This window comes from Rana temporaria (genome assembly GCF_905171775.1).
Source record: "Rana temporaria chromosome 9 unlocalized genomic scaffold, aRanTem1.1 chr9f, whole genome shotgun sequence".
Lineage (NCBI taxonomy): Eukaryota > Metazoa > Chordata > Amphibia > Anura > Ranidae > Rana > Rana temporaria.
In genome coordinates, this window is record NW_024404482.1 from 656,502 (window position 1) to 717,636 (window position 61,135).

At 50.3% G+C, this 61,135-nt stretch overlaps 1 protein-coding gene across 2 annotated transcripts; it reads left to right on the forward strand.

Moving 5' to 3' along the window:
- Positions 1-2,259: 2,259 nt before the first annotated feature.
- Positions 2,260-59,688, forward strand: ARR3 (arrestin 3; the record flags this gene model as incomplete). 2 transcript variants are annotated; one of them, XM_040334449.1, is given in 13 exon segments in its annotated part: positions 2,260-2,317; positions 26,165-26,193; positions 27,887-27,917; positions 36,485-36,545; positions 36,635-36,679; positions 41,138-41,334; positions 41,418-41,477; positions 46,276-46,343; positions 47,909-48,044; positions 50,498-50,582; positions 52,274-52,346; positions 57,209-57,346; positions 59,605-59,688. In XM_040334449.1, coding segments are annotated over 12 exon segments (995 nt in total), but the record flags the coding sequence as incomplete, so codon positions are not given.
- Positions 59,689-61,135: the final 1,447 nt, after the last annotated feature.

Here is a 61,135-nt window from a genome sequence, read left to right on the forward strand (position 1 = left end):
CATCCTCCCCCTGCCTAAACCCCAGGGTGCTACATCCTCCCCCTGCCTAAACCCCAGGGTGCTACATCCTCCCCCTGCCTAAACCCCAGGGTGCTACATCCTCCCCCTGCCTAAACCCCAGGGTGCTACATCCTCCCCCTGCCTAAACCCCAGGGTGCTACATCCTCCCCCTGCCTAAACCACAGGGTGCTACATCCTCCCCCTGCCTAAACCCCAGAGTGCTACATCCTCCCCCTGCCTAAACCCCAGAGTGCTACATCCTCCCCCTGCCTAAACCCCAGGGTGCTACATCCTCCCCCTGCCTAAACCCCAGGGTGCTACATCCTCCCCCTGCCTAAACCCCAGGGTGCTACATCCTCCCCCTGCCTAAACCCCAGGGTGCTACATCCTCCCCCTGCCTAAACCCCAGGGTGCTACATCCTCCCCCTGCCTAAACCCCAGGGTGCTACATCCTCCCCCTGCCTAAACACCAGGGTGCTACATCCTCCCCCTGCCTAAACCCCGGGGTGCTACATCCTCCCCCTGCCTAAACCCCAGGGTGCTACATCCTCCCCCTGCCTAAACACCAGGGTGCTACATCCTCCCCCTGCCTAAACCCCAGGGTGCTACATCCTCCCCCTGCCTAAACCCCAGGGTGCTACATCCTCCCCCTGCCTAAACACCAGGGTGCTACATCCTCCCCCTGCCTAAACCCCGGGGTGCTACATCCTCCCCCTGCCTAAACCCCAGGGTGCTACATCATCCCCCTGCCTAAACACCAGGGTGCTACATCCTCCCCCTGCCTAAACCCCAGGGTGCTACATCCTCCCCCTGCCTAAACCCCAGGGTGCTACATCCTCCCCCTGCCTAAACACCAGGGTGCTACATCCTCCCCCTGCCTAAACCCCGGGGTGCTACATCCTCCCCCTGCCTAAACCCCAGGGTGCTACATCCTCCCCCTGCCTAAACACCAGGGTGCTACATCCTCCCCCTGCCTAAACACCAGGGTGCTACATCCTCCCCCTGCCTAAACCCCAGGGTGCTACATCCTCCCCCTGCCTAAACACCAGGGTGCTACATCCTCCCCCTGCCTAAACCCCGGGGTGCTACATCCTCCCCCTGCCTAAACCCCAGGGTGCTACATCCTCCCCCTGCCTAAACACCAGGGTGCTACATCCTCCCCCTGCCTAAACCCCAGGGTGCTACATCCTCCCCCTGCCTAAACCCCAGGGTGCTACATCCTCCCCCTGCCTAAACCCCAGGGTGCTACATCCTCCCCCTGCCTAAACCCCAGGGTGCTACATCCTCCCCCTGCCTAAACCCCAGGGTGCTACATCCTCCCCCTGCCTAAACCACAGGGTGCTACATCCTCCCCCTGCCTAAACCCCAGAGTGCTACATCCTCCCCCTGCCTAAACCCCAGAGTGCTACATCCTCCCCCTGCCTAAACCCCAGGGTGCTACATCCTCCCCCTGCCTAAACCCCAGGGTGCTACATCCTCCCCCTGCCTAAACACCAGGGTGCTACATCCTCCCCCTGCCTAAACCCCAGGGTGCTACATCCTCCCCCTGCCTAAACCCCAGGGTGCTACATCCTCCCCCTGCCTAAACACCAGGGTGCTACATCCTCCCCCTGCCTAAACCCCAGGGTGCTACATCCTCCCCCTGCCTAAACCCCAGGGTGCTACATCCTCCCCCTGCCTAAACCCCAGGGTGCTACATCCTCCCCCTGCCTAAACACCAGGGTGCTACATCCTCCCCCTGCCTAAACACCAGGGTGCTACATCCTCCCCCTGCCTAAACCCCAGGGTGCTACATCCTCCCCCTGCCTAAACCCCAGGGTGCTACATCCTCCCCCTGCCTAAACCCCAGGGTGCTACATCCTCCCCCTGCCTAAACCCCAGGGTGCTACATCAAATATAGATTTGTGGGTATATGATGTGGCAATATGGGTTGGCAGGCTGGTATCTGTCAATGTTGTTGTTCTTTTACACAACACCCAGATCTGCTAATCTCGGGCAGGCTTCCTGTGATCTAGCCTGATCTTTGATAGATGAATGCTGAGACATTCACCTCTAGATCCAAAGGTTAAGTCGCGTTCTTCCCATCCCCACCCCGTAATCCCCTGAAGCCTCCTAACTAAGCTCCTTCAGAAATACATCCATAAGTCAATGTTGCCACTTGCTTCTGCCTCACAGGATTGGTCGGGCTAATTGGATTCCACGTCCCCCTCCCCCCCTGCCAGGCTGAGGGTCAAAACTATATAAAGAGCTACTAATTACTATATGATTATTATCAATTCACCCCACGGGCACCATCACCGTACAGAGCCGAGTTCAGGTAATCAACTCATTCCTCATACTTAGATGTTCTTCAAGGAATTCTGGGGGGGTTTGTTATATGGAAGATGATTTAGAATTGCTGGAAGATTCAATGTATCTCAATGCAACATAATAATCCTGATTCCTCTATATAGATCTTCATATCACTAGAGGGGTCTTCATCAGGAGGAAGGAGGTCCTGATTCCTCTATATAGATCTTCATATCACTAGAGGGGTCTTCATCAGGAGGAAGGAGGTCCTGATTCTTCTATATAGATCTTTATATCACTAGAGGGGTCTTCATCAGGAGGTCCTGATTCCTCTATATAGATCTTTATATCACTAGAGGGGTCTTCATCAGGAGGAAGGAGGTCCTGATTCCTCTATATAGATCTTCATATCACTAGAGGGGTCTTCATCAGGGGGAAGGAGGTCCCGATTCCTCTATATAGATCTTCATATCACTAGAGGGGTCTTCATCAGGAGGAAGGAGGTCCTGATTCCTCCATATAGATCTTTATATCACTAGAGGGGTCTTCATCAGGAGGTCCTGATTCCTCTATATAGATCTTTATATCACTAGAGGGGTCTTCATCAGGAGGAAGGAGGTCCTGATTCCTCTATATAGATCTTTATATCACTAGAGGGGTCTTCATCAGGAGGAAGGAGGTCCTGATTCTTCTATATAGATCATTATATCACTAGAGGGGTCTTCATCAGGAGGTCCTGATTCCTCTATATAGATCTTCATATCACTAGAGGGATCTTCATCAGGAGGTCCTGATTCCTCTATATAGATCTTCATATCACTAGAGGGGTCTTCATCAGGAGGAAGGAGGTCCTGATTCCTCTATATAGATCTTCATATCACTAGAGGGGTCTTCATCAGGAGGAAGGAGGTCCTGATTCCTCTATATAGATCTTTATATCACTAGAGGGGTCTTCATCAGGAGGAAGGACGTCCTGATTCCTCTATATAGATCTTTATATCACTAGAGGGGTCTTCATCAGGAGGAAGGAGGTCCTGATTCCTCTATATAGATCTTTATATCACTAGAGCGGTCTTCATCAGGAGGAAGGGGGTCCCGATTCCTCTATATAGATCTTTATATCACTAGAGGGGTCTTCATCAGGAGGAAGGAGGTCCTGATTCCTCTATATAGATCTTTATATCACTAGAGGGGTCTTCATCAGGAGGAAGGAGGTCATGATTCCTCTATATAGATCTTTATATCACTAGAGGGGTCTTCATCAGGAGGTCCTGATTCCTCTATATAGATCTTTATATCACTAGAGGGGTCTTCATCAGGGGGAAGGAGGTCCCGATTCCTCTATATAGATCTTTATATCACTAGAGGGGTCTTCATCAGGAGGAAGGAGGTCCTGATTCCTCTATATAGATCTTCATATCACTAGAGGGATCTTCATCAGGAGGTCCTGATTCCTCTATATAGATCTTCATATCACTAGAGGGGTCTTCATCAGGAGGAAGGAGGTCCTGATTCCTCTATATAGATCTTCATATCACTAGAGGGGTCTTCATCAGGAGGAAGGAGGTCCTGATTCCTCTATATAGATCTTCATATCACTAGAGGGGTCTTCATCAGGAGGAAGGAGGTCCTGATTCTTCTATATAGATCATTATATCACTAGAGGGGTCTTCATCAGGAGGTCCTGATTCCTCTATATAGATCTTTATATCACTAGAGGGGTCTTCATCAGGAGGAAGGAGGTCCTGATTCCTCTATATAGATCTTTATATCACTAGAGGGGTCTTCATCAGGAGGAAGGAGGTCCTGATTCTTCTATATAGATCATTATATCACTAGAGGGGTCTTCATCAGGAGGTCCTGATTCCTCTATATAGATCTTCATATCACTAGAGGGATCTTCATCAGGAGGTCCTGATTCCTCTATATAGATCTTCATATCACTAGAGGGGTCTTCATCAGGAGGAAGGAGGTCCTGATTCCTCTATATAGATCTTCATATCACTAGAGGGGTCTTCATCAGGAGGAAGGAGGTCCTGATTCCTCTATATAGATCTTTATATCACTAGAGGGGTCTTCATCAGGAGGAAGGACGTCCTGATTCCTCTATATAGATCTTTATATCACTAGAGGGGTCTTCATCAGGAGGAAGGAGGTCCTGATTCCTCTATATAGATCTTTATATCACTAGAGCGGTCTTCATCAGGAGGAAGGGGGTCCCGATTCCTCTATATAGATCTTTATATCACTAGAGGGGTCTTCATCAGGAGGAAGGAGGTCCTGATTCCTCTATATAGATCTTTATATCACTAGAGGGGTCTTCATCAGGAGGAAGGAGGTCATGATTCCTCTATATAGATCTTTATATCACTAGAGGGGTCTTCATCAGGAGGTCCTGATTCCTCTATATAGATCTTTATATCACTAGAGGGGTCTTCATCAGGGGGAAGGAGGTCCCGATTCCTCTATATAGATCTTTATATCACTAGAGGGGTCTTCATCAGGAGGAAGGAGGTCCTGATTCCTCTATATAGATCTTCATATCACTAGAGGGATCTTCATCAGGAGGTCCTGATTCCTCTATATAGATCTTCATATCACTAGAGGGGTCTTCATCAGGAGGAAGGAGGTCCTGATTCCTCTATATAGATCTTCATATCACTAGAGGGGTCTTCATCAGGAGGAAGGAGGTCCTGATTCCTCTATATAGATCTTTATATCACTAGAGGGGTCTTCATCAGGAGGAAGGACGTCCTGATTCCTCTATATAGATCTTTATATCACTAGAGGGGTCTTCATCAGGAGGAAGGAGGTCCTGATTCCTCTATATAGATATTTATATCACTAGAGCGGTCTTCATCAGGAGGAAGGGGGTCCCGATTCCTCTATATAGATCTTCATATCACTAGAGGGGTCTTCATCAGGTGGAAGGAGGTCCCGATTCCTCTATATAGATCTTTATATCACTAGAGGGGTCTTCATCAGGGGGAAGGAGGTCCTGATTCCTCTATATAGATCTTTATATCACTAGAGGGGTCTTCATCAGGAGGAAGGAGGTCCTGATTCCTCTATATAGATCTTTATATCACTAGAGGGGTCTTCATCAGGAGGTCCTGATTCCTCTATATAGATCTTTATATCACTAGAGGGGTCTTCATCAGGGGGAAGGAGGTCCTGATTCCTCTATATAGATCTTTATATCACTAGAGGGGTCTTCATCAGGAGGAAGGAGGTCCCGATTCCTCTATATAGATCTTTATATCACTAGAGGGGTCTTCATCAGGAGGAAGGAGGTCCTGATTCCTCTATATAGATCTTTATATCACTAGAGGGGTCTTCATCAGGAGGAAGGAGGTCATGATTCCTCTATATAGATCTTTATATCACTAGAGGGGTCTTCATCAGGAGGTCCTGATTCCTCTATATAGATCTTTATATCACTAGAGGGGTCTTCATCAGGGGGAAGGAGGTCCCGATTCCTCTATATAGATCTTTATATCACTAGAGGGGTCTTCATCAGGAGGAAGGAGGTCCTGATTCCTCTATATAGATCTTTATATCACTAGAAGGGTCTTCATCAGGAGGAAGGAGGTCCCGATTCCTCTATATAGATCTTTATATCACTAGAGGGGTCTGCATCAGGAGGAAGGAGATCCTGATTCCTCTATATAGATCTTTATATCACTAGAGGGGTCTTCATCAGGAGGAAGGAGGTCATGATTCCTCTATATAGATCTTTATATCACTAGAGGGGTCTTCATCAGGAGGTCCTGATTCCTCTATATAGATCTGTATATCACTAGAGGGGTCTTCATCAGGAGGAAGGAGGTCCTGATTCCTCTATATAGATCTTTATATCACTAGAGGGGTCTTCATCAGGAGGAAGGAGGTCCTGATTCCTTTATATGGATCTTTAGTTAGACCTCATGTAGAATAGTATGTCCAGTTCTGGTATTGATCTATTTCTGTTTTAGGTGGTGTAGGGAAGGTTTAGAAGCTCTGTCAGGTCTTTTCTGTGGTCTAGGTTCCTGCTGAGAAGATTCTCCCTCACGGTCTGTCCCAGGGGCGCACTGTGTAGCTGCACAAAGGCCACTGAAGCCCATGTATACAAATTGTGGGTTGGGCCGGTGCTGGACGCCCCTCCTGCGGTCATACGGACCTGAGTTCTGCTTACTTCTAGGACAGGTAAGAAGTGAACGCATCGTTCATCCCTTCTCCGACCAGCCCTGACACATACACAAGGCTCCTCGTACTCTTAGTGGACTGGGGGGTGAAGGGTTTGCTGGCTCTTTCCCAAAGAAAAAGCCAGCACCACGCTGAATGCTCGGCAGTCATAGGCTTTATTCAATGGATAACACGCATAGGGTGTCAACGCGTTTCAGCCAAAGACAGCTTTCTTCTCTGATGTAAGGGGGACTTTGATGGGGACTCTCATATAAGGGTAAGGAGGACTCCAATGTAAGGGGGCTCTTATGGGGACTCTGATGTAAGGGGGACTTCAATGGGGACTCTCATGTAAGGGTCTCTGATGTGGACTCTCATGTAAAGGGGCTTTGATGGGGACTCTCATTTAAGGGTAAGGTGGACGCCAATGTAAGGGGGCTTCTATGAGGACTCTTATGTAAGGGGGAGTTTGATAGGGACACTCATGTAAGGGTCTCTGATGGGGACTCTCATATAAGGGTAAGAAGGACTCCAAAGTAAGGAGGCTTCTATGAGGACTCTGATGTAAGGGGGACTTCAATGGGGACTCTCATGTAAGGGTCTCTGATGGGGACTCTCATGTAAATTGGCTTTGATGGGGGACTATTATGTAAGGGTAAGGAGGACGCCAATGTAAGGGGGCTTCTATGAGGACTCTTATGTAAGGGGGCGTTTGATGGGGACTCTCATGTAAGGGTCTCTGATGGGGACTCTCATGTAAGGGTCTCTGATGGGGACTCTCATGTAAGGGTCTTGGATGGGGACTCTCATGTAAGGGTCTTGGATGGGGACTCTCATGTAAGGGTCTCTGATGGGGACTCTCATGTAAGGGTCTCTGATGGGGACTCTCATGTAAGTGTCTCTGATGGGGACTCCTATGTAAGAGGAATTTGATGGGGAATCTCATGTAAGGGTAGGGCGGACTCCAATGTAAGGGTCTCTGATGGGGACTCTCATATAAGGTTCTCTGATGGGGACTCTCATGTAAGGGTCTCTGATGGGGACTCTCATGTAAGGGTCTCTGATGGGGGAATCTCATGTAAGAGTCTCTGATGGGGACTATCATGTAAGTGTCTCTGATGGGGACTCCTATGTAAGAGGAATTTGATGGGGACTCTCATGTAAGTGTCTCTGATGGGGACTCTCATGTAAAGGGTCTCTGATAGGGACTCTCATGTATGGGTCTCTGATGGGGACTCTCATGTAAGTGTCTCTGATGGGGACTCTCATGTAAGTGTCTCTGATGGGGACTCTCATGTAAGGGTCTCTGATGGGGACTCTCATGTAAGGGTCTCTGATGGGGACTCTCATGTAAGGGTCTCTGATGGGGACTCTCATGTAAGGTTCTCTGATGGGGAATCTCATGTAAGGGTCTCTGATGGGGACTCTCATGTAAGGGTCTCTGATGGGGACTCTCATGTAAGGGTCTCTGATGGGGACTCTCATGTAAGGGTCTCTGATGGGGACTCTCATGTAAGTGTCTCTGATGGGGACTCTCATGTAAGTGTCTCTGATGGGGACTCTCATGTAAGGGGACTTTAATGGGGGACTCTCATGTAAGGGGACTTTAATGGGGGACTCTCATGTAAGGGGACTTTAATGGGGGACTCTCATATAAGGTTCTCTGATGGGGACTCTCATGTAAGGGTCTTGGATGGGGACTCTCATGTAAGGGTCTCTAATGGGGACTCTCATGTAAGGGTCTCTGATGGGGACTCTCATGTAAGTGTCTTGGATGGGGACTCTCATGTAAGGGTCTTGGATGGGGACTCTCATGTAAGGGTCTTGGATGGGGACTCTCATGTAAGGGTCTTGGATGGGGACTCTCATGTAAGGGTCTTGGATGGGGACTCTCATGTAAGGGTCTCTGATGGGGACTCTCGTGTACAGGGACTTTAATGGGGACTCTCATGTAAAGAGACTTTGATGGGGACTCTCATGTAAGGGTCTCTGATGGGGACTATCATGTAAGGATCTCTGATGGGGACTCCTATGTAAGGGGACTTTAATGGGGGACTCTCATATAAGGTTCTCTGATGGGGACTCTCATGTAAGGGTCTCTGATGGGGACTCTCATGTAAGGGTCTCTAATGGGGACTCTCATGTAAGGGTCTCTGATGGGGACTCTCATGTAAGGGTCTTGGATGGGGAATCTCATGTAAGGGTCTCTGATGGGGACTCTCATGTAAGGGTCTTGGATGGGGACTCTCATGTAAGGGTCTTGGATGGGGAATCTCATGTAAGGGTCTCTGATGGGGACTCTCATGTAAGAGTCTCTGATGGGGAATCTCATGTAAGGGTCTCTGATGGGGAATCTCATGTAAGGGTCTCTGATGGGGAATCTCATGTAAGGGTCTCTGATGGGGAATCTCATGTAAGGGTCTCTGATGGGGACTCTCATGTAAGGGTCTCTGATGGGGACTCGCATGTAAGGGTCTCTGATGGGGACTCTCATGTAAGGGTCTCTGATGGGGACTCTCATATAAGTGTCTCTGATGGGGACTCTCATATAAGTGTCTTGGATGGGGACTCCCATGTGAGGGGAATTTGATGGGGAATCTCATGTAAGGGTAGGGTGGACTCCAATGTAAGGGGGCTCCTATGATGACTTTGATGTAAGGGGGGACTCTGATGGGCTCAGGTTTATTTGGAAAGCAGGCCTGGCATCCACGTTGGAAGGTGTCAGAGCTTACAAAGGATTCCTCACCCCCCCTCTATCGTGTTCAGGCCTGGTGATTGGCTGTTGGTACTGCCCCATGGAAGCCGATGAGCTCAGAGTCTCTCTGTTATATGAATGTTCTCTCTCAGAGTCTTTGATGTGATCAGAGAGGCACACAGGAAGCTCAGAGCAAACAAAGCTGTTGAAGGGGATTTCCCCGGTACAGGCGCCGCAGCTGAGGGTGATCTTTACACCGCGCAGATCTTCCAGGGGGGGGGGGGGGTTGTCAGAGAGATCCTCATAGAATTCCTGCAGTTGATTGATGGAGATCTATTGATTCCTCTCCACGTTTGGCTTTGTTGCACTTTTCTCTTCTACCATCAGGTAGCCGGGTACTTGGTGGTACTAGACATGAGAAGGGCAACCCAAGGTCAAATTATGAGTATATGGGGCAACGGAGGATCCGGGGGGGGACAACAGGGCAATTTTTATTTTTTTTATAGATTTTTTTTAAAACTGCTTTGCAGTGCCTGCAGCTGCAGAGTCTCTCACTCTCTCTCTCTCTCTCTCATCACCAGGGCTGGTAGGCTGCCTGTCCTGAGGCTGCTTTGAGCTGTAGCTGACTGCAGCGCTCCCCCTCTCTCCTGCGTGTATGACACCGGGCATCTCTCGCTGTGTGTGAGAGCTGGATCTGTGTTTGGCTGTGCTGCCTGTGCTAGACCTGCTCATGTAATAGTAGATGGAGATGGAACACTGATTGAATCAGTGTTTTGTCTATCACACAAGCCCGTCTAGGGGGGGACCTTGCTAGAGCACACTGCCCTGCCGAACACAGACCTACAGCTCCTGTTTGTTTCATGACACACGTCGGGAGAGGAGATACCTGCTGTGTGTGATCGAGGCAATGCCATGGTGAGTGCCATGCACAGTGGGGCTTCATTCATAGACAAAAGTGGGACTGCATTCATATACAAAAGTGGGGCTTCATTCATAGACAAAGTGGGGCTGCATTCATATACAAAGTGGGGCTGCATTAATATACAAATGTGGGACTGCATTCATATACAAAATGGGGCTGCATTCATATACAAAGTGGGGCTGCATTAATATACAAATGTGGGACTGCATTCATAGACAAAGTGGGGCTGCATTCATATACAATGTGGGGCTGCATTAATATACAAAGTGGGGCTGCATTAATATACAAAGTGGGGCTGCATTAATATACAAGTGGGGCTGCATTAATATACAAAAGTGGGGCTGCATTCATATACAAAGTGGGGCTGCATTAATATACAAAAGTGGGACTGCATTCATAGACAAAAGTGGGACTGCGTTCATAGACAAAAGTGGGACTGAATTCATATACAAAAGTGGAACTGCATTCATAGACAAAAGTGGGACTGCATTCATAGACAAAGTGGGACTGCATTCATAGACAAAGTGGGACTGCATTCATAGACAAAGTGGGACTGCATTAATATACAAAAGTGGGGCTGCATTAATATACAAAGTGGGTCTGTATTCATATACAAAGTGGGGCTGCATTAATATACAAAGTGGGGGCTGCATTAATATACAAAAGTGGGACTGCATTCATAGACAAAAGTGGGACTGCATTCATAGACAAAAGTGGGGCTGCATTCATAGACAAAAGTGGGGCTGCATTAATTAACAAAAGTGGGGCTGCATTAATAAACAAAAGTGGGGCTGCATTAATATACAAGTGGGGCTGCATTCATATACAAACGTGGGACTGCATTCATAGACAAAAGTGGGGCTGCATTCATAGACAAAAGTGGGACTGCATTCATAGACAAAAGTGGGGCTGCATTAATTAACAAAAGTGGGGCTGCATTAATAAACAAAAGTGGGGCTGCATTAATAAACAAAAGTGGGGCTGCATTAATATACAAGTGGGGCTGCATTAATATACAAAGTGGGGGCTGCATTAATATACAAACGTGGGACTGCATTCATAGACAAAAGTGGGACTGAATTCATATACAAAAGTGGGACTGCATTCATTGACAAAAGTGGGACTGTATTAATAGACAAAGTGGGACTGCATTCATAGACAAAAGTGGGGCTGCATTCATAGACAAAAGTGGGGCTGCATTATTAAACAAAAGGGGGGCTGCATTAATATACAAAGTGGGGCTGCATTAATATACAAAAGTGGGACTGCATTTATAGACAAAAGTGGGACTGCATTCATAGACAAAAGTGGGACTGCATTCATAGACAAAAGTGGGACTGCATTCATAGACAAAAGTGGGGCTGCATTTATATACAAAAGTGGGACTGCATTCATATACAAAAGTGGGGCTGCATTCATATACAAAAGTGGGACTGCATTCATATACAAAAGTGGGGCTGTATTTATATATACAGTGGGGCTGCATTTATATACAAAAGTGGGGCTGCATTTATATACAAAACTGGGGCTGCATTCATATACAAAAGTGGGGCTGCATTCACATACAAAAGTGGGGCTGCATTGATATACAAAAGTGGGGCTGCATTCATATACAAAAGTGGGGCTGCATTCATAGACAAAGTGGGGCTGCATTCATAGACAAAAGTGGGGCTGCATTATTAAACAAAAGGGGGGCTGCATTAATATACAAAGTGGGGCTGCATTAATATACAAAGTGGGGCTGCATTTATATACAAAAGTGGGACTGCATTCATAGACAAAAGTGGGACTGCATTCATAGACAAAAGTGGGACTGCATTCATAGACAAAAGTGGGGCTGCATTCATAGACAAAAGTGGGACTGCATTCATAGACAAAAGTGGGACTGCATTCATAGACAAAAGAGGGGCTGCATTTATATACAAAAGTGGGACTGCATTAATATACAAAAGTGGGACTGCATTTATATACAAAAGTGGGGCTGCATTTATATACAAAAGTGGGACTGCATTCATATACAAAAGTGGGACTTCATTCATATACAAAAGTGGGGCTGCATTTATATACAAAAGTGGGGCTGCATTTATATACAAAAGTGGGACTGCATTCATATACAAAAGTGGGACTTCATTCATATACAAAAGTGGGGCTGCATTTATATATACAGAGGGGCTGCATTCATATACAAAAGTGGGGCTGCATTTATATACAAAAGTGGGGCTGCATTCATATACAAAAGTGGCGCTGCATTCATATAAAAAAGTGGGACTGAATTTATATACAAAAGTGGGACTGCATTAATATACAAAAGTGGGGCTGCATTGATATACAAAAGTGGGGCTGCATTGATATACAAAAGTGGGGCTGCATTCACATACAAAAGTGGGGCTGCATTGATATACAAAAGTGGGGCTGCATTCATATACAAAAGTGGGGCTGCATTCATAGACAAAGTGGGACTGCATTCATAGACAAAAGTGGGGCTGCATTATTAAACAAAAGGGGGGCTGCATTAATATACAAAGTGGGGCTGCATTAATATACAAAGTGGGGCTGCATTTATATACAAAAGTGGGACTGCATTCATAGACAAAAGTGGGACACCATTCATAGACAAAAGTGGGACTGCATTCATAGACAAAAGTGGGGCTGCATTCATAGACAAAAGTGGGACTGCATTCATAGACAAAAGTGGGACTGCATTCATAGACAAAAGTGGGGCTGCATTTATATACAAAAGTGGGACTGCATTAATATACAAAAGTGGGACTGCATTTATATACAAAAGTGGGGCTGCATTTATATACAAAAGTGGGACTGCATTCATATACAAAAGTGGGACTTCATTCATATACAAAAGTGGGGCTGCATTTATATATACAGCGGGGCTGCATTCATATACAAAAGTGGGGCTGCATTTATATACAAAAGTGGGGCTGCATTCATATACAAAAGTGGCGCTGCATTCATATAAAAAAGTGGGACTGAATTTATATACAAAAGTGGGACTGCATTAATATACAAAAGTGGGGCTGCATTGATATACAAAAGTGGGGCTGCATTCATAGACAAAAGTGGGGCTGCATTCATAGACAAAAGTGGGACTGCATTCATAGACAAAAGTGGGGCTGCATTTATATACAAAAGTGGGACTGCATTAATATACAAAAGTGGGACTGCATTTATATACAAAAGTGGGGCTGCATTCATATACAAAAGTGGCGCTGCATTCATATAAAAAAGTGGGACTGAATTTATATACAAAAGTGGGACTGCATTAATATACAAAAGTGGGGCTGCATTTATATACAAAAGTGGGACTGAATTTATATACAAAAGTGGGACTGAATTTATTTACAAAAGTGGGACTGAATTTATTTACAAAAGTGGGGCTGCATTCATATGTACAGTGAGGCTGCAATGATGGGCACTGATCTCTTGTACCATGTCTGCAGTCTCTGACCATCTCTTGTACCATGTCTGCAGTCTCTGACCATCTCCTATACTATGTCTGCAGTCTCTGACCATCCCTTGTACCATGTCTGCAGTCTCTGACCATCTCTTGTACCATGTCTGCAGTCTCTGACCATCTCTTGTACCATGTCTGCAGTCTCTGACCATCTCCTGTACTATGTCTGCAGTCTCTGACCATCCCTTGTACTATGTCTGCAGTCTCTGACCATCTCTTGTACCATGTCTGCAGTCTCTGACCATCTCTTGTACCATGTCTGCAGTCTCTGACCATCTCTTGTACCATGTCTGCAGTCTCTGACCATCTCTTGTACCATGTCTGCCGTCTCTGACCATCTCTTGTACCATGTCTGCAGTCTCTGACCATCCCTTGTACCATGTCTGCAGTCCCTGACAATCCCTTGTACCATGTCTCCAGTCTCTGACCATCTCTTGTACCATGTCTGCAGTCTCTGACCATCCCTTGTACCATGTCTGCAGTCTCTGACCATCTCTTGTACTATGTCTGCAGTCTCTGACCATCTCTTGTACCATGTCTGCAGTCTCTGACCATCCCTTGTACCATGTCTGCAGTCTCTGACCATCTCCTGTACTATGTCTGCAGTCTCTGACCATCCCTTGTACCATGTCTGCAGTCCCTGACAATCGTCTACAAACTATGAGATAGATTTATGGCATTTATATTTAAATATTTTTTACTAGTAATGGCGGCGATCATTGATTTTTTAGCGGTACTGCAACATTGCAGCGGACACCTAATTAAGTTCTGTAAGCAACACCTTATTTTCTGGCAGTGCCCCTCCCGAGACTAGACTCTGGATCCGCCCTTGATATGGGGGTATCTCAGCCAATGGGCAGGGGTTTTCTTGAGTCCCTTGGCCTCCTGGGAGAACCTATATAGATCAGGTGATCGGGGTTCTGTGCCACCTGGACGGCTGTCTGGGTGGACGTGTGTCGTACGCCCCGTGGGTGCTAGGCCGGAGATTGGACCTATCCCAGGGGTATCAGGATGTAAGGGCCGATCCAGAAGCAAGAGAGAGCAGCGCAGGGTTGGGATTGCGGCTTGCAGTCCAACCAGAAGTGACGGTCCTACCGGCGGGAGAACGTGTCGTGGTCGGAGGTAGAGGGGAAGATGTTGCTAACAAAGGAACCAACCACCTTATTACCGGGGACCACAGGGAGTAACTGAAGCAAGTACTGGAGCAGCATTCTCACCAAACGGGCACAGTGGAGAATCGGGAAACTTCAGGTGGTGATCAAGTCAGGGACCCGACCAGCGGAGGTGACACTTGTGTGTCAAGCCAGGGACCGAGCAGGGAAGTTGTCGGTGAAGCTTGAAGGTATCTGAAGTGCCAAGCCAGGGACCCAGCAGGGAAGTTGTCGGTGAAGCTTGAAGGTATCTGAAGTGCCACTGCCAAGCCAGGGACCCAGCAGGGAAGTTGTCGGTGAAGCTTGAAGGTATCTGAAGTGCCACTGCCAAGCCAGGGACCCAGCAGGGAAGTTGTCGATGAAGCTTGAGGGTATCTGAAGTGCCACTGCCAAGCCAGGGACCCAGCAGGGAAGTTGTCGGTGAAGCTTGAAGGTATCTGAAGTGCCAAGCCAGGGAACCAGCAGGGAAGTTGTCGGTGAAGCTTGAAGGTATCTGAAGTGCCAAGCCAGGGACCCAGCAGGGAAGTTGTCGGTGAAGCTTGAAGGTATCTGAAGTGCCAAGCCAGGGACCCAGCAGGGAAGTTGTCGGTTAAGCTTGAAGGTATCTGAAGTGCCAAGCCAGGGACCCAGCAGGGAAGTTGTCAGTGAAGCTTGAGGGTATCTGAAGTGCCAAGCCAGGGACCCAGCAGGGAAGTTGTCGGTGAAGCTTGAAGGTATCTGAAGTGCCAAGCCAGGGACCCAGCAGGGAAGTTGTCGGTGAAGCTTGAAGGTATCTGAAGTGCCAAGCCAGGGACCCAGCAGGGAAGTTGTCGGTGAAGCTTGAAGGTATCTGAAGTGCCAAGCCAGGGACCCAGCAGGGAAGTTGTCGGTGAAGCTTGAAGGTATCTGAAGTGCCAAGCCAGGGACCCAGCAGGGAAGTTGTCGGTGAAGCTTGAAGGTATCTGAAGTGCCAAGCCAGGGACCCAGCAGGGAAGTTGTCGGTGAAGCTTGAAGGTATCTGAAGTGCCAAGCCAGGGACCCAGCAGGGAAGTTGTCGGTGAAGCTTGAAGGTATCTGAAGTGCCAAGCCAGGGACCCAGCAGGGAAGTTGTCGGTGAAGCTTGAAGGTATCTGAAGTGCCAAGCCAGGGACCAAGCAGGGAAGTTGTCGGCGAAGCTTGAAGGTATCTGAAGTGCCAAGCCAGGGACCCAGCAGGGAAGTTGTCAGTGAAGCTTGAGGGTATCTGAAGTGCCAAGCCAGGGACCCAGCAAGGAAGTTGTCAGTGAAGCTTGAAGGTATCTGAAGTGCCAAGCCAGGGACCCAGCAGGGAAGTTGTCAGTGAAGCTTGAAGGTATCTGAAGTGCCAAGCCAGGGACCCAGCAGGGAAGTTGTCGGTAAAGCTTGAAGGTATCTGAAGTGCCAAGCCAGGGACCCAGCAGGGAAGTTGTCGGCGAAGCTTGAAGGTATCTGAAGTGCCAAGCCAGGGACTCAGCAGGGAAGTTGTCGGTGAAGGTATCTGAAGTGCCAAGCCAGGGACCCAGCAGGGAAGTTGTCAATGAAGCTTGAAGGTATCTGAAGTGCCAAGCCAGGGACCCAGCAGGGAAGTTGTCGGTGAAGCTTAAAGGTATCTGAAGTGCCAAGCCAGGGACCCAGCAGGGAAGTTGTCGGTGAAGCTTAAAGGTATCTGAAGTGCCAAGCCAGGGACCCAGCAGGGAATTTGTCGGTGAAGCTTGAGGGTATCTGAAGTGCCAAGCCAGGGACCCAGCAGGGAAGTTGTCGGTGAAGCTTGAAGGTATCTGAAGTGCCAAGCCAGGGACCCAGCAGGGAAGCGGGGGTGATGCTTGAGGACACCACTAGTTAGGGCCTTGGGGGGATTCCCTTAACCGCTTGCCGACTGCCGCACGACTTTATATGTTGGCAGAATGGCATGGCTGCGCAAATGGACGTATATATACGTCCCCTTTAAATTGCCGTGTGTGGTTGCGCGCGCCGCCGGCAGCGTGCTCGCGACCCTGCCGCGAGCTCCTTGACCGTGCCTCGTGTCCCGCGATCGTGTCACGGAGCTGAAGAACTAGGTTCTTCCTAGTGACATGTCACTGATCGAATGTTCCCTGTCATCGGGAATAGTGATCAGTGACGTGTCACGGCAAGCCACGCCCCCTAACAGTTGGAAGCACTCCCTAGAACACACTTAACTCCTTCAGTGCCCCCTACAGGTTAACCCCTTCCCTGCCAGTTTCATTTTTTACAGTAATCAGTGCATTTCGATAGCACTGTTCGCTGTATAAATGACAATGGTCCCAAAATGTCAAAAGTGTCCGATGTGTCCGCCATAATGTCGCAGTCACGATAAAAATCGCTGATCGCCGCCATTACTAGTAAAAAAAAAATATTAATAAAAATGCCATAAAACGATCCCTTATTTTGTAGACGCTATAACTTTTGCGCAAACCAATCAATAAACGCTTATTGCGATTTATTTTACCAAAAATATGTAGAAGAATACGTATCGTCCTAAACCGAGGACATTTTTATTTTTCATATATTTTTTGGGGGATATTTATTATAGAAAAAAGTAATAAATATTGTTATTTTCTCAATATCAGGAGCGTGCACAGGTGTATGGTCTCAGTATCAGGGGCGTGCACAGGTGTACAGTCTCAGTATTAGGGGCGTGCACAGGTGTACAGTCTCAGTATCAGGAGCATGCACAGGTGTACAGTCTCAGTATCAGGGGTGTGCACAGGTGTACAGTCTCAGTATCAGGGGCGTGCACAGGTGTACAGTCTCAGTATCAGGGGTGTGCACAGGTGTACAGTCTCAGTATCAGGGGCACGCACAGGTGTACGGTCTCAGTATCAGGAGCGTGCACAGGTGTACAGTCTTAGTATCAGGGGTGTGCACAGGTGTACAGTCTCAGTATCAGGGGCGTGCACAGGTGTACAGTCTCAGTATCAGGGGTGTGCACAGGTGTACAGTCTCAGTATCAGGGGCGTGCACAGGTGTACAGTCTCAGTATCAGGGGCACGCACAGGTGTACGGTCTCAGTATCAGGAGCGTGCACAGGTGTACAGTCTTAGTATCAGGAGCGTGCACAGGTGTACAGTCTCAGTATCAGGGGCGTGCACAGGTGTACAGTCTCAGTATCAGGGGCGTGCACAGGTGCACTGTCTCAGTATCAGGGGTGTGCACAGGTGTACGGTCTCAGTATCAGGGGCGTGCACAGGTGTACAGTCTCGGTATCAGGGGCGTGCACAGGTGTACAGTCTCAATATCAGGGGCGTGCACAGGTGTACAGTCTCAGTATCAGGAGCATGCACAGGTGTACGGTCTCAGTATCAGGGGCGTGCACAGGTGTACAGTCTCAGTATCAGGGGCGTGCACAGGTGTACAGTCTCAGTATCAGGAGCGTGCACAGGTGTACAGTCTCAGTATCAGGGGCGTGCACAGGTGTACAGTCTCAGTATCAGGAGCGTGCACAGGTGTACAGTCTCAGTATCAGGGGCGTGCACAGGTGTACGGTCTCAGTATCAGGGGCGTGCACAGGTGTACAGTCTCAGTATCAGGGGCGTGCACAGGTGTACAGTCTCAGTATCAGGAGCGTGCACAGGTGTACAGTCTCAGTATCAGGGGTGTGCACAGGTGTACAGTCTCAGTATCAGGGGCGTGCACAGGTGTACAGTCTCAGTATCAGGGGCGTGCACAGGTGTACAGTCTCGGTATCAGGGGCGAACACAGGTGTACAGTGTCAGTATTAGGGCGTGCACAGGTGTACAGTCTCAGTATCAGGGGCGTGCACAGGTGTACAGTCTCAGTATCAGGGGCGTGCACAGGTGTACAGTCTCAGTATCAGGGGCGTGCACAGGTGTACAGTCTCAGTATCAGGGGCGTGCACAGGTGTACAGTCTCAGTATCAGGGGTGTGCACAGGTGTACAGTCTCAGTATCAGGAGCGTGCACAGGTGTACAGTCTCAGTATCAGGGGCACGCACAGGTGTACAGTCTCAGTATCAGGGGTGTGCACAGGTGTACAGTCTCAGTATCAGGGGCGTGCACAGGTGTACAGTCTCAGTATCAGGGGCACGCACAGGTGTACGGTCTCAGTATCAGGAGCGTGCACAGGTGTACAGTCTTAGTATCAGGAGCGTGCACAGGTGTACAGTCTCAGTATCAGGGGCGTGCACAGGTGTACAGTCTCAGTATCAGGGGCGTGCACAGGTGCACTGTCTCAGTATCAGGGGTGTGCACAGGTGTACGGTCTTAGTATCAGGGGTGTGCACAGGTGTACAGTCTCAGTATCAGGGGCGTGCACAGGTGTACAGTCTCGGTATCAGGGGCGTGCACAGGTGTACAGTCTCAATATCAGGGGCGTGCACAGGTGTACAGTCTCAGTATCAGGAGCATGCACAGGTGTACAGTCTCAGTATCAGGGGTGTGCACAGGTGTACGGTCTCAGTATCAGGGGCGTGCACAGGTGTACAGTCTCAGTATCAGGGGCGTGCACAGGTGTACAGTCTCAGTATCAGGAGCGTGCACAGGTGTACAGTCTCAGTATCAGGGGTGTGCACAGGTGTACAGTCTCAGTATCAGGAGCGTGCACAGGTGTACAGTCTCAGTATCAGGGGCGTGCACAGGTGTACAGTCTCAGTATCAGGAGCGTGCACAGGTGTACAGTCTCAGTATCAGGGGTGTGCACAGGTGTACAGTCTCAGTATCAGGGGCGTGCACAGGTGTACAGTCTCAGTATCAGGGGCGTGCACAGGTGTACAGTCTCGGTATCAGGGGCGTGCACAGGTGTACAGTGTCAGTATTAGGGCGTGCACAGGTGTACAGTCTCAGTATCAGGGGCGTGCACAGGTGTACAGTCTCAGTATCAGGGGCGTGCACAGGTGTACAGTCTCAGTATCAGGGGCGTGCACAGGTGTACAGTCTCAGTATCAGGGGCATGCACAGGTGTACAGTCTCAGTATCAGGGGCGTGCACAGGTGTACAGTCTCAGTATCAGGGGCGTGCACAGGTGTACGGTCTCAGTATCAGGGGCATGCACGGGTGTACAGTCTCAGTATCAGGGGCGTGCACAGGTGTACAGTCTCAGTATCAGGAGCGTGCACAGGTGTACAGTCTCAGTATCAGGGGCGTGCACAGGTGTACAGTTTCGGTATCAGGGGCGTGCACAGGTGTACAGTCTCGGTATCAGGGGCGTGCACAGGTGTACAGTGTCGGTATCATGAGCGTGCACAGGTGTACAGTTTCGGTATCAGGGGCGTGCACAGGTGTACAGTCTCGGTATCAGGGGCGTGCACAGGTGTACAGTCTCGGTATCAGGGGCGTGCACAGGTGTACAGTCTCGGTATCAGGGGCGTGCACAGGTGTACAGTCTCGATATCAGGGGTGTGCACAGGTGTACAGTCTCAGTATCAGGGGCGCGCACAGGTGTACAGTCTCAGTATCAGGGGCGTGCACAGGTGTACAGTCTCAGTATCAGGGGCGTGCACAGGTGTACAGTCTCAGTATCAGGGGCGTGCACAGGTGTACAGTCTCAGTATCAGGGGCGTGCACAGGTGTACAGTCTCAGTATCAGGGGCGTGCACAGGTGTACAGTCTCGGTATCAGGGGCGTGCACAGGTGTACAGTCTCGGTATCAGGGGCGTGCACAGGTGTACAGTCTCAGTATCAGGGGCGTGCACAGATGTACAGTCTCAGTAACGGGGCGTGCACAGGTGTACAGTTTTAGTATCAGGGGCGTGCACAGGTGTACAGTCTCGGTATCAGGGGCGTGCACAGGTGTACAGTCTCAGTAACGGGGCGTGCACAGGTGTACAGTCTCGGTATCAGGGGCGTGCACAGGTGTACAGTCTCAGTATCAGGGGCATGCACAGGTGTACAGTCTCAGTATCAGGGGCATGCACAGGTGTACAGTCTCAGTATCAGGGGCATGCACAGGTGTACAGTCTCAGTAACGGGGCGTGCACAGGTGTACAGTCTCAGTATCAGGGGCGTGCACAGGTGTACAGTCTCAGTATCAGGAGCGTGCACAGGTGTAGTGTCGGTATCAGGGGCGTGCACAGGTGTACAGTCTCAGTATCAGGGGCGTGCACAGGTGTACAGTCTCGGTATCAGGGGCATGCACGGGTGTACAGTCTCAGTATCAGGGGCGTGCACAGGTGTACAGTCTCAGTATCAGGAGCGTGCACAGGTGTACAGTCTCAGTATCAGGGGCGTGCACAGGTGTACAGTGTCGGTATCATGAGCGTGCACAGGTGTACAGTTTCGGTATCAGGGGCGTGCACAGGTGTACAGTGTCGGTATCATGAGCATGCACAGGTGTACAGTTTCGGTATCAGGGGCGTGCACAGGTGTACAATCTCGGTATCAGGGGCGTGCACAGGTGTACAGTGTCGGTATCATGAGCGTGCACAGGTGTACAGTTTCGGTATCAGGGGCGTGCACAGGTGTACAGTCTCGGTATCAGGGGCATGCACAGGTGTACAGTCTCGGTATCAGGGGCGTGCACAGGTGTACAGTCTCGGTATCAGGGGCGTGCACAGGTGTACAGTCTCGATATCAGGGGTGTGCACAGGTTTACAGTCTCAGTATCAGAGGCGTGCACAGTCTCAGTATCAGGGGCGTGCACAGGTGTACAGTCTCAGTATCAGGGGCGTGCACAGGTGTACAGTCTCAGTATCAGGGGCGTGCACAGGTGTACAGTCTCAGTATCAGGGGCGTGCACAGGTGTACAGTCTCAGTATCAGGGGCGTGCACAGGTGTACAGTCTCGGTATCAGGGGCGTGCACAGGTGTACAGTCTCAGTATCAGGGGCGTGCACAGGTGTACAGTCTCAGTATCAGGGGCGTGCACAGGTGCACGATCTTAGTATCAGGGGCGTGCACAGGTGTACAGTCTCAGTATCAGGAGCGTGCACAGGTGTATGGTATCAGTATCAGGGGCGTGCACAGGTGTACAGTCTCAGTATCAGGAGCGTGCACAGGTGTATGGTCTCAGTATCAGGGGCGTGCACAGGTGTACAGTCTCAGTATCAGGGGCGTGCACAGGTGTACAGTCTCAGTATCAGGGGCGTGCACAGGTGTACAGTCTCAGTATCAGGGGTGTGCACAGGTGTACAGGTCTCAGTATCAGGGGTGTGCACAGGTGTACAGTCTCGGTATCAGGGGCGTGCACAGGTGTATGGTCTCAGTATCAGGGGCGTGCACAGGTGTACAGTCTCAGTATCAGGGGTGTGCACAGGTGTACAGGTCTCAGTATCAGGGGTGTGCACAGGTGTACAGTCTCGGTATCAGGGGCGTGCACAGGTGTATGGTCTCAGTAATGGGGCGTGCACAGGTGTACAGTCTCAGTATCAGGGGCGTGCACAGGTGTACAGTCTCAGTATCAGGGGCGTGCACAGGTGTACAGTCTCAGTATCAGGGGCGTGCACAGGTGTACAGTCTCAGTATCAGGGGTGTGCACAGGTGTACAGTCTCAGTATCAGGGGCGTGCACAGGTGTACCATCTCGGTATCAGGAGCGTGCACAGGTGTACAGTCTCGGTATCAGGATCGTGCACAGGTGTACAGTCTCAGTATCAGGGGCGTGCACAGGTGTACAGTCTCAGTATCAGGGGCGTGCACAGGTGTAGTGTCGGTATCAGGGGCGTGCACAGGTGTATAGTCTCAGTATCAGGGGCGTGCACAGGTGTACAGTCTCGGTATCAGGGGCGTGCACAGGTGTACAGTCTCAATATCAGGGGCGTGCACAGGTGTACAGTCTCAGTATCAGGAGCATGCACAGGTGTACGGTCTCAGTATCAGGGGCGTGCACAGGTGTACAGTCTCAGTATCAGGAGCGTGCACAGGTGTACAGTCTCAATATCAGGGGCGTGCACAGGTGTACAGTCTCAGTATCAGGGGCGTGCACAGGTGTACGGTCTTAGTATCAGGGGCGTGCACAGGTGTACAGTCTCAATATCAGGGGCGTGCACAGGTGTACAGTCTCGGTATCAGGGGCGTGCACAAGTGTACAGTCTCAGTATCAGGGGCGTGCACAGGTGTACAGTCTCAGTATCAGGGGCGTGCACAGGTGTACAGTCTCAGTATCAGGGGTGTGCACAGGTGTACAGGTCTCAGTATCAGGGGTGTGCACAGGTGTACAGTCTCGGTATCAGGAGCGTGCACAAGTGTACGGTCTCAGTATCAGGAGCGTGCACAGGTGTACAGTCTCGGTATCAGGGGCGTGCACAGGTGTACAGTCTCAGTATCAGGGGCGTGCACAGGTGTACAGTCTCAGTATCAGGGGCGTGCACAGGTGTACAGTCTCAGTATCAGGGGTGTGCACAGGTGTACAGGTCTCAGTATCAGGGGTGTGCACAGGTGTACAGTCTCGGTATCAGGGGCGTGCACAGGTGTATGGTCTCAGTATCAGGGGCGTGCACAGGTGTACAGTCTCAGTATCAGGGGTGTGCACAGGTGTACAGGTCTCAGTATCAGGGGTGTGCACAGGTGTACAGTCTCGGTATCAGGGGCGTGCACAGGTGTATGGTCTCAGTAATGGGGCGTGCACAGGTGTACAGTCTCAGTATCAGGGGCGTGCACAGGTGTACAGTCTCAGTATCAGGGGCGTGCACAGGTGTACAGTCTCAGTATCAGGGGCGTGCACAGGTGTACAGTCTCAGTATCAGGGGTGTGCACAGGTGTACAGTCTCAGTATCAGGGGCGTGCACAGGTGTACCATCTCGGTATCAGGAGCGTGCACAGGTGTACAGTCTCGGTATCAGGATCGTGCACAGGTGTACAGTCTCAGTATCAGGGGCGTGCACAGGTGTACAGTCTCAGTATCAGGGGCGTGCACAGGTGTAGTGTCGGTATCAGGGGCGTGCACAGGTGTATAGTCTCAGTATCAGGGGCGTGCACAGGTGTACAGTCTCGGTATCAGGGGCGTGCACAGGTGTACAGTCTCAATATCAGGGGCGTGCACAGGTGTACAGTCTCAGTATCAGGAGCATGCACAGGTGTACGGTCTCAGTATCAGGGGCGTGCACAGGTGTACAGTCTCAGTATCAGGAGCGTGCACAGGTGTACAGTCTCAATATCAGGGGCGTGCACAGGTGTACAGTCTCAATATCAGGGGCGTGCACAGGTGTACAGTCTCGGTATCAGGGGCGTGCACAAGTGTACAGTCTCAGTATCAGGAGCGTGCACAGGTGTACGGTCTCAGTATCAGGAGCGTGCACAGGTGTACAGTCTCGGTATCAGGGGCGTGCACAGGTGTACAGTCTCAGTATCAGGAGCGTGCACAGGTGTACAGTCTCAGTATCAGGAGCATGCACAGGTGTACGGTCTCAGTATCAGGGGCGTGCACAGGTGTACAGTCTCAGTATCAGGGGCGTGCACAGGTGTACAGTCTCAGTATCAGGGGCGTGCACAGGTGTACAGTCTCAGTATCAGGGGCGTGCACAGGTGTACAGTCTCAGTATCAGGAGCGTGCACAGGTGTAGTGTCGGTATCAGGGGCGTGCACAGGTGTACAGTCTCAGTATCAGGGGCATGCACAGGTGTACAGTCTCAATATCAGGGGCGTGCACAGGTGTACAGTCTCAGTGTCAGGGGCGTGCTCAGGTGTACAGTCTCGGTATCAGGGGCGTGCACAGGTGTACAGTCTCAGTATCAGGAGCGTGCACAGGTGTACAGTCTCAGTATCAGGGGCATGCACAGGTGTACAGTCTCAATATCAGGGGCGTGCACAGGTGTACAGTCTCGGTATCAGGGGCGTGCACAAGTGTACGGTCTCAGTATCAGGAGCGTGCACAGGTGTACAGTCTCAGTATCAGGAGCGTGCACAGGTGTAGTGTCGGTATCAGGGGCGTGCACAGGTGTACAGTCTCAATATCAGGGGCGTGCACAGGTGTACAGTCTCTGTATCAGGGGCGTGCACAAGTGTACGGTCTCAGTATCAGGAGCGTGCACAGGTGTACAGTCTCAGTATCAGGAGCATGCACAGGTGTACGGTCTCAGTATCAGGGGCGTGCTCAGGTGTACAGTCTCGGTATCAGGGGCGTGCACAGGTGTACAGTCTCAGTATCAGGGGCGTGCACAGGTGTACAGTCTCAGTATCAGGGGCGTGCACAGGTGTACAGTCTCAGTATCAGGGGCGTGCACAGGTGTACAGTCTCAGTATCAGGGGCGTGCACAGGTGTACAGTCTCAGTATCAGGAGCGTGCACAGGTGTATGGTCTCAGTATCAGGGGCGTGCACAGGTGTACAGTCTCAGTATCAGGAGCGTGCACAGGTGTATGGTCTCAGTATCAGGGGCGTGCACAGGTGTACAGTCTCAGTATCAGGATCGTGCACAGGTGTACAGTCTCAGTATCAGGGGCGTGCACAGGTGTACAGTCTCAGTATCAGGAGCGTGCACAGGTGTACAGTCTCAGTATCAGGAGCGTGCACAGGTGTACAGTCTCAGTATCAGGGGCGTGCACAGGTGTACAGTCTCAGTATCAGGGGCGTGCACAGGTGTACAGTCTCAGTATCAGGGGCGTACACAGGTGTACAGTCTCAGTATCAGGAGCGTGCACAGGTGTACAGTCTCAGTATCAGGGGCGTGCACAGGTGTACAGTCTCGGTATCAGGGGCGTGCACAGGTGTACAGTCTCAGTATCAGGAGCGTGCACAGGTGTACAGTCTCAGTATCAGGGGTGTGCACAGGTGTACAGTCTCAGTATCAGGAGCGTGCACAGGTGTACAGTCTCAGTATCAGGGGCGTGCACAGGTGTACAGTCTCGGTATCAGGGGCGTGCACAGGTGTACAGTCTCGGTATCAGGGGCGTGCACAGGTGTACAGTCTCAGTATCAGGGGCGTGCACAGGTGTACAGTCTCAGTATCAGGGGCGTGCACAGGTGTACAGTCTCAGTATCAGGGGCGTGCACAGGTGTACAGTCTCGGTATCAGGAGCGTGCACAGGTGTACAGTCTCAGTAATGGGGCATGCACAGGTGTACAGTCTCAGTATGAGGGGCGTGCACAGGTGTACAGTCTCAGTATGAGGGGCGTGCACAGGTGTACAGTCTCAGTATCAGGGGCGTGCATTAGTGTACGGTCTCGGTATCAGGGGCGTGCACAGGTGTACGGTCTCGGTATCAGGGGCGTGCACAGGTGTACAGTCTCGGTATCAGGGGCGTGCACAGGTGTACAGTCTCAGTATCAGGAGAGCAGAGTCACATGACTGTCACTGTGCTGCTTCTCCTTTCACTGTCCAGTCACTGGCTGGGCTCAGAGGAAGTGGGTTTAACGTCAGGCGTCAGACTGCGAGGGACTCTCTGGATTGAAGGTAAGTTTTGCAGCACAGGCGGGTTCTATTTCTCGGTATTCTTGGTTGGAGTTCTGCTTTGAACATTGCTTTGCCCCCCGTCAGCCGGAGACGTCCAGTCTTCATTATAAGTCAATGTCGTGAAGAAGACGGGACGCCTGGACCCGGAAGTGATCGATTTTCTCTCTTCTCCCCCTGCAGGTCGGAGTCAATATGGCGGACGGATCCAAGTAAGATTCTAATGTTATACAAATATAATGCTGTGTTCTGATTGGTCCGTCTCTGCACCAGTACATGACACAGGAAGCTTTGTTCTGACATAACAATCAGAGAGATCAATCGCACCAATCACACGTCAGATAACAGTCTCCTCCCATGTACATAAGTATCACAGGCTCCTCCCACGTACATAAGTATCAAAGGCTCCTCCCATGTACATAGGTATCACAGGCTCCTCCCATGTACATAAGTATCACAGGCTCCTCCCACATACATAAGTATCACGTGCTCCTCCCATGTACTGTACATAAGTATCACAGGCTCCTCCCACGTACATAAGTATCACAGGCTCCTCCCATGTACATAAGTATCACAGGCTCCTCCCATGTACATAAGTATCACAGGCTCCTCCCACATACATAAGTATTGCAGGCTCCTCCCACGTACATAAGTATCACAGGCTCCTCCCATGTACATAAGTATCACAGCCTCCTCCCATGTACATAAGTATCACAGGCTCCTCCCACGTACATAAGTATCGCAGGCTCCTCCCACGTACATAAGTATCACAGGCTCCTCCCATGTACATAAGTATCACAGGCTCCTCCCATGTACATAAGTATCACAGGCTCCTCCCATGTACACAAGTATCACAGACTCCTCCCACGTACACAAGTATCACAGGCTCCTCCCATGTACATAAGTATCACAGGCTCCTCCCATGTACATAAGTATCACAGGCTCCTCCCATGTACACAAGTATCACAGACTCCTCCCACGTACACAAGTATCACAGGCTCCTCCCATGTACAGAAAAATCATAGACTCCTCCCATGTACAGAAAAATCATAGACTCCTCCCATGTACATAAGTATCGCAGGCTCCTCCCATGTACATAAGTATCACAGGCTCCTCCCATGTACATAAGTATCACAGGCTCCTCCCATGTACATAAGAATCACAGGCTCCTCCCATGTACAGAAAAATCATAGACTCCTCCCATGTACAGAAAAATCATAGACTCCTCCCATGTACATAAGTATCGCAGGCTCCTCCCATGTACATAAGTATCACAGGCTCCTCCCATGTACATAAGAATCACAGGCTCCTCCCATGTACAGAAAAATCATAGACTCCTCCCATATACAGAAAAATCATAGACTCCTCCCATGTACATAAGTATCACAGGCTCCTCCCATGTACATAAGAATCACAGGCTCCTCCCACGTACAGAAAAACATAGACTCCTCCCATGGACATAAGTATCACAGGCTCCTCCCACGTACATAAGTATCACAGGCTCCTCCCACGTACACAAGTATCACAGGCTCCTCCCACGTACATAAGTATCACAGGCTCCTCCCATGTACATAAGTATCACAGACTCCTCCCACGTACATAAGTATCACAGACTCCTCCCACGTACATAAGTATCACAGGCTCCTCCCATGTACATAAGTATCACAGGCTCCTCCCACGTACATAAGTATCACAGGCTCCTCCCACGTACATAAGTATCACAGGCTCCTCCCATGTACATAAGTATCACAGGCTCCTCCCACGTACATAAGTATCACAGGCTCCTCCCATGTACATAAGTATCACAGGCTCCTCCCATGTACATAAGTATCACAGGCTCCTCCCATGTACCTAAGTATCACAGGCTCCTCCCACTTGTTATTTTGTTTCTTTTTCTCTTTTCAGAGTGTTTAAGAAAACCAGTCCTGAGGGGAAGGTGAGGAGAAAGTTTCTATTTTACTTTTATCAAATAAATAGCAGAACAGGTAGAAAAAAAAACTGCATCCTGAAGTTGTGCCCCCCCTGTGTACAAAGCATGAATGTGCCCCCCCCCCTGTGTACAAAGCATGACTGTGCCCCCCCCCCCCGTGTACAAAGCATGACTGTGCCCCCCCCCCCGTGTACAAAGCATGACTGTCCCCCCCCCCCCGTGTACAAAGCATGACTGTCCCCCCCCCGTGTACAAAGCATGACTGTGCCCCCCCCCCCCCCGTGTACAAAGCATGACTGTCCCCCCCCCCCCCGTGTACAAAGCATGACTGCCCCCCCCGTGTACAAAGCATGACTGTCCCCCCCGTGTACAAAGCATGACTGTCCCCCCCCCCCGTGTACAAAGCATGACTGTCCCCCCCCCCCCTGTATACAAAGCATGACTGCCCCCCCTGTACAAAGCATGACTGTGCCCCCCCCCCCCTGTGTACAAAGCATGATTGTGTCCCCCCCGTGTACAAAGCATGAATGTGCCCCCCCCCCTGTGTACAAAGCATGATTGTGTCCCCCCCCCCTGTGTACAAAGCATGAATGTGCCCCCCCCCCCTGTGTACAAAGCATGATTGTGTCCCCCCCGTGTACAAAGCATGAATGTGCCCCCCCCCCCCTGTGTACAAAGCATGATTGTGTCCCCCCCGTGTACAAAGCATGAATGTGCCCCCCCCCCCTGTGTACAAAGCATGATTGTGTCCCCCCCGTGTACAAAGCATGAATGTGCCCCCCCCCCCCTGTGTACAAAGCATGACTGTGCCCCCCCCCCCCCCGTGTACAAAGCATGACTGTGCCCCCCCTGCGTACAAAGCATGACTGTGCCCCCCATGTACAAAGCATGACTGTGCCCCCCCCCCCTGTGTACAAAGCATGATTGTGTCCCCCCCGTGTACAAAGCATGAATGTGCCCCCCCCCCCCTGTGTACAAAGCATGATTGTGTCCCCCCCGTGTACAAAGCATGAATGTGCCCCCCCCCCCTGTGTACAAAGCATGATTGTGTCCCCCCCGTGTACAAAGCATGAATGTGCCCCCCCCCCTGTGTACAAAGCATGATTGTGTCCCCCCCGTGTACAAAGCATGACTGTGCCCCCCCCCCGTGTACAAAGCATGACTGTCCCCCCCGTGTACAAAGCATGACTGTCCCCCCCCCCCGTGTACAAAGCATGACTGTGCCCCCCATGTACAAAGCATGACTGTGCCCCCCCCCCTGTGTACAAAGCATGATTGTGCCCCCCCCCTGTGTACAAAGCATGATTGTGCCCCCCCCGTGTACAAAGCATGACTGTGCCCCCCCGTGTACAAAGCATTACTGTGCCCCCCTGTGTACAAAGCATTACTGTGCCCCCCTGTGTACAAAGCATTACTGTGCCCCCCCAGTGTACAAAGCATGACTGTGCCCCCCCGTGTATAAAGCATGACTGTGCCCCCCCTGTGTTCAAAGCATGACTGTGCCCCCCCGTGTATAAAGCACGACTGTGCCCCCCCTGTGTACAAAGCATGACTGTGCCCCCCGCGTACAAAGCATGACTGTGCCCCCCCTGTGTACAAAGCATGACTGTGCCCCCCCTGCGTACAAAGCATGACTGTGCCCCCCCTGTGTATAAAGCATGACTGTGCCCCCCCTGTGTACAAAGCATGACTGTGCCCCCCCCGTGTATAAAGCATGACTGTGCCCCCCCTGTGTATAAAGCATGACTGTGCCCCCCCTGTGTACAAACCATGACTGTGCCCCCCCCCGTGTACAAAGCATGACTGTGCCCCCCGTGTACAAAGCATGACTGTGCCCCCCCCCCCCGTGTACAAAGCATGACTGTGCCCCCCCTGCGTACAAAGCATGACTGTGCCCCCCATGTACAAAGCATGACTGTGCCCCCCCCTGTGTACAAAGCATGATTGTGCCCCCCCGTGTACAAAGCATGACTGTGCCCCCCCGTGTACAAAGCATTACTGTGCCCCCCTGTGTACAAAGCATTACTGTGCCCCCCCTGTGTTCAAAGCATGACTGTGCCCCCCCTGTGTTCAAAGCATGACTGTGCCCCCCCGTGTATAAAGCACGACTGTGCCCCCCCTGTGTACAAAGCATGACTGTGCCCCCCCCCGTGTACAAAGCATGACTGTGCCCCCCGTGTACAAAGCATGACTGTGCCCCCCCCCCCCGTGTACAAAGCATGACTGTGCCCCCCCCTGTATACAAAGCATGTCAGTGTCCCCCCCCCCCCTGTGTACAAAGCATGACTTTTCCCCCCCTGCGTACAAACCATGACTTCGCCCCCCCGTGTACAAAGCATGACTGTGCCCCCCCCCTGTGTATAAAGCATGACTGTGCCCCCCCTGTGTATAAAGCATGACTGTGCCCCCCCCTTCTCACAAACCATGACTGTTCCCCCCCCCCCCCCGTGTACAAAGCATGACTGTGCCCCCCCTGTGTACAAAGCATGACTGTGTCTCCCCCCCTGTGTACAAAGCATGACTGTGCCCCCCCTTGTGTACAAAGCATGACTGTGCCCCCCCATATACAAAGCATGACTGTGCCCCCCGTGTATAAAGCATGACTGTGCCCCCCCCCAGTGTACAAAGCATGACTGTGCCCCCCCTGTGTACAAACCATGACTGTGCCCCCCCGTGTACAAAGCATGACTGTGTCCCCCCTCTGTGTATAACGCATGTCCGTGCCCCCCCCCCCCCCGTGTACAAAGCATGACTGTGCCCCCCCTGTGTACAAAGCATGACTGTGCCCCCCCTTTGTACAAAGCATGACCGTGCCCCCCTGTGTACAAAGCATGACTGTGCCCCCCTGTGTACAAAGCATGACTGTGCCCCCCCCCCCCAGTGTACAAAGCATGACTGTGCCCCCCGGTGTACAAAGCATGACTGTGCCCCCCTGTGTACAAAGCATGACTGTGCCCCCCCCCCCATGTACAAAGCATGACTGTGCCCCCCGGTGTACAAAGCATGACTGTGCCCCCCTGTGTACAAAGCATGACTGTGCCCCCCGGTGTACAAAGCATGACTGTGCCCCCTGTGTACAAAGCATGGCTGTGCCCCCCTGTGTACAAAGCATGACTGTGCCCCCCTGTGTACAAAGCATGACTGTCCCCCCCCCTGTGTACAAAGCATGACTGTGCCCCCCATGTAAAAATCATGACTGTGCCCCCCCCCCCATGTACAAAGCATGACTGTGCCCCCCCTGTGTACAAAGAATGACTGTGCTCTCCTGTGTACAAAGCATGACTGTGCCCCCCCCCGTGTACAAAGCATGACTGTGCCCCCCCATGTACAAAGCATGACTTGCCCCCTGTGTACAAAGCATGACTGTGCCCCCCCCTGTGTACAAAGCATGACTGTGCCCCCCCCCCATGTACAAAGCATGACTGTGCCCCCCGTGTACAAAGCATGACTGTGCCCCCCGTGTACAAAGCATGACTGTGCCCCCCTTTGTACAAAGCATGACTGTGCCCCCCCATGTACAAAGCATGACTGTGCCCCCCTGTGTACAAAGCATGACTGTGCCCCTCTGTGTGCAAAGTATAACTGTGCCCCCCCCCCCCAGTGTACAAAGCATGACTCCCCCCCCTGTGTACAAAGCATGACTATATTAATGGCCATGGGAAGAGGGCGTAACCCTGTAATAATGGCCATGTGAAGAGGGCGTAACCCTATATTAATGGCCATGGGAAGAGGGTGGAACCCTATATTAATGGCCATGGGAAGAGGGCATAACCCTACATTAATGACCATGGGAAGAGGGCGTGACCCTATATTAATGGCCATGGGAAGAGGGTGGAACCCTATATTAATGGCCATGGGAAGAGGGTGGAACCCTATATTAATGGCCATGGGAAGAGGGTGTGGCCCTATATTAATGGCCATGGGAAGAGGGCATAACCCTACATTAATGACCATGGGAAGAGGGCGTGACCCTATATTAATGGCCATGGGAAGAGGGTGGAACCCTATATTAATGGCCATGGGAAGAGGGTGGAACCCTATATTAATGGCCATGGGAAGATGTTGGGACCCAATATTAATGGCCACGGGAAGAGGGTGTAACCCTATATTAATGGCCATGGGAAGAGGGTGGAACCCTATATTAATGGCCATGGGATAGGGCGTAACCCTATATTAATGGCCATGGGAAGAGGGTGTAACCCTATATTAATGGCCATGGGAAGAGGGTGGAACCCTATATTAATGGCCATGGGAAGATGGCGGGACCCAATATTAATGGCCACGGGAAGAGGGTGTAACCCTATATTAATGGCCATGGGAAGAGGGTGGAACCCTATATTAATGGCCATGGGATAGGGCGTAACCATATATTAATGGCCATGGGAAGAGGGTGGAACCCTATATTAATGGCCATGGGAAGAGGGCATAACCCTACATTAATGACCATGGGAAGAGGGTGGAACCCTATATTAATGGCCATGGGAAGAGGGTGGAACCCTATATTAATGGCCATGGGAAGAGGGCATAACCTTACATTAATGACCATGGGAAGAGGGCGTGACCCTATATTAATGGCCATGGGAAGAGGGTGGAACCCTATATTAATGGCCATGGGAAGAGGGTGGAACCCTATATTAATTGGCCATGGGAAGAGGGTGTGGCCCTATATTAATGGCCATGGGAAGAGGGCATAACCCTACATTAATGACCATGGGAAGAGGGCGTGACCCTATATTAATGGCCATGGGAAGAGGGTGGAACCCTATATTAATGGCCATGGGAAGAGGGTGGAACCCTATATTAATGGCCATGGGAAGATGGCGGGACCCAATATTAATGGCCACGGGAAGAGGGTGTAACCCTATATTAATGGCCATGGGAAGATGGCGGGACCCAATATTAATGGCCACGGGAAGAGGGTGTAACCCTATATTAATGGCCATGGGAAGAGGGTGTAACCCTATATTAATGGCCATGGGAAGAGGGTGTAACCCTATATTAATGGCCATGGGAAGAGGGTGTAACCCTATATTAATGGCCATGGGAAGATGGCGGGACCCAATATTAATGGCCATGGGAAGAGGGTGTGACCCTATATTAATGGCCATGGGAAGAGGGTGTGACCCTATATTAATGGCCATGGGAAGAGGACGGGACCCTATATTAATGGCCATGGGAAGAGGGCGGGACCCTATATTAATGGCCATGGGAAGAGGGCGGGACCCTATATTAATGGCCATGGGAAGAGGACGGGACCCTATATTAATGGCCATGGGAAGAGGGCGGGACCCTATATTAATGGCCATGGGAAGAGGGCGTAACCCTATATTAATGGCCATGGGAAGAGGGCGTAACCCTATATTAATGGCCATGGGAAGAGGGTGTGACCCTATATTAATGGCCATGGGAAGAGGGTGTAACCCTATATTAATGGCCATGGGAAGAGGGTGTGACCCTATATTAATGGCCATGGGAAGATGGCGGGACCCAATATTAATGGCCATGGGAAGAGGGTGTGACCCTATATTAATGGCCATGGGAAGATGGCGGGACCCAATATTAATGGCCATGGGAAGAGGGCGTAACCCTATATTAATGGCCATGGGAAGAGGGCGTAACCCTATATTAATGGCCATGGGAAGAGGGCGTGACCCTATATTAATGGCCATGGGAAGAGGGCGTAACCCTATATTAATGGCCATGGGAAGAGGGCGTAACCCTATATTAATGGCCATGGGAAGAGGGTGTGACCCTATATTAATGGCCATGGGAAGAGGGTGTAACCCTATATTAATGGCCATGGGAAGAGGGTGTGACCCTATATTAATGGCCATGGGAAGATGGCGGGACCCAATATTAATGGCCATGGGAAGAGGGTGTGACCCTATATTAATGGCCATGGGAAGATGGCGGGACCCAATATTAATGGCCATGGGAAGAGGGCGTAACCATATATTAATGGCCATGGGAAGAGGGCGTAACCCTATATTAATGGCCATGGGAAGAGGGCGTGACCCTATATTAATGGCCATGGGAAGAGGGCGTAACCCTATATTAATGGCCATGGGAAGAGGGCGTAACCCTATATTAATGGCCATGGGAAGAGGGCGTAACCCTATACTAATGGCCATGGGAAGGGGGTGTAACCCTATATTAATGGCCATGGGAAGAGGGCGTAACCCTATACTAATGGCCATGGGAAGGGGGTGTAACCCTATATTTGTGGCCATGGGGGGGGGCGGGGGGGTTGTTGGGGAACTCTATATTAATGGCCATGGGGGGGGGGTGTTGGGGAACTCTATATTAATGGCCATGGAGGGGGGGGGGATTGGGGAACTCTATATTAATGGCCATGGGGGGGGGGGGGTGGAGAACTCTATATTAATGGCCATGGGGGGGGGGGGGTGGGGAACTCTATATTAATGGCCATGGGGGGGGGGGGGGAATTGGAGAACTCTATATTAATGGCCATGGGGGGGGGTTGTTGGGGAACTCTATATTAATGGCCATGGGGCGGTTGTTGGGGAACTCTATATTAATGGCCATGGGGGGGGGTTGTTGGGGAACTCTATATTAATGGCCATGGGGCGGTTGTTGGGGAACTCTATATTAATGGCCATGGGGGGGGGGGGTTGGGGAACTCTATATTAATGGCCATGGGGCGGTTGTTGGGGAACTCTATATTAATGGCCATGGGGGGGGGGGGGGTTGGGGAACTCTATATTAATGGCCATGGGGGGGGTTGTTGGGGAACTCTATATTAATGGCCATGGGGGGGGAGTTGGGAAACTCTATATTTATGGCCATGGGGGGGGTGGGGGGGTTGTTGGGGAACTCTATATTATTGGCCATGGGGAGGGGGGATAGGGAACTCTATATTAATGGCCGCTGGTTTTGGAACGGTTCTGTCCAACAAGCTCATATAGGTGTTCAGGTGTCAGAAACCATGAATCTGACCGAACCACCTCCATACCGGGGGGGCCAATTCCGGCACTTCTCTCCTACATGCAAAAAATGTTTTGCTAGAAAATTACTCAGAACCCCCAAACACTATATATATGGTTTTGTTTTTTTTAGCAGACACCCTAGGGAATAAAATGGCGGTCATTGCAACTTTTTTTTTCTCGCACAGTATTTGCGCAATAATTTTTCAAATGCCTATTTTTTGGTTTTCATGAATTAAAAAATAACAAAACAGTAAAGTTAGCCCAATTTTGTTGTATAATGTGAAAGATGATGTTACGCCGAGTAAATAGATACCTAACACGTCACGCTTTAAAATTGGAATGGCGCCAAACTTCGGTACTTAAAAATCTCCATAGGCGTGGCTTAATTTTTTTTTTTTTTTCAGGTTACCAGTTTAGAGTTACAGAGGAGGTCTAGCGCTAGAATTGCTGCTGGCGCTCCAACGCACGCGTCGATACCTCCCATGTGTGGTTTGAACGGCGTTTACATATGTGGGCGGGACTTACGTGTGTGTTCGCTTCTGAGCGCGAGCTACCGGGGACAGGGGCGGTTAAAAAAATTTGTTTTTATTATTTTAGTTTTTATTTTACCTAATTTCTTTTATTTTTACATTTTTTTTATCACTTTTATTCCTATTACAAGGAATGTAAACATCCCTTGTAATATGAATAGTGTGTGACAGGTCCTCTTTATGGAGAGAGGCGGAGTCAATAAGACCTTCCCCGCCCCCCACATCTCTCCTCCAGGCTGGAAAGCATGAGATCGGGAAAAAAAATTCACGGATCTCATGTCTAAAGCCGCGATTGCGGCTTTGTTTACATTCCGGTACCCGGGCGTGACGTCGTAACGTCGCGCCCGGGCCTCCGAGGATCATAGAGATGACTCTGGTCACCAGTCATCTCTATGCCTCCCATCCGGCGCCGGCAGATCGTTTCTCCGGGTCTCCGATGGCACAGGAGAGCCCGGAGAAGCACCGGATGGCAGCGGGAGGGGGGGATGTCCCATCGCGCCCGGGCCTCCGAGGATCATAGAGATGACTGGTGACCATCTGGTCACCAGTCATCTCTATGCCTCCCATCCGGCACCGGAAGATCATTTCTCCGGGTCTCCGATGGCACGGGAGAGCCCGGAGAAGCACCAGATGGCGGCGGGAGGGGGGGGGACGTCCCATCCCGTCGCCTATAAGAACAATCAAGCAACGGAACTGCCTCTATGATCGTTCTTATGGTGCACAGGATCGCCGGCTGAAGAGATGGATATCTGAACGATGCCTGTAGCTGCCCCATCATTCAGATATCCCCACTGAAAGTCCAGGACGTCAGCCAAGCAAATCTTCAACAGGAATGCAGGAGATGGTCTCTGTGATGTTGACCAAGGCGAAGGCAGAGAGCAACTGAGCTGGACGGCTTAAGTAGGCAGGACTGATGAGCTGAAATCATCAACAGGTGAGTCACTGTGGAGAGATAGGAGGTGGCAATTAGCCGACAGTTGAGCGGCCAGCTCAGAGAAGGAAGGGCTGAGCCCTGCCCTGGCATTAGGGATTTTTGGCCACATGGTGTACTCTAGAAGTTCTATGTCATAAAGAAGACTTGTTTTTCCTCCTCTAGATAACCGTTTATCTGGCGAAGCGGGACTATGTGGACCACGTAGACTTTGTAGAGCCAGTAGGTCAGTGGCTCTATTTTCTTCATAATAACGTCCCTCCAACCCCTTCCCAGAGCTCCTCAGACTGACCTTGTATCTTCTATTGTCTGCAGATGGAATGATTGTCATCGACCCGGAATATCAAAAGGAGAAGAAAGGTAAAGTACAAGTTTTCTATCCTTCTATAGAAGGGCTCCTCAACCTCAACCAGGTTCTATGGAACTTGAGGGTTCCTCCAGAGGTTGCTAGAGGTTCCCTGATCACCATTCATCTTATTAGCTATCTGTAAGAGAGACATTCTTCTCACTGATCACCAATGTAAGGGACATTCTTCCCACTGATCACCAATGTAAGGGACATTCTTCCCACTGATCACCAACGTAAGGAACATTCTTCCCACTGATCACCAATGTAAGGGACATTCTTCTCACTGATCACCAATGTAAGGGACATTCTTCCCACTGATCACCAATGTAAGGGACATTCTTCTCACTGATCATCAATGTAAGGGACATTCTTCTCACTGATCACCAATGTAAGGGACATTCTTCTCACTGATCACCAATGTAAGGAACATTCTTCTCACTGATCACCAATGTAAGGGACATTCTTCTCACTGATCACCAATGTAAGGGACATTCTTCTCACTGATCACCAATGTAAGGGACATTCTTCTCACTGATCACCAATGTAAGGGACATTCTTCTCACTGATCACCAATGTAAGGAACATTCTTCTCACTGATCACCAATGTAAGGAACATTCTTCTCACTGATCACCAATGTAAGGGACATTCTTCTCACTGATCAACAATGTAAGGAGCATTCTTCTCACTGATCACCAATGTAAGGAACATTCTTCCCACTGATCACCAATGTAAGGGACATTCTTCTCACTGATCACCAATGTAAGGGACATTCTTCTCACTGATCACCAATGTAAGGGACATTCTTCCCACTGATCACCAATGTAAGGAACATTCTTCTCACTGATCACCAATGTAAGGAACATTCTTCTCACTGATCACCAATGTAAGGAACATTCTTCTCACTGATCACCAATGTAAGGAGCATTCTTCTCACTGATCACCAATGTAAGGGACATTCTTCTCACTGATCACCAATGTAAGGGACATTCTTCCCACTGATCACCAATGTAAGGGACATTCTTCTCACTGATCACCAATGTAAGGGACATTCTTCTCACTGATCACCAATGTAAGGGACATTCTTCCCACTGATCACCAATGTAAGGAACATTCTTCTCACTGATCACCAATGTAAGGGACATTCTTCCCACTGATCACCAATGTAAGGGACATTCTTCCCACTGATCACCAATGTAAGGGACATTCTTCTCACTGATCACCAATGTAAGGGACATTCTTCCCACTGATCACCAATGTAAGGAACATTCTTTCCAGTGATCACCAATGTAAGGGACATTCTTCTCACTGATCACCAATGTAAGGGACATTCTTCTCACTGATCACCAATGTAAGGGACATTCTTCTCACTGATCACCAATGTAAGGGACATTCTTCTCACTGATCACCAATGTAAGGAACATTCTTCCCACTGATCACCAATGTAAGGGACATTCTTCTCACTGATCACCAATGTAAGGGACATTCTTCCCACTGATCACCAATGTAAGGGACATTCTTCTCACTGATCACCAATGTAAGGGACATTCTTCCCACTGATCACCAATGTAAGGGACATTCTTCCCACTGATCACCAATGTAAGGAACATTCTTCTCACTGATCACCAATGTAAGGGACATTCTTCTCACTGATCACCAATGTAAGGGACATTCTTCCCACTGATCACCAATGTAAGGGACATTCTTCCTACTGATCACCAATGTAAGGGACATTCTTCTCACTGATCACCAATGTAAGGGACATTCTTCCCACTGATCACCAATGTAAGGGACATTCTTCTCACTGATCACCAATGTAAGGGACATTCTTCTCACTGATCACCAATGTAAGGGACATTCTTCTCACTGATCACCAATGTAAGGAACATTCTTCTCACTGATCACCAATGTAAGGGACATTCTTCCCACTGATCACTAATGTAAGGGACATTCTTCTCACTGATCACCAATGTAAGGAACATTCTTTCCAGTGATCACCAATGTAAGGGACATTCTTCTCACTGATCACCAATGTAAGGGACATTCTTCTCACTGATCACCAATGTAAGGGACATTCTTCTCACTGATCACCAATGTAAGGGACATTCTTCTCACTGATCACCAATGTAAGGGACATTCTTCCCACTGATCACCAATGTAAGGGACATTCTTCCTACTGATCACCAATGTAAGGGACATTCTTCTCACTGATCACCAATGTAAGGGACATTCTTCCCACTGATCACCAATGTAAGGGACATTCTTCTCACTGATCACCAATGTAAGGGACATTCTTCTCACTGATCACCAATGTAAGGGACATTCTTCTCACTGATCACCAATGTAAGGAACATTCTTCTCACTGATCACCAATGTAAGGGACATTCTTCCCACTGATCACCAATGTAAGGGACATTCTTCTCACTGATCACCAATGTAAGGAACATTCTTTCCAGTGATCACCAATGTAAGGGACATTCTTCTCACTGATCACCAATGTAAGGGACATTCTTCTCACTGATCACCAATGTAAGGGACATTCTTCTCACTGATCACCAATGTAAGGGACATTCTTCTCACTGATCACCAATGTAAGGGACATTCTTCTCACTGATCACCAATGTAAGGGACATTCTTCCCACTGATCACCAATGTAAGGGACATTCTTCTCACTGATCACCAATGTAAGGAACATTCTTCCCACTGATCACCAATGTAAGGAACATTCTTCCCACTGATCACCAATGTAAGAGACATTCTTCCCACTGATCACCAATGTAAGGAACATTCTTCTCACTGATCACCAATCTAAGGAACATTCTTCTCACTGATCACCAATGTAAGGGACATTCTTCTCACTGATCACCAATGTAAGGGACATTCTTCTCACTGATCACCAATGTAAGGAACACTCTTCTCACTGATCACCAATGTAAGGGACATTCTTCCCACTGATCACCAATGTAAGGGACATTCTTTAGGCGGCAGCCCCCCCCCCCCCAGGTTCTCTTCTCCAGGGGGCCCATGCCTGAAGCTGTGTAAGGGGCCCCATAATTCCTGATGGTGGCCCTGGGTACCGTACCCTAACTAGACATGTGCACAGAATTTTTTTTAGTTTTTTTTTGTTCTGTTTCGTATCATTCCGTAGGTTTGTTTCCGTTCGTTTTTCGTAAGACGCCCGTTTTCCTGTTCGTTCCCGTTCGTTTTTCGTACGACGAGATTTTTTCGTATTCCGATCGTTTCGTATTTCCGTTACCGTTTTATTTTCGTACATGCGGGATGGTTCGTTATTCTGTTTAATTCATGTTCGTTACTTGTTAGACAATAATTTTCGTGAATTTTCGTCAATGATTTGCATTCTGTGTTTTGGATTCCTTTTTCTGTTCGTGTTTTCGGTCGCGTGTTCGTGTTTTCGGTCGTGTGTTCGTGTGACATCTATGACAATTTGTTGTGGATGTCATGTGGGCATGCGACTGAAGATACGAACAGAAAAAGGATTTTCGTCATTTTGTACTTTCGTAAATATATCGCGGGGATTCGCGGCACTTTCAACACGCGGCTCATTCATATTAACGATTGTTAAGCCCCATACACTTGGTCAGACTTTTTTAACAACAAACATAAAAACGATCGTTTTCCGTTCGTTCTAAGGAAAATTTGTTCGTTTTTAAACTCCATCAGAAAACCATTTTTGGGTTCAAAAGTCTGGCCAACTGATCTCCCTTCAGATGAAAATCCACAGAAAAGTTTATTTGGCTTTACTGTACTACTCAGCACAAAAGAGAAGCTGCTTCACTAACTAACTACACTCACTGTCCATTCAAAAATACGAAAATGACATCTATAATAAAAGATTTCTATTCTGTATTTTGGGTCCTTTTTCTTTTGGTGTTTTCGGTCGTGTGTTTGTATGACATCTGTGGCAAAAGATTTGCATTCTGTTGAATCCAAAATACAAACAGAAAAAAGGAATTCAAAATACAGGGTGCGGGTCTTTTGTTGTGGATGTCGTGTGAGCATAGGACTGAGGGTGCGAACAGAGAAGGGATTCAAACAAGATACAGAGTGCAAATCTTTTGTTGTAGGTGTCATGTGGACATGCGGCTGAGGATACGAGCAGAGAGGGGATTCAAACAGGATACAGAGTGCAAATCTTTTGTTATAGATGTAATTTTTGTTCTTTTGCCGTTTTCGTTTTGTCGTATTTTCGTCAGATCGTTCGTTCGTATTTGCGGTTGTTCGTTATGCGGCTCATTCGTAATCCTGTCGTTTTCGTATTTTGGTGCTTTATTTTTTTCGTATGTACACATTATTCTGCGGGTACGAAAATGAACATTTTCGTACGAAAATAACATTCGTACGAACGGGAATGCACATATCTAACCCTAACCTTGCCCACGTCTCCTCAAAGGGCCCCCCTGACCCCCTTATACTCCTCCTCCTGACTCTACTTTTCTTCTGTCTCATTCAGTGTTTGTGACGATGACCTGCGCGTTTCGCTATGGGCGGGATGACATGGAGCTCATCGGGCTGAGCTTCAGGAAGGACATCTATGTGCAGTCCTGCCAGGTGTACCCACCGTTGCCGGGGGAGAAGAAGACGCTGACTCCGCTCCAGGAGAAGCTGAAGGCCAAGCTTGGAGCCAACTCCTTCCCCTTCAGCTTCAATGTGAGGAGACTTTGTACGCCGGGGGGGGGGGGGGGACATTACTTACGGAGTCGGAATCTTATTTTTTTTTCTTTATTTTCCAGATGGCGACAAACCTGCCCTGTTCTGTGACCCTACAACCCGGACCCGAGGATTCCGGAAAGGTACGTCATATCATTGTAATGTGATTATCTCCAGTGACTGTCAGCTCCATCTAGTGGCCGAAATGTAATATTTTATATTCTGATTGAGGTATCTCTCCTTGTGCAGGGGGACTGGTCTTGTCTCCACCCCCCTTGTGTAGTGGGAGGAGCCTGATTGTCCCCTCCCACAGCTCTGCTCTCTCTCTACCTGTGCAGGGTGACTGATCTTGTCTCCGCCCCTGCTGTAACCTTCGCAGGCAGACTGTAGTGGGTGGAGCCTGATAGGCCCCTCCCACAGCTCTGCTCTCTCTGTGCAGGGTGACTGCTCTTGACTCCGCCCCTCCTGTAATCTTTGCAGGCAGGCTGTAATGGGTGGAGCCTTATAGGCCCCTCCCACTGATCGCGCTCTCTACCTGTGCAGGGTGACTGATCTTGTCTCCGCCCCTGCTGTAATCTTCGCAGGCAGACTGTAATGGGTGGAGCCTGATTGTCCCCTCCCACAGCTCTGCTCTCTCTCTACCTGTGCAGGGTGACTGATCTTGTCTCCGCCCCTGCTGTAATCTTCGCAGGCAGACTGTAGTGGGTGGAGTCTGATAGGCCCCCTCCCACAGCTCTGCTCTCTCTCCCTGTGCAGGGTGACTGGTCTTGTCTCCACCCCCTCCTGTAGTTTTCTATAGGCAACCTACAGTGGGTGGGGTCTGCTTGGCCCCTCCCACTGCTTTGCTCTCTCTCTCTCTTTCTCCCTGCGCAGGGTGACAGGTCTTGTCTCCACCCCCTCCTGTCGTTTTATACAGCAGGCCTACAGTGGGTGGGGTCTGCTTGGCCCCTCCCATAGCTCTTCTCTCTCTACCTGTGCAGGATGACTGGTCTTGTCTCCGCCCCCTCCTGTTGTTTTATACAGCAGGCCTACAGTGGGTGGGGTCTGCTTGGCCCCTCCCATAGCTCTTCTCTCTCTACCTGTGCAGGATGACTGGTCTTGTCTCCGCCCCCTCCTGTTGTTTTATACAGCAGGCCTACAGTGGGTGGGGTCTGCTTGGACCCTCCCATAGCTCTTCTCTCTCTACCTGTGCAGGATGACTGGTCTTGTCTCCGCCCCCTCCTGTCGTTTTATACAGCAGGCCTACAGTGGGTGGGGTCTGCTTGGCCCCTCCCACTGCTCTGCTCTCTCCTTGTGCTTGTCTCTGCCTCCCTTCGATAGTTTTCTGTAGTGGGTGGAGCCTGCTGGGCCCCTCCCACTTCTTTGCTCTCTCACCCTGTGCAAGGTGACTGGTCTTGTTTACGCCCCTTCTGTAGTTTTCTACAGGCCGACTCCCATGGGTGGGGTCTGCTGGGCCCCTTCCCACAGCTCTGCTCTCTCTCCCTGTGCAGGGTGACTGGTCCTGTCTCCGCCCCCTCCTGTAGCTTTCTACAGTCAGCCTACAGTGGGTGGGGTCTGCTGGGTCCCTCCCACAACTTTGCTCTCTCCCTGTGCAGGGTGACAGGTCTTGTCTCCGCCCCCACTAGTAGTTTTCTACAGCCAGCCTACAGTGGGTGGGGTCTGCTGGGCCCCTCCCACTGCTCTGCTCTCTCTCCCTGTGCAGGGTGACTGGTCTTGTCTCCGCCCCCTACTGTAGTTTTCTATGGTGGGTGGGGCCTGCTGGGCCCCTCCCACAGCTCCGCATAGGCTATGTACAGCCCAGTGATGATTTCACTGTTACTTTTACAAGGCGATATCTGGATTTAAATATATATTTTTTATTTAGTGGATTTTGTATTCTTTGGGCTAGATTCAGCAATGAATTACGCCGGCGTATCTATAGATACGCCGCGTAAATTCAAATCTGCGCCGGCGTATCTTCTTTCTGTATTCAGAAAGCAAGATACGCCGACATTAGCCTAAGATCCGACTGGCGTAAGTCTCTTACACCGTCGTATCTTAGGGTACATATTTACGCTGGCCGCTAGGTGGCGCTTCTGTAGTTTTCGGCGTAGAATATGCAAATGACCTAGATACGCCGATTCACAAATTTATGTATGGCCAGGCTCTATTTTTTTACGTAGTTTACGTTGGTCTTTTTCGGCATAAGGTTACTCCTGCTATTATGGGCGCACGCAATGTTAAGTATGGCCGTCGTTCCCGCGTCGAAATTTGAATTTTTTACATCGTTTGCGTAAGTCGTTCGCGAATAGGGCTGGACGTAATTTACGTTCACGTCGGAACCAATTACGTCCTTGCGACGTACTTTGGAGCAATGTGGAAACACTGGGAAATTCCACGTCGGGTCACCAAGAATTAGCATAAAACACGCCCCCTCATCCACATTTGAATTACGCGCGCTTACGCCGGCCCCATTTACGCTAGGCCGCCGTAACTTAGAAGGCAAGTGCTTTGTGAATACAGCACTTGCCTCTCTAAGGCTGCATTCACACCTAAGCGTAGGCGATTTGCAGCATTTTTTACCGTGATTTGCCGCGACAAAACGCAGCGTTTTTTAACGCGGTTTTGTACAGGTCATTGGCACCAATGGAAAACACCCAAGCCGCCCGATTCGCGCGTCAAAAAAGGGTCCGGGACTTGTTTGAAATTCAGGCGTTCGGCGTTCTTTCGGCGTTCGGTGTTTTGCGTTGGAGATGTGAACCATCTCCATAGAGAATAATGTTATTTTTCCCCTCTAGCGTCTTTGAGCGTTGCGCTTCAGGCGACAAAACGCTCAGGTGTGAATGCAGCCTAACTTACGGCGGCGTAGCGTAAATACGATACGCTGCGCCGCCGTAACAATGCGCGCCCCTACCTGAATCTAGCCCTTTGTGTCTACTGAGAAGAAAAAAATTGTGACCGGAGTTCAGATTTAAGTGTACCGCCCCCTTTTCCTGATCACTAATCAATACTAGTTCAATGTGGGCAGATATCAGAACTCTGTATCCGGGAAGTTTCACCGTTTTCCGGGTTCACCAGTTACTGTGACTTGTGTGCACAGAGCGCAATAACAGGTCACACAGCACGGCCAATAAACCGCCGTGACCAATAAGCCGCCGTGACCAATAAACCGCCGTGACCAATAAACCGCCGTGACCAATAAACTGCCGTGACCAATAAACCGCCGTGGCCAATAAACCGCCGTGACCAATAAACCGCTGTGACCAATAAACCGCCGTGACCAATAAACCGCCATAACCAATAAACCGCTGTGACCAATAAACCGTCGTGACCAATAAACCGCCATGACCAATAAACCGCTGTAACCAATAAACCGCCGTGACCAATAAACCGTCGTGACCAATAAACCGCCGTGACCAATAAACCGCCATGACCAATAAACCACCGTGACCAATAAACCGTTGTGACCAATAAACCACCGTGACCAATAAACCACCGTGGCCAATAAACCGCCATGACCAATAAACCGCCGTGACCAATAAACCGCCATGGCCAATAAACCGCTGTGACCAATAAACCGCCGTGACCAATAAACCGTCGTGACCAATAAACCGTCGTGACCAATAAACCGCCGTGACCAATAAACCGCCGTGGCCAATAAACCGTCGTGACCAATAAACCGCCGTGACCAATAAACCGCCGTGACCAATAAACCGCAATGGGCAATAAACCGTCGTGACCAATAAACCGCAATGGGCAATAAACCGTCGTGACCAATAAACCGCCATAGCCAATAAACCGCTGTGACCAATAAACCGCCGTGGCCAATAAACCGCCGTGGCCAATAAACCGCCGTGGCCAATAATCCGCCGTGACCAATAAACCGCCGTGGCCAATAAACCGCCGTGGCCAATAAACCGCCGTGACCAATAAACCGCCGTGACCAATAAACCGCCGTGGCCAATAAACCGCCGTGGCCAATAAGCCGCCGTGGCCAATAAACCGCCGTGGCCAATAAACCGCCGTGGCCAATAAACCGCCGTGACCAATAAACCGCCATGGCCAATAAACCGCCGTGACCAATAAACCGCCGTGGCCAATAAACCGCCGTGGCCAATAAACGTGTCTGCTGTCCTGGTCTGCGAGGTTATAAAAGCCACGTGATAGATTTTATATTAGGAATCAATAAGGGAGACAAAGTCCGGCTCTGTATACGGAACATCCTCCGTCCTCACAGGAACTTCACTCTCATTGGCAGCCCGGAGATGATAATCCGCCCGGCAACAACCCGGGCACAGAACACACAATCATCTTACTGTGATCCTGTGAAGGCCAACTCTTCGCTTTTCAGAAATGTTTAAAAAATTCAGTGGCCAAAAAAAAAAAAAAAAAAATGGAGCTTTTACTGCAATATACACCTCAATTCCGGGGCTGTCCCCCTGCAGACGTCGTTCAATCCACTTCCTCTGAGCCCAGACCTGCCTGATGACTGAGTACTCCCGGACAGCAGAGGAAAGGACCACCTGCCCCCCCCCCCACCCTACGATAAAGGAGAAGCAGCAGACTCATGAGCTCATCTCTCATCTCTCTCCTCCTATTATTCATGCTTCTTATGAAAAAGACCGCCTCCCCCCCCCTTCTCCAGCCTGTGATTGGACATTAAAGGGGAAGCAGCAGACTGATGAGCTCATCTCTCTACTCTCTCCTCCTATTATTCATCCTTCTTAGGAAAGGACCGCCTCCTCCCCCTTCTCCAGCCTGTGATTGGACAGTAAAGGAGAAGCAGCAGACTGATGAGCTCATCTCTCTGCTCCCTCCTCCGATTATCCATCCTTCTTATGAAAGGACGGCCTCCTCCCCCAATCCCCAGCCTGTGATTGGACAGTAAATGAGAAGCAGAAGACTGATGAGCTCACACGCTCTCTCACTCTCTAGAATGAACTCTGACCTTCTCTATTGCAGGCCTGCGGAGTGGATTTCGAGGTGAAAGGTTTCTGGGGAGATGATGTCGAGGAAAAAGTTTCAAAAAAGTAAGAAAATAATAAAAAAAATATGAAAACCGGACATAATTCTGCAAAGATAAAGGGAGCACAGAGAGTCTTTCCATATATCTTCCTTATTTCCAGGATCCATTTGTTACACATTCGTTGTACGAATGTCAGAAGCGAGCAAAGTCCTCTTTATTTGTTCTGATAGATTCATTCATGTACAATCAGCGCCCTCCAGTGGCCAAAATGTGCCATATTTTCTGTTTGAGTGGGAGGAATAGTGTCCCATCATTGGTGTCAGTAGAAAGAATAGTGACCCATCATTGGTGTCAGAAGAAAGAATAGTGACCCATCATTGGTGTCAGAAGAAAGAATAGTGTCCCATCATTGGTGTCAGTGGGAGGAATAGTGTCCCATCATTGGTGTCAGTGGGAGGAATAGTGACCCATCATTGGTGTCAGAAGAAAGAATAGTGTCCCATCATTGGTGTCAGTGGGAGGAATAGTGTCCCATCATTGGTGTCAGTGGGAGGAATAGTGTCCCATCATTGGTATCAGTGGGAGGAATAGTGTCCCATCATTGGTATCAGTGGGAGGAATAGTGTCCCATCATTGGTGTCAGTGGGAGGAATAGTGTCCCATCATTGGTATCAGTGGGAGGAATAGTGTCCCATCATTGGTGTCAGTGGAGGGAATAGTGTCCCATCATTGGTGTCAGTGGGAGGAATAGTGTCCCATCATTGGTGTCACTGGGAGGAATAGTGTCCCATCATTGGTGTCAGTAGAAAGAATAGTGTCTCATCATTGGTATCAGTGGGAGGAATAGTGTCCCATCATTGGTGTCAGTGGGAGGAATAGTGTCCCATCATTGGTGTCAGTGGGAGGAATAGTGTCCCCTCTTTGGTGTCAGTGGGAGGAATAGTGTCCCATCATTGGTGTCAGTGGGAGGAATAGTGTCCCATCATTGGTGTCAGTGGGAGGAATAGTGTCCCATCATTGGTGTCAGTGGGAGGAATAGTGTCCCATCATTGGTGTCAGTGGGAGGAATAGTGTCCCATCATTGGTGTCAGTGGGAGGAATAGTGTCCCATCATTGGTGTCAGTGGGGGGAATAGTGTCCCATCATTGGTGTCAGTGGGAGGAATAGTGTCCCATCATTGATATCAGTGGGGGGAATAGTGTCCCATCATTGGTGTCAGTTGGGGGAATAGTGTCCCATCATTGGTGTCAGTGGGAGGAATAGTACCCCATCGTTGGTGTCAGTGGGAGGAATAGTGTCCCATCATTGGTGTCAGTGGGAGGAATAGTGCCCCATCATTGGTGTCAGTGGGAGGAATAGTGTCCCATCATTGGTGTCAGTTGGGGGAATAGTGTCCCATCATTGGTGTCAGTGGGGGGAATAGTGTCCCATCATTGGTGTCAGTGGGAGGAATAGTGTCCCATCATTGGTGTCAGTGGGAAGAAAAGTGCTCTGTCTAATTATTGCATAGTTACCCTTTTCAGTCAGCAGGTGGCGTGTGTGAGTCGGTGTAATAATATTATGGACTGACAATGATGGGAATACGTTTTTCTTTGTAGCGATTGGATAATTCTGTTCTGTTCTTCCCAGGAACGCGGCGCGCCTCATTATAAGAAAAGTCCAGTACGCCCCGGCGACTACCGGAGCCGCCCCACATGCCGAGATCACCAAGCAGTTCATGATGTCAGACAAGCCGCTGCAGCTGGAGGCGTCCCTAAACAAGGAGGTGACGCCCCCCTTTTCTTAGGATTGGTTGTATTGTTGTGATGTCATCGTCTTTCCTTGTTTTTGTTTTGTTTTTCTGCAGCCATAAAATACCAAAACAACGCACATGGTTGTGACGCCGCGTGGCATTTTTTTTAGGTTAAAACAGGTGGTGGGAGGTGTCATATCAGACACGCCCCCTCTATGGTCAGACACACCCCTCTGGTCAGACATGCCCCCTTTGGTCAGACACGCCCCTCTCTGGCAGACATGCCCCCATCTCTGGTCAGACACCCCCTATCTGGTCAGACACGCCCCCTATCTGGTCAGACACGTCCCCTCTCTCCTCAGTTACACCCCCTCTCTGCTCAGTTACGCCCCCTCTCTGGTCAGATACGCCCCCTCTCTGGTCCGACATGCCCCCTCTCTGGTCAGATACGCCCCCTCTCTGGTCCGACACGCCCCTTCTCTGGACAGACATGCCCACTCTCTCTTCAGACGTGCACCCTCTCTGGTCAAACAAACCCCTTCTGGTCAGACACTCCCCCTCTCTGTTCAGAAACGCCCCCCTCTCTGGTCAGACACGCCCCCTCTCTGGTCAGGCATGCCCCCTCTCTGGTCAGGCATGCCCCCTCTCTGGTCAGGCATGCCCCCTCTCTGGTCAGGCATGCCCCCTCTCTGGTCAGACACACCCCCTCTCTGGTCAGACACGCCCCCTCTCTGGTCAGGCATGCCCCCTCTCTGGTCAGACACGTCCCCCTCTCTGGTCAGACATGCCCCTCTCTGCTTAGACATGCCTCCTATCTGGTCAGACACTCCCCCCTCTATGGTCAGACACGCCCCCTCTCTGCTGAGACATGCCTCCTTTCTGCTCAGACATGCCCCCTCTCTGCTCAGACATGCCCCCTCTCTGCTCAGACATGCCCCCTCTCTTCTCAGACATGCCCCCTCTCTGCTCAGACATTCCCCTCTCTCTGCTCAGACACGCCCCTCTCTCTGATCAGACACGCCCCCTCTCTGCTCAGACATGCCCCCTTTCTGCTCAGACATGCCCCCTTTCTGCTCAGACATGCCCCCTCTCTGCTCAGACATGCCCCTCTCTGCTCAGACACGCCCCCTCTCTGCTCAGACATGCCCCTCTCTGCTCAGACACGCCCCCTCTCTGCTCAGACATGCCCCCTCTCCGCTCGGCTCTCAGACATGCCCCTCTCTGCTTAGACATGCCTCCTATCTGGTCAGACACTCCCCCCTCTATGGTCAGACACGCCCCCTCTCTGCTGAGACATGCCTCCTTTCTGCTTAGACATGCCCCCTCTCTGCACAGACATGCCCCTCTCTGCTCAGACACACCCCTCTCTCTGCTCAGACATGCCCCTCTCTGCTCAGACACGCCTCTCTCTGCTCAGACATGCCCCCTCTCTGCTCAGACATGCCCCTCTCTCTGCTCAGACATGCCCCTCTCTGCTCAGACACGCCTCTCTCTGCTCAGACATGCCCCCTCTCTGCTCAGACATGCCCCTCTCTGCTCAGACATGCCCCTCTCTCTGCTCAGACATGCCCCCTCTCTGCTCAGACATGCCCCCTCTCTGCTCAGACAAGCCCCCTCTCTGCTCAGACACACCCCCTCTATGGTCAGACACGCCCCCTCTCTGCTCAGACATTCCCCCTCTCTGGTCAGACACGCCCCTCTATCTGCTCAGACATGCCCCTATCTCTGCTCAGACATGCCCCCTCTCAGCAGGGGAAAGTGTATGATGCACAGGGAGGGTAAATGGTGCAGTAGGGGGGCAATCACTGTAACCTACCCCCTGTATGCCTCTCTGTGCAGCAGCTGAAAGCCGGTGGGTCGGAAAAGGAGAAGAAACCAGCTATCAGCTGCTGTAGAGAGAACCATAAAGGGGATCGGTTCCAGTGCCTCCGATCACCCTCCCTACGATCATCTGATTCATCCTGCTTCCTGGGCCCCATACAGGAGAACCCGTGGCCGTGGGCGTGGCCACTACTCAGCTCTGCCAGCACAGGGCACTGCCATGTGAGGACGGGAAGCAGCATTTTCTCTGGGAGAAGAAGGGATTTTAAGGCAAAAAAAAAATGTCTAAATCATAAAAGGAGGACTATAAAAAAAAAAATGAAGACTTCAATTTGATTTGGATACTTTCCACCAACTCTGAGTGCCCCAGACTGGGTCCTAGGAGCGCCTTCAGGTATTCAGGACCACAACCCAAAAAATTGGAACTTTCAATACATTTCTAAATCGTTGAATTGCTCCAATCTGGGTAAATACAGATCATCGAAAAAATCTCAGAAATGCCAAATACTAGACCCAGAGACTGAACCTTTATGGCCTCTTACGGCACTCCAAAGTGGCCTTGGGGTCAATATTACCCAACATTACTATGTATCTTGCCCTAAGGGGTCATTACCACATATTCCGTCATTCTTATATATTCATCTTCTACTTTCCTTCTTTTACAGATACATTATCATGGGGAACCCATCATTGTCAATGTGAAAATCAACAACTCAACCAATAAGATTGTGAAGAGGATCAAGATCACAGGTAGGTGACCAATTGTGCAAAGAGCCGAACAGCAACAAGAACTTCCGGAGCGGGTGTAAATTTTGTAGCTACAAATCTGGTATGGTTATGATGGGTGTGAAGACTTTATACCAAAGGTCTTCCAAAAGTAGGGTTGAGGTCGGGGCTCTGTGAGGGACACTTGAGTTCCTCTATGTTCCCAAATCTACTGAACAACTCTGGGATGAGTGGTCCTCACCTCGGTGGTCCTCATCCCAAAGTGTTCTGTAGGGTTAATGGCGTGTCCTGTTGGATGTTTGATGAGAAGACTTTATACCAAAGGTCGTCCAAAGGCGGCAAGGGTGGGCACTGATAGGCGGCACTGAGAGGTGACACTGATGGGTGGCACTGATAGGTAGCACTGGTGGGCACTGATAGGTGGCACTTGTGGGCATTGATAGGTGGCACTGATGGGCACTGGCAGGCGGTATTTGTGGGCACAGAGGAGGCAGATTTTGCCTCCTTCCTCCTCGGGACCGATGTCCCTTGCACATAAGCCGGTAATCGGCTTTTTTTTCTCCTTGCGCTGTCAGCGTGAGGAGAAAAGAAAAACGATTACCGAGATTTGTTTACATCACGTGATCAGCTGTCATTGGCTGACAGCTGATCACGTGGTTAGGGGGTCCGGGACCGGCCCCTTACTCGGATCTGTGATCACCCGAGTCTCAGTGACTCGGTGATCACAGCGCGCGGGGCGTGTGCAAAGGGGAGGAGGTCTATTGACGGCCTCCTGGAAATTCAGGTCCGCGCTGTAGCCGTCATTTGGCTGTAGCGCGGACGGCAAGTGGTTAAGATGCCCGACTCAAGTGTCCTGCACAGAGCCCTGACCTCAACCCTACTGAACACCTTTGGGATGAAGTGGAGATCATATTGTGAACCAGGTCCAACATTTGAGCCAAGATCTTCTCATCCAACATCGGTACCTGACCTCACAAATTCCCACAGACTCCTCCCCAAAATCTAGTAGGAATGCCTTCCCACCTTGGTAGCTATAACATACCTTTGGGAAGGCTTTCCTACGAGATTTTGGAGGGTGTCTGTGGGAATTAGTGGGGTCAGGTATTGATGTTGGTTGAGAAGATCTTGGCTCAAATGTTGGGCCTCATGTTGGCACCAGAAAAAAAGACCTGGTTCACAATATGATCTGTACTTCATCCCAAAGGTGTTCAGTAGGGTTGACGCCATGCCATGGGGAACGTGGGGCCACTCCTTAAATGGAGGAGCAGCTCCTACTCAATGTCCATGGTTTTGGAATGGGATGAGGGAAAACAGCCTGGGATTCATTATTTCGTATGGCAGATAATGTCACAATATAAAGTATCAGTATAATTTTTTGCAGAAGCTCCTCCTTTTATCGTTAGAAAGCCGCCCATGAGCTCTGAACAAGCTATGCCCAGACAGGGGCGGAACTACCGCCATAGTGACCCACGTGGTTTGCAGGGGGGGCCCCATACAACATTTTGCTATGGGGCCCTGTGATTTCTAGTTACGCCCCTGTGCTCAGGCATTGCCGGGGGGGGGGGGGGGGGGGTGTCAGGTGATCGCCGGGGGAGGTAATAAATACCTGTACATATACAGGTAATATTTTGAACTGTAGAGTTGTATATATGAAGCCTTCTATGGTCTTTGATATGAAATAACCTCACTCACCGACATTTCGGTTGTTCTTACAGTGGAACAGATCACAGACGTCGTGCTCTACTCATTGGACAAGTACACCAAAGTTGTTTGCTGCGAGGAGATGAAGTGAGTATTTAAAGCTCAACTTTTCGTGGTTTTAAGAAAATAAATACCACTGGAGGTGTTAAAAAAGGGGCAGGTCTGGCTGCAATACTCGCCCCCCTCCTGTCTGATGCTGTCCCCTCGTAGTCTTTCCTTTCTTCCACCAGATGTCCTCAGTCTTACAGGTTGAATGAGGTAGAGCTTTCATTCAATCCAGAAGACTGAAGGAATACTGTAAGTGCAAGGCATCACAGACCCGCCCCTGAGGAGCAATTACAAGAGCACACTGACGCAGGGAGCGGCGTGAGGTCATCACATCTCATTGAGGACATCCCTGGAAAAAGATCGGAAGGGGAACCTGCGTGTCATGTGACTGACCTTAAAAATTTACCATTGTCCAGCAAACAATCCACCATTGTGCAGAAAACCCTCCACCCAATCCACCATTGTCCACCAAACCCTCCATACAATCCACCATTGTCCACCAAACCCTCCACCCAATCCACCATTGTCCACCAAACCCTCCATCCAATCCACCATTGTCCACCAAACCCTCCATACAATCCACCATTGTCCACCAAACCCTCCATACAATCCACCATTGTCCACCAAACCCTCCATACAATCCACCATTGTCCACCAAACCCTCCATACAATCCACCATTGTCCACCAAACCCTCCATACAATCCACCATTGTCCAACAAACCCTCCATACAATCCACCATTGTTCACCAAACCCTCCATCCAATCCACCATTGTCCACCAAACCCTCCATACAATCCACCATTGTCCACCAAACCCTCCATCCAATCCACCATTGTCCACCAAACCCTCCATCTATTCCACCATTGTCCACCAAACCCTCCATACAATCCACCATTGTCCACCAAACCCTCCATCCAATCCATCATTGTCCACCAAACCCTCCATCCATTCCACCATTGTCCACCAAACCCTCCATCCAATCCACCATTGTCCACTAGACCCTCCATACAATCCACCATTGTCCACCAAACCCTCCATCCATTCCACCATTGTCCAGAAAACCCCCCATCCATTCCACCATTGTCCACCAAATCCTCAATCCAATCCACCATTGCCTACCAAACCCTCCATCCATTCCACCATTGTCCACCAAATCCTCCATACTATCCACCATTGTCCACCAAACCCTCCATACAATCCACCATTGTCCACCAAACCATCCATCCAATCCACCATTGTCCACCAGACCCTCCATCCAATCCACCATTGTCCACCAAACCCTCCATCCATTCCACCATTGTCCAGAAAACCCTCCATCCATTCCACCATTGTCCACCAAATCCTCCATCCAATCCACCATTGTCCACCAAACCCTCCATCCAATCCACCATTGCCCACCAAACCCTCCATCCATTCCACCATTGTCCAGAAAACCCTCCATCCATTCCACCATTGTCCACCAAACCCTCCATCCATTCCACCATTGCCCAGCAAACCCTCCATCTAATCCACCATTGTCCACCAAGCCCTTCATCCAATCCAACCTTGTCCAGCAAACCCTCAATCCAATCCACCATTGTCCACCAAACCCTCCATCCAATCCACCATTGTCCACCAAACCTTCCATACAATCCACCATTGTCCAGTAAACCCTCCACCCAATCCACCATTGCCCAGCAAACCCTCCATCCAATCCACTATTGTCCAGAAAACCCTCCATCCAATCCACCATTGCCCAGCAAACCCTCCATCCATTCCACCATTGTCCAGAAAACCCTCCATCCAATCCACCATTGTCCACACAACCCTCCATCCAATCCGACCCTGTCCACCAAACCCTCCATCCAATCCACCTTTGTCCACCAAACCCTCCATCCAATCCCCCTTTGTCCATCAAACCCTCCTTTCAATCCACCATTGTCCAGAAAACCCTCCATCCATTCCACAATTGTCTACCAAACCCTCCATCTAATCCACCATTGTCTGCCAAACCCTGCATCCCGTCCACCCTTGTCCACCAAACCCTCAATCCAATCCACCATTGTCCACCAAACCTTCAATCCAATCCACCCTTGTCCACCAAACCCTCCATCCATTCCACCATTGTCCACCAAACCCTGCATCTAATCCACCATTGTCTGCCAAACCCTCCATCCAATCCACCATTGTCCAATAAACCCTCCATCCAATCCACTAATTTCCACTAAACCCTCCATTCATTCCACTATTGTCCACCAAACCTTCCATACAATCCACCATTGCTCAGCAAACCCTCCATCCAATCCACTATTGTCCAGAAAACCCTCCATCCAATCCACCATTGTCTACCAAACCCTCCATCCATTCCACCATTGCCCAGCAAACCCTCCTTCCAACCCACCATTGTCCACCAAACCCTCCATCCAATCCACCATTGTCCACCAAACCCTCCATCCAATCCGACCTTGTCCACCAAACCTTCCATCCAATCCACCATTGTCCAGCAAACCCTTCATCTAATCCACCTTTGTCCACCAAACCCTCCATCCAATCCCCCCTTGTCCATCAAACCTTCCTTTCAATCCACCATTGCCCACCAAACCCTCCATCTAATCCACCATTGTCTGCCAAACCCTCCATCCAATCCACTATTGTCCACCAAACCCTCCATCCATTTCATCATTGTCTACCAAACCCTCCATCCAATCCACTATTGTCCAGCAAACCCTCCATCCAATCCACCATTGCCCACCAAACCCTCCATCCAATCTGTCATTGTCCACCAAACCCTCCATCCAATCCACCATTGTCCACCAAACCCTCCTTCCAATCCACCATTGTCCACCAAACCCTCCATCCATTTCATCATTGTCTACCAAACCATCCATCCAATCCACCATTGTCCACCAGACCCTCCATCCAATCCACCATTGTCCACCAAACCCTCCATCCATTCCACCATTGTCCAGAAAACCATCCATCCATTCCACCATTGTCCACCAAATCCTCCATCCAATCCACCATTGTCCACCAAACCCTCCATCCAATCCACCATTTCCCACCAAACCCTCCATCCATTCCACCATTGTCCAGAAAACCCTCCATCCATTCCACCATTGTCCACCAAATCCTCCATACATTCCACCATTGTCCACAACCCTCCATCCATTCCACCATTGTCCACCAAACACTCCATCCATTCCACCATTGTCCACCAAACCCTCCATCTAATCCATCTTTGTCCACCAAACCCTCCATCCAATCCCCCCTTATCCAGCAAACCTTCCATCCAATCCACCATTGTCCAGCAAACCCTTCATCTAATCCACCTTTGTCCACCAAACCCTCCATCCAATCCCCCCTTGTCCATCAAACCTTCCTTTCAATCCACCATTGCCCAGCAAACCCTCCATCCATTCCACCATTGTCCACCAAACCCTCCATCTAATCCACCATTGTCTGCCAAACCCTCCTTTCAATCCACTATTGTCCACCAAACCCTCCATCCATTTCATCATTGTCTACCAAACCCTCCATCCAATCCACCATTGTCCACCAAACCCTCCATCCAATCCACCATTGTCCACCAAACCCTCCTTCCAATCCACCATTGTCCACCAAACCCTCCATCCATTTCATCATTGTCTACCAAACCATCCATCCAATCCACCATTGTCCACCAAACCCTCCATCCAATCCACCATTGTCCACCAAACCCTCCATCCAATCCACCATTGTCCACCAAACCCTCCTTCCAATCCACCATTGTCCACCAAACCCTCCATCCATTTCATCATTGTCTACCAAACCATCCATCCAATCCACCATTGTCCACCAGACCCTCCATCCAATCCACCATTGTCCACCAAACCCTCCATCCATTCCACCATTGTCCAGAAAACCCTCCATCCATTCCACCATTGTCCACCAAATCCTCCATCCAATCCACCATCGTCCACCAATCAAATCTACCGATTCACCAAACACTATATTCAATCTACTATTGTCCACCAAACCCTCCATCCAATCCACCCTTATCCACCAAACCCTTCATCCAATCCACCATTGTCCAGCTAGCCCTCCATCTAATCCACCATTGTCCACCAAACCCTCCATCCAATCCACCCTTGTCCACCAAACCCTCCTTCCAATCCACCATTGTCCACCAAACCCTCCATACAATCCACCATTGTCCAGTAAACCCTCCACCCAATCCACCATTGCCCACCAAACCCTCCATCCAATCCACTATTGTCCAGAAAACCCTCCATACAATCCACCATTGTCCACCAAACCCTCCTTCCAATCCACCATTGTCCACCAAACCCTCCATCCATTTCATCATTGTCTACCAAACCATCCATCCAATCCACCATTGTCCACCAGACCCTGCATCCAATCCACCATTGTCCACCAAACCCTCCATCCATTCCACCATTGTCCAGAAAACCCTCCATCCATTCCACCATTGTCCACCAAATCCTCCATCCAATCCACCATTGTCCACCAATCAAATCTACCGATTCACCAAACACTATATTCAATCTACTATTGTCCACCAAACCCTCCATCCAATCCACCCTTATCCACCAAACCCTTCATCCAATCCACCATTGTCCAGCTAGCCCTCCATCTAATCCACCATTGTCCACCAAACCCTCCATCCAATCCACCCTTGTCCACCAAACCCTCCTTCCAATCCACCATTCTCCACCAAACCCTCCATCCAATCCACCGTTGTCTTCTAAACCCTCCATCCAATCCACCATTGTCCACCAAACCCTCTATCCAATCCACCATTGTCCACCAAACCCTCCATCCAATTCATCATTGTTCACACCTCACTCATGGTAAATATGGTGTATTTGTTCTGTATAAAGTTTAATAATGAAGATGATAACACTTTTTCCTCTCTCCCTAGTGATACCGTAGCGGCAAATTCTGCCTTTACCAAAGCATACCAGGTGACTCCCCTTTTGGCCAATAATACGGAGAAGCGTGGTCTGGCACTGGACGGCAAACTGAAGCATGGCGACACCAACCTGGCGTCCTCCACAACGTAATTATAACCTTCATCTTCTGCACCCACATTTTCAAAATGCATTCCAAACGTCTGCAGCCCCCCTCATCCCATTCTACTTCCAGTACAAATGACATCTCTATGTATCTTAAAGTGAACCTGCGGCCAGTGTATGGACAAACAAATGTGTACTGACCTCTGTAGCTACAGGTACTGTGAGCCAATTCATCCTGAAAGTTCTCAGAAGAACTGCTGTAATTTTCACAGCAGCTTAGATTTCACGGTCCCCCCTCCCAGCAGTGACTCAGTAGCTCAGCTCCTAGTTTAAGTAATGGTTGAGCAACTCAATACCCCCTGCTTCCTGCTCCCACCAGTGATTGGGCCTCACGAAGACCACCCAGATTCACCCTCCCAGCAGTGACTCAGTAGCTCAGATCCCTCTGATCTCACTCCCAGCAGTGACTCAACAGCTAAGCTTCTCAGCAGCTCAGAACCCTCTGCCCCCTCCCAGCAGTGTCTCAGCAGCTCAGAACCCTCTGCCCCCCTCCCAGCAGTGTCTCAGCAGCTCAGAACCCTCTGCCCCCCTCCCAGCAATGACTCAGCAGCTCAGAACCCTCTGCCCCCCCCCCCAGCAGTGTCTCAGCAGCTCAGAACCCTCTGCTCCCCTCCCAGCAGTGTCTCAGCAGCTCAGAACCCTCTGCTCCCCTCCCAGCAGTGTCTCAGCAGCTCAGAACCCTCTGCCCCCCTCCCAGCAGTGTCTCAGCAGCTCAGAACTCTCTGCCCCCTCCCAGCAGTGTCTCAGCAGCTCAGAACCCTCTGCCCCCCTCCCAGCAATGACTCAGCAGCTCAGAACCCTCTGCCCCCCTCCCAGCAGTGTCTCAGCAGCTCAGAACCCTCTGCCCCCCTCCCAGCAGTGTCTCAGCAGCTCAGAACCCTCTGCCCCCTCCCAGCAGTGTCTCAGCAGCTCAGAACCCTCTGCCCCCCTCCCAGCAATGACTCAGCAGCTCAGAACCCTCTGCCCCCCCCCCAGCAGTGTCTCAGCAGCTCAGAACCCTCTTCCCCCCTCCCAGCAGTGTCTCAGCAGCTCAGAACCCTCTGTCCCCCTCCCATCAGTGTTTCAGCAGCTCAGAACCCTCTGCCCCCCTCCCAGCAGTGTCTCAGCAGCTCAGAACCCTCTGCCCCCCTCCCAGCAATGACTCAGCAGCTCAGAACCCTCTGCCCCCCCTCCCATCAGTGTCTCAGCAGCTCAGAACCCTCTGCCCCCCTCCTATCAGTGTTTCAGCAGCTCAGAACCCTCTTCCCCCCTCCCATCAGTGTCTCAGCAGCTCAGAACCCTCTGCCCCCCTCCCAGCAATGACTCAGCAGCTCCGAGCCCTCTGCCCCCCTCCCAGCAGTGACTCAGCAGCTCAGAACCCTCTGCCCCCTCCCAGCAGTGACTCTGCAGCGTAGATCCCTCTGCCCCCCTCCCAGCAGTGACTCAGCAGCTCAGAACCCTCTGCCCCCCTCCCAGCAGTGACTCTGCAGCTCAGAACCCTCTGCCCCCCTCCCAGCAATGACTCAGCAGCTCCGAACCCTCTGCCCCCCTCCCAGCAGTGACTCAGCAGCTCAGAACCCTCTGCCCCCCTCCCAGCAGTGACTCGGCAGCGTAGATCCCTCTGCCCCCCTCCCAGCAGTGACTCTGCAGCATAGATCCCTCTGCCCCCTCCCAGCAGTGACTCTGCATCGTAGATCCCTCTGCCCCCTCCCAGCAGTGACTCGGCAGCGTAGATCCCTCTGCCCCCTCCCAGCAGTGTGACTCGGCAGTGTAGATCCCTCTGCCCCCCTCCCAGCAGTGTCTTAGGCCACCCAACCTCACCCTCCAAGCAGTGACTCAGCAGCTCAGCTTCCCCTCCTGGCAGTGACTCAAACCACTAAGCTTAAGCCTTCCAACAGTCACTCAGCAGCTCAGCTCCCCCTCCCAGCAAGACCACCAAGCTGCACCCTCCTAGCAGTGTCTCAGCAGCTCAGCCCCCCTCCCAGCAGTGACTCAGACCACCCAACTTCACCCTCCAAGCAGTGTCTCAGCAGCTTAGCTCCCCCTCCCAGCAGTGAATCAGACAACCAGCTCCACCCTCCATCCAAGCAGTGAATCAGCAGCTCAGCTCCCCCAGTTTCCCCTCCCAGCAGTGAGTCAATGTCTCCTGCGGTTTGCGTTGGGACTCAATAATCCCATTAATGACCATAACCTGACCGCAGGTATACTTTACACATATAAATCAATACATTTCCATTTCAATGACTCCGCCCCTTTCCCACAGCCTGCGCCCGGGGATGGATAAGGAGGTGCTGGGCATTCTGGTGTCCTATAGAATCCGAGTCAACTTGATGGCATCCAGAGGCGGGTAAGTTAAGATCTAATCTGTGCTGGGCTTTCTATTGGGGGAGAAAAACAATGCTGGGCTTTCTATTGGGAGAGCAAAACAATGCTGGGCTTTCTATTGGGAGAGCAAAACAATGCCGGGCTTTCTATTGGTAGAGAAAAACAATGCTGGGCTTTCTATTGAGAATAGAAAAACAATGCCGGGCTTTCTATTGGGAGAGAAAAACAATGCTGGGCTTTCTATTGGGAGAGCAAAACAATGCTGGGCTTTCTATTGGGAGAGCAAAACAATGCCGGGCTTTCTATTGGTAGAGAAAAACAATGCTGGGCTTTCTATTGGGAGAGAAAAACAATGCCAGGCTTTCTATTTGGGGAGAAAAACAATGCTGGGCTTTCTATTGGGAGAGAAAAACAATGCTGGGCTTTCTATTGGGTGAGAAAAACAATATCAGGCTTTCTATTGGGAGAGAAAAACAATGCCGGGCTTTCTATTGGGAGAGCAAAACAATGCTGGGCTTTCCATTGGGAGAGAAAAACAATGCCGGGCTTTCTATTGGGAGAGCAAAACAATGCTGGGCTTTCTATTGGGGGAGAAAAACAATGCTGGGCTTTCTATTGGGAGAGAAAAACAATGCCGGGCTTTCTATTGGGAGAGCAAAACAATGCTGGGCTTTCCATTGGGAGAGAAAAACAATGCCGGGCTTTCTATTGGGAGAGCAAAACAATACTGGGCTTTCTATTGGGAGAGCAAAACAATGCTGGGCTTTCCATTGGGAGAGAAAAACAATGCCGGGCTTTCTATTGGGAGAGAAAAACAATGCCGGGCTTTCTATTGGGAGAGCAAAACAATGCTGGGCTTTCCATTGGGAGAGAAAAACAATGCCGGGCTTTCCATTGGGAGAGAAAAACAATGCTGGGCTTTCTATTGGGAGAGAAAAACAATGCCGGGCTTTCTATTGGGAGAGCAAACTGTGTTTGGAGGAAGAAAAATGACCCTAAGAACTCCATCCCTACAGTCACACGGGGGAGGGGGAAACATGAGGATTTGGGGGGTTCCTCTGATAAAGGTCCAGGCCGACTTTGCCGCATTGAGGGGCCAATGGGCGGGGCCACGTATTGTAAAATCTTGGATGAGAACCTCCTTCCCTCAGACAGAACACTGAAGATGGGTCATGGACGGGTCTTCCAGCACGACAATGACCCAAAACATATCGCCAAGGCAACAAAGGAGAGGCTCAAGAAGAAGCACATGAAGGTGACGGAGTGGCCTAGCCGGTCTCCAGACCTTAATCCCATAGAAAATGTATGGGAGGAGCTGAAACTTTGAGTTGCCAAGAAACCTTCAGGATTTAGAGAAGATCTGTAAAGAAGAGAAAACTACAAGAAACGTCTGACCTCTGTGCTTCCCAACAAGGGACCTCCCCCAACTACTAAGGAACCTCCCCCAACTACTGAGGAACCTCCCCCAA